Source organism: Pholis gunnellus, assembly GCF_910591455.1.
Source record: "Pholis gunnellus genome assembly, chromosome: 3".
NCBI lineage: Eukaryota > Metazoa > Chordata > Actinopteri > Perciformes > Pholidae > Pholis > Pholis gunnellus.
Window position 1 is genome coordinate 2,055,365 of NC_136529.1, and position 63,241 is coordinate 2,118,605.

General features: G+C 44.4%; 1 protein-coding gene across 1 annotated transcript; it reads right to left on the bottom strand.

Annotated features, from left to right (window-relative positions):
* Positions 1-29,856: 29,856 nt before the first annotated feature.
* On the bottom strand, positions 29,857-57,090 carry ldlrad2 (low density lipoprotein receptor class A domain containing 2; the record flags this gene model as incomplete). The annotated part of the gene is made up of 6 exons (XM_079186267.1): positions 29,857-30,164; positions 41,615-41,755; positions 41,979-42,128; positions 53,267-53,752; positions 56,482-56,579; positions 57,062-57,090. The coding sequence occupies 6 exons, from the start codon at positions 57,088-57,090 to the stop codon at positions 29,857-29,859; spliced, it is 1,212 nt and encodes a 403-aa protein (XP_079042393.1).
* Between the last annotated feature and the right edge of the window lie 6,151 nt (positions 57,091-63,241).

Below are 63,241 nucleotides of genomic sequence, written 5' to 3' on the forward strand. Positions count from 1 at the left end.
TTAGCGCGACCGGAAGCGGAAACAGTTCGCAACTTCAAAATAGTTTCACAATAAAAACGCCTTAACTTTATCGTCTCTGTCCGTGAAGAATTCACAGCAGTATAATATAACAACATATATATATCATATAATAATATTCTGTATAATATAATAACATATATATCATATAATAATAGTCTGTATAATATAATAACATATATATCATATAATATTCTGTATAATATAATAACATATATACCATATAATAATATTCTGTATAATATAATAATATATATCATATAATAATAATCTGTATAATATAGTAACATATATCATATAAAAATATTCGGTATAATATAATATATATATCATTAAATAAAATATTTAAATAACAATGTGAAAATCTCTTGTTACAACTATAAACTTCATGTAATAACCATGCACAAAGACTACATATACTCTTGAAAATAATTTAAAAAAAGGTGTTTTTTATATTTATGCTTTCTGACTTTTCTGAGAACTGCTGGAAAAACAGGATATCAACTCGTCAACATCTTTGATTTTCTTTACTATGTTTGGGATACTATAGGATGCCAGATATATGATTAGGCCTATTTGATGATAAACATAACTTTCTTAAAGATAATTTCACTTTCACTCTTATCATTCTTCATTTGTTTAATATGATTATATAATATTACATAACCTTTGTGTAATAAATAACATCTTGCCAAGACAAAAGTCAATTTGCCTGTTTGTAATTTAACAAGGTTATCATCAAACATCATTACTAGTGCTTTGCTTATGGATAAAGCAATAGCTGTTTTAACATTTTGAATTAATTTTCATTTGTACTTTATCCCCAGAAACAGAGAAAAATGTTCTACACAAGTTTTCTCTGTGCATCTTCCGTTCCTAGAACATCTGTTCACAGAAGAAATGTTTTACAAAAGGTAAGATTAGGAAAGAATACAATTATCTATAATTCGAAATGTTTGCCTCCATAGTAGGCGATGTGCTACATAGCCAGGCTTACATTAGTGCAATGGTACCTTACAATCATAGCCGTTCACAGCTCTGCACCACAGACTGGGTGGGTAACCTTTGACATTACATTTGGCCTGTACCTTAATACTGCTGTTTTGTTTTGCAGTTATTTTGTTAGTCTTTAGCTGCACTTAATTGCTGCACATTTTTCTTAGATTCATCTCACAGATTATAATACTAAAACTTACCAAGAAGTGGACAGGAGCCAGCAAGATTGTAATGAAAATGAGCAAGGAGAGATGGAGTGGAGACAAGATGTGACATCAGAAAAAGGGAGAAGTTCTGAGAATAGAGATCATCGAAGTGAAGAAGATGATGAAAATGGACAAGACAACACAGAGGAAGATGGTGGAAGTAGACAAGAGGAAGGAGAGGAAGATGATGAAAGTGGACAAGAGGAAGATGATGGAAGTGGACAAGATGAAGATGATGGAAGTGGACATGAGGAAGATGATGGAAGTGGACAAGAGGAAGATGATGGAAGTGGACAAGATGAAGATCATGGAAGTGGACAAGAGGAAGATGATGGAACTGGACAAGATGAAGATGATGGAAGTGGACAAGAGGAAGATGATGGAAGTGGACAAGAGAGGAGCCAAGATGGAAATCAACATACAAAACAATCAAAGGTATAACAATTTAATTAGACATTATCTGTGCACACTGTTAGTTTATGTTAAATGTTAAAGCCATGTTTTAATAGAACAACATTATCATTGCTATTTTTGTTGGTTGTTTCATTTTGTGTTTTTTCTGTGTGAATGTAATCAGTCTTGTTTTATATTACAGAAAGTTGAGAGTTTCAACAGGATTTGTTCCTGAGTACCAGCACAGTGTTTGCCTAGGTGTCACCAAACAGATCACAACCTTGTGGCTAGACAGCAAGCACCATAATGAAGAGTGGTACCTGGGCTCGAAAGTCAGTGACATAGACCAGGAATTGCTGGCCATTAACCCACCTGTGGAGGTCACAAGGGTACCAAGATCAGTGAAAGACAGAAAATTCTGGAAAGCATCAGAGTGGAGGTCATTTTTGTTGTACTATGCTTTGCCTGTTTTGAATGGCATTTTGACAAAGAAGTACTGGAATCATTTTTTTTATTAGTTTTTGCAGTGCAAACCCTTCTTCAGGATGCCATCAAAGTGAGCCATGTAGATGTGGCAGCAAAAGCTCTGCGTAAGTTTGTGTTTAACTTTGAGAAACTATATGGTGCTGCTAATGTTTCTTTCAATGTTCATTTGTTAATGCACTTGGCAGCAAGTGTGCGCAGCTGGGGACCACTGTGGGCAACATCCACATTTCCATTTGAATCATTTAATGGGACTTTGCTTACGTTTTTCAATGGAACAACAAATGTGCAAACTCAAATAGTGAAGAGGTTTCTTAGGTGGCGAGGTCTCTCAACAAAAGCAGGGACAACAATGGCAAATGCAAATGACAGCACAAGGAAATTATTTGAAAAACTCCAAAGTAGCTCTGGCTTAAGAAAGAAGTCAAAGGAGTTTCAAAATAATGTCAGAGGTTTTGGCTGTCCGAAAAAAGGTAGCACATCTGTGCTGCAGAGGATGGCTATTAAACATTTCATAGGGGTGACAGTTCATTCAGGTTTATATTATGACCGTTTCATTTGTTGCAATGTAGTTTATCATTCGTATAGCAACACAACCCTTAAAAAAAGAAATAATTCAATTGTACAGTTAAGTGATGGAACATTCTGTGAGATTATGAGCCTGATGGCTTTTACATGTGATGATGGGGCCTCAGTTGCATCCGAAACCCATAGTTTTTGTGTATTAGTGAAAGAGCTTGCCAAGAGTGGAAGAAATGTTTGTAGAGATGTTCAGCTAAATACATCCTCCACATTTATAAATGAAGTGTCTTGCACCAATAATGTATTTGCTGTGCATCCTCAATCACTTAAACGTAAATGCGTATTGGTTAGGTCCAAAAACAAAATGTATGTCATTCCACTTCCAAACAATGTTGAAAGGGATTAAAAAATAAGTGATTCTCTGGGAGCTACTTTCACAGTTTTCTAGTCATGAGCACCAAACCAACTTCCACACATCTTTCCTTTAACCATGAAGCACTGTGTACACACATTCTCCAGTTATTGTTGTTTATTGTAGATCTGCTTGTTTTAAATAACGAACTGTTCACATTGTTTATAATTGTAATCTGTTAATGTGTCACAGTTCAGCTTCACACCCTCCTCACTCTACTTTCACTCACTCCCTCCTTATCAGGCTAAACTCCCTTCACCTGTTCACTCACCTGCCGCTGATCATTAATCAAGCCACTATTTAGACTCCTGCCTCCCACACACACACTGCCAGATTGTTCTTCGGTTTTTCCATGCCAGACTCTCCAGCACTCTTTCCCGGACTGATCTCCTGTTGCCGACCATGCCTGTCCCTGTTCTGCCCGCCTTGCCTGACTCCCGGTAAACCCACCAGCCTTCTGATCCTGACACTGTTTTACTCTGCCTGCTGTGCCTGGAAGTTTGAAATAAAGAGCCAAACTTCCCTGGAATCTTGTGTGTTGCATTTGGGTCCATATACTACCGGTTACAGTACAATCTGGCCAGTCATGGACCCAGCACGCACCCCTACACCAGTGAGCCGTTTTGAGAGGATTGAGGGGGCCCTCCAGCAGCATGAGGTGCTGATGACCGACCTCGCCGCTGAGACACGTCAGTCGGCAGCTACTCAGGAGCAGGCTATGGCAGCGTTAGCCGCGCAGGTCCAACAACTGACAGCTGTCCTGGTCCAGCGGATCGCCCCAGCTCCGCCTCCTGTTCTTCCGACACCTGCTCCTGCACACGAGCCCCGTGTGGGTACCCCAGAGCGCTATGCTGGAGAACCTGAGGGCTGCAACCCCTTCATTACAAACTGCTCCATTTTGTTTTCCCTGCAGCCTCACACTTTTTCCTCGGAGGAGGTTAAAGTCGCCTTCACCATCAACCACCTGGCAGGCAGGGCACGACTGTGGGGCACTGCCGAATGGGAGAGGCGCACGCCAGCCTGCTCTTCGTTCCTGGATTTTTCTGCAGAGCTACGCAAGGTGTTCGGAGCGGTCTCCAGGGGTCCTGATCCTACTGGGGGATTTATGGAACTGCATCAGGGAGATCGGACAGTAGCTGACTATGCCATTGAGTTTCGCACGAGAGCACGCCTTAGCGACTGGAACTCGGCAGCACAGTGCGATGCCTTTTTAGCTGGTCTAGCTGAGTACATCAAGGACGAACTGATTTCATTTGATTTGCCTGCCAACCTGGATGGCTTAGTGGAACTAACTTCTCGAGTGGACAGGCGCATCCAGGCAAGACGACAGGAGCGACTCAAGACAGATCGCCGCTCTTTCACCTGGCTTCAGGGTCCTCCAGCAGCTACCAGCGTCACCCCGCGGCCTCAACCTGGGGGTGTGGAACCCATGCAGGTGGGGCGCACCAGTCTCACTCCGGAGGAGCGTGAGCGCCGCCGCCGGGGAAATCTTTGCCTGTACTGTGGCCGGGCTGGTCACTTTATATCCCGGTGCCCAGCAAAAGGGCACGGCTCGCCAGTAGTAGGGGAGGTACTGGTGAGCCGAACCGCAAGACTCTCCTCCATCCAAAGACCCCTTTGTCACGCTCAGCTTCTGCTCGCGGACGGATCCCAGACCCTCACTACGTTCATTGATTCTGGTGCTGACGACAACATCATCGATGAGGATCTAGCCCTTCAGCTGGGCATTGACCGGGTTTCCCTGCCACGCCCTGTTCCTGCCAGCGCCCTGGATGGCCACCTACTGGGGACAGTGACTCACCAGACTATGCCCGTCCGCCTGCTCCTGGCTGGTAACCACCATGAGACCATCCGGTTTCTTATCCTGCGGTCACCCCAGCACCCGTTAATCCTGGGATACCCCTGGCTCCGCCGCCATAACCCCCACATAGACTGGTCCACAGGAGCCATCCTGGGGTGGAGTCCATCCTGCCACCTGATTTGCCTAAAGCAAGGCACCGCACCCCAGCAGTCGGCCTGTTCCAGCACTGCTTCAGACCTGTCAGGGGTGCCTACTGAATACCATGACCATCGGGAGGTATTCAGTAAGGTCAAGGCCTTATCTCTGCCCCCACATCGCCCCTACGATTGCGCCATTGACCTGCAACCAGGCACCACGCCACCCAGGGGACGCCTGTATTCTTTATCTGCACCTGAAAGAGAGGCCATGGAGGAGTACATCAATTCCTCTCTAGCTGCTGGGATCATCCGTCCCTCTTCTTCACCTGCTGGTGCGGGGTTCTTCTTCGTGGGGAAGAAGGACAAGTCACTGAGGCCTTGCATTGACTACAGGGGTCTCAACGATATTACCATTAAGAACCGCTACCCACTTCCACTCATCTCTTCTGCCTTTGAGCTGCTGCGGGGGGCTACCATCTTCACCAAACTAGACCTGCGTAACGCCTATCACTTGGTCCGGATCTGAGAGGGTGATGAGTGGAAGACGGCCTTCAACACCCCAAATGGACATTATGAATACCTAGTTATGCCCTTCGGCCTCACCAATGCCCCAGCCGTCTTCCAGGCCCTAGTGAATGATGTTCTGAGAGACATGTTAAACAAGCAGGTGTTCGTCTACTTAGACGACATTCTGATTTTCTCCAGGTCCCGGGTGGAGCATATTCACCATGTCCAAGCAGTCCTTCAACGCCTCCTGAAGAATTCTCTGTTCGTTAAGGCAGAGAAGTGTGAATTCCACGCCTCATCTGTCTCCTTCCTGGGGTACATCGTGGGACAGGGGACCGTGGAGATGGATCCTGCCAAGGTGTCAGCTGTTACATCCTGGCCCATCCCTGACTCACGTAAACAGCTGCAACGATTCCTGGGGTTCGCTAACTTTTACCGGAGGTTCATCCGCGGCTATAGCACAGTTGCTGCTCCACTTACGGCCCTTACCTCTTCCAAGATCCGGTTCCAGTGGTCACCATCGGCTGAGGAGGCCTTCCGGAATCTTAAGGCCCGATTTACTTCGGCCCCTATCCTCCAAGTCCCTGACCCAGAGAGACAGTTCATTGTGGAGGTAGATGCCTCCGATGTTGGGGTAGGGGCCATCCTATCCCAGCGGGCTGCCAGCGACCAGAAACTCCACCCCTATGCCTTCTTTTCCAGGCGGCTCTCACCTGCGGAAAGGAACTATGACATTGGTAACCGAGAGCTGCTAGCTGTCAAGCTGGCCCTTGAGGAGTGGCGTCACTGGCTTGAGGGGACCAGTTTGCCCTTTTTAGTATGGACTGATCACAAGAACCTCGAGTACATTCAGTCCGCTAAGAGACTGAACTCTCGGCAAGCCAGATGGTCCCTGTTCTTTACCCGATTCAACTTTTCCCTCTGTTACCGGCCCAGTTCCCGCAACGTCAAGCCTGACGCCCTGTCTCGCCAGTTTGTGGATAAGGGGGATTCCACCCCTTGCAATGACTACATCCTTTCGGCCCCCGTCTTGGTTGCCTCGATCACCTGGGAGGTAGAAGAGAGAGTCAAGGCCGCCCTGGAGGACCAACCCGGTCCTAGCTCCTGCCCTCCTAACCGCCTGTTCGTTCCGCAGACCCTGAGGTCCGATGTCCTACAGTGGGCCCATAGCTCCAAACTCGCTTGCCACCCTGGGAGCCAGCGTACGAAGGATGCTTTGCAGCAGAGGTTCTGGTGGGCAACTCTGGAGAAAGACACCCGGGAATTCGTCAACGCCTGTCCTGTCTGCAACCAGCACAAGCCATCCCACCAGGCCCCCGCTGGTTATCTTCAACCTCTGTCTGTGCCACATCGGCCCTGGTCCCACATCTCATTGGACTTTGTTACTGGCCTACCACTGTCCAACAAACATACCACCATCCTGACAGTGGTAGATCGGTTCAGCAAGATGGCCCACTTTGTGCCCTTGCCCAAGCTCCCCTCTGCCAAAGAGACTGCTGAACTGGTTCTGCTGCTTGTCTTCCGGCTCCATGGTCTCCCCACGGACGTGGTCTCTGACCGGGGACCTCAGTTTACATCTGTGTTCTGGAGGGAGTTTTGCACACTCATTGGGGCCACAGCCAGCCTGTCATCTGGATTCCACCCACAGTCTAATGGCCAGACTGAGCGCAAGAACCAGGAGATGGAGACAGCTCTACGGTGCATGGTCTCCAAACATCCATCTTCCTGGTCCCAGGAGCTCCTGTGGGTGGAGTATGCCCACAATGCCCTGACCAGCTCTGCCACTGGAATGTCCCCATTCCAGTGTGCCTACGGGTTTCAACCTCCACTATTTTCGGCCCTGGAGAAGGAGGTTTCCTGCCCCTCTGCCCAGGCTTTCGTCCGTCGCTGCCGCCGTACCTGGGCCGAAGCCAGACTTGCGCTCCTCCGCTCAGCCAACCGGTACTCCACAGCGGCCAACCGGCGCCGCTCCAAGGCCCCAATCTACCAGGTTGGCCAGAAGGTGTGGCTATCGACCCGAGACCTACCCTTGCGAGTAGAGTCTAAAAAGTTGGCACCCAGATTCATTGGGCCCTTCGAGATCCTGAAGATTATCAATCCTGCCGCAGTGAGGCTCAAGCTGCCCCGGACCATGCGGGTCCACCCGTCATTCCATGTCTCAAAAGTGAAGCCGGTTCGAGAATGCCCACTGGTTCCTGCTGTGCAGGCTCCACCGCCACCGCGATACATCGATGGAGGTCTTACCTACACAGTTCGCCGCCTGCTTCGTTCCCGCCGCCGTGGAAGAGGTCTGCAATACCTGGTCGACTGGGAGGGCTACGGTCCTGAGGAAAGATGCTGGGTCCCCGCTCGTCACGTTCTGGGGGCCTCTCTCATCAGGGAGTTTCACCGCCGCCACCCTGACCAGCCCGCCAAGGGTCCGGTGCCCACCGGGGCTACTCGGCCAGACTCTGTTCCCTCTCCTCCCTCTGTAGCTTCTAACGTTGGGGAGGATGAGGAGGAGCCGTCTTCCGACCAGGACAGCTCACCCTCCGATGATGAGAGGATGGAGGTGTTGGAGGAATTTTAGCCCTCCTCCAGGCCCCTCCGCCCACCCGGTGTGGTTGTTTTGGGACGTCGGGAGCCGTCCCTTAGAGGGGGGGTTCTGTCACAGTTCAGCTTCACACCCTCCTCACTCTACTTTCACTCACTCCCTCCTTATCAGGCTAAACTCCCTTCACCTGTTCACTCACCTGCCGCTGATCATTAATCAAGCCACTATTTAGACTCCTGCCTCCCACACACACACTGCCAGATTGTTCTTCGGTTTTTCCATGCCAGACTCTCCAGCACTCTTTCCCGGACTGATCTCCTGTTGCCGACCATGCCTGTCCCTGTTCTGCCCGCCTTGCCTGACTCCCGGTAAACCCACCAGCCTTCTGATCCTGACACTGTTTTACTCTGCCTGCTGTGCCTGGAAGTTTGAAATAAAGAGCCAAACTTCCCTGGAATCTTGTGTGTTGCATTTGGGTCCATATACTACTGGTTACAGTATGAAGTGTAGGTGAACTTGTAATGTAACCAACATTTATTTGTCTGTTGTATAGTGGGGGATGCCACCACTGTTCAGCAGAACGCTCACATTGTCTTGTGTGCACCTGTATTTTGAGGTGTGTTTGTAATGATTTGTTTAATATGGTTTTGCGTGTAAGATGTATTATAACATGATACTTCTTTGTCAATATGGACTTATTAAACATGATATCACGATCGCTTAAGTAGCTATTTGTGTACTTCATACAATTTAAACAATTGGAAAGGTTATAAAGGGGCTTTCGGTGCATCATTGTAATACACATAATCAATAACATTCAACATTTTCCTCAAAAATGTACACATAATGTACTGAAATATAAGCATGAATAAGATATACTAAAATGGCAAGATATCAATATATATATTTTTTGAATGTGCTTTCGGTGCATTTTCACAGTAATACATTTTAACACATTCCAAAAGAATAGTACAATTAATATATTGAAATAATAGTATGAATAAGTTTACTTACCAATTACACTAAAATACTACTTAAAATACACCAACAAATCGGTATATTTAAAATCTGTATTTATAAAATGTGCTTTAAATACATTGTTTCAATGGTAATTTAGAGCATACATTTTGAAATATACAATAAATATGTTTGAAAACAAAGTTCAAAGAAATATGTTTAAGTAATTGCACAGAACTTACACTTGAAGTACATTTTTCTTATAATATATTTTTTGAAAGTATACTACAGTACAATTATTTTAAAGTGTGTTAAAAGTTGAATTTTGAAAAAAGGTGAAAGCGTGACTTTTGTATACTTTTTATATATTTTCAAAAAGTACAATTCTTTGAAAGTATATTTGAAGTGTACTATTGAAAATGTTAGTATATTTTAAGTACAAAAAAGTACACTTATTTTTCGCCTGGGAGTGGCTTACATACTTACTTACTTACAGGCTTACTTACTTACTTGTTTGCTTACTTACTTACAGGCTTACTTAAATGCTTACGTACCTACTTACTTACAGGCTAACTTACTTACAGGCTTACTTACTTGCTTGCCTACTTGCTTATTTGCTTACTTACTTACTTACAGGCTTACTTACTTACTTAGTTGCTTACCTATTTACTTACTTGTTTACTTGCTTACAGGCTTGCTTGCTTGCTTACAGGCTTACAGGTTTACTTACTTACAGGCCTGCTTGCTTACTTACAGGCTTACTTGCTTACTTACTTACAGGCTTACTTACTTATTTACCTACTTACAGGCTAACTTGCTTACTTACTTACAGGCTTACTTACAGGCTTACAGGCTTACATACTTACTTACTTACAGGCTTACTTACTTTCAGGCTTACTTACTTACTTACTTACTTACTTACTTACAGGCTTACTTACCTACTTACTTACAGGCTTACTTACTTACTTGCTTGCCTACTTGCTTACTTGCTTACCTATTTACTTACTTGCTTACTTGATTACAGGCTTACAGGCTTGCTTACAGGCTTACTTACTTACAGGCTTGCTTGCTTACTTACAGGCTTACTTGCTTACTTACACACAGGCTTACTTACTTATTTGATTACCTATTTACGTACTTGCTTACTTGCTTACAGGCTTACTTACTTTCAGGCTTTTTTTACTTACTTACTTGCTTACTTACCTACTTACAGGCTTACTTAAATGCTTACTTACCTACTTACTTACAGGCTTACTTCCTTTCAGGCTTACTTACTTACTTACCTACTTACAGGCTTACATACTTACTTACTTACAGGCTTACTTAAATGCTTACGTACCTACTTACTTACAGGCTTACTTACTTACAGGCTTACTTACTTGCTTGCCTACTTGCTTATTTGCTTACTTACTTACTTGCTTACTTGGTCACTTGCTTACTTACTTACAGGCTTACTTACTTACAGGCTTGCTTGCTTGCTTACAGGCTTACAGGCTTACAGGCTTAATTACTTACAGGCTTGCTTGCTTACTTACAGGCTTACTTACACACAGGCTTACTTACTTATTTGATTACCTATTTACGTACTTACAGGCTTGCTTGCTTGCTTACAGGCTTACAGGCTTACAGGCTTAATTACTTACAGGCTTGCTTGCTTACTTACAGGCTTACTTACACACAGGCTTACTTACTTATTTGATTACCTATTTACGTACTTGCTTATTTGCTTACTTACTTACTTGCTTACTTGGTCACTTGCTTACTTACTTACAGGCTTACTTACTTACTTACTTGCTTGCCTACTTGCTTATTTCCTTACTTAATTACTTGCTTACTTACTTACAGGCTTACTTCCTTTCAGGCTTACTTACTTACTTACCTACTTACAGGCTTACATACTTACTTACTTACAGGCTTACTTAAATGCTTACGTACCTACTTACTTACAGGCTTAATTACTTACAGGCTTACTTACTTGCTTGCCTACTTGCTTATTTGCTTACTTACTTACTTGATTACTTGGTTACTTGCTTACTTACTTACAGGCTTACTCACTTACAGGCTTACTTACTTACTTACTTACAGGCTTACTCACTTACAGGCTTACTTACTTACTTACTTGCTTACCTATTTACTTACGTGTTTACTTGCTTACAGGCTTACAGGCTTGCTTGCTTGCTTACAGGCTTAATTACTTACAGGCTTGCTTGCTTACTTACAGGCTTACTTGCTTACTTACACACAGGCTTACTTACTTATTTGATTACTTGCTTACAGGCTTACTTACTTTCAGGCTTTTTTTACTTACTTACTTGCTTACTTACCTACTTACAGGCTTACTTAAATGCTTACTTACCTACTTACTTACAGGCTTACTTACACACAGGCTTACTTACTTATTTGATTACCTATTTACGTACTTGCTTACAGGCTTACTTATTTTCAGGCTTTTTTTACTTACGTACTTGCTTACTTACCTACTTACAGGCTTACTTAAATGCTTACTTACCTACTTACTTACAGGCTTACTTACTTACAGGCTTACTTACTTACTTGCTTGCCTACTTGCTTATTTGCTTACTTACTTACTTGCTTACTTACTTACAGGCTTACTTACTTACTTACCTACTTCCAGGCTTACATACTTACTTACTTACAGGCTTACTTACTTACTTGCTTGCTTTCTTACTTACTTACAGGCTTACTTACTTACAGGCTTACTTACTTACTTACAGGCTTACTTACTTACAGGCTTACTAACTTACTTACCTACTTACAGGCTTACAGGCTTACTTGCTTACTTACTTACAGGCTTACTTACTTACAAGCTTACCTACTTACAGGCTTACATACGTACTTACTTTCAGGCTTACTTACTTACTTACAGGCTGACTTAAATGCTAACTTACCTACTTACTTACAGGCTTACCTACTTACTTACAGGCTTACTTACTTACAGGCTTACTTACCTACTTACAGGCTTACAGGCTTACTTGCTTACTTACTTACTTACAGGCTTACTTACTTACCTACTTACATACGTACTTACTTTCAGGCTTACTTACTTACTTACTTACTTGCTTGCTTACTTACTTACTTACAGGCTGACTTAAATGCTTACTTACCTACTTACAGGCTTACAGGCTTACTTGCTTACTTACTTACAGGCTTACTTACTTACTTAATCGCTTACTTACTTACAGGCTTACTTACTTACAGGCTTACTTACTTACAGGCTTACAGGCTTACTTGCTTACTTACTTACAGGCTTACTTACTTACTTACCTACTTACAGGCTTACATACTTACTTACTTACTTACAGGCTTACTTACTTTCAGGCTTACTTACTTACTTACTTGCTTGCTTACTTACTTGCTTACCTATTTATGTACTTGCTTACTTGCTTACAGGCATACTTACTTAAAGGCTTACTTACTTACTTACATACTTTCTTACTTACTTACTTACAGGCTTACTTACCTACTTACTTACAGGCTTACTTACTTATTTGCATGCTTACTTGCTTACTTGCTTACTTGGTTACCTATTTACTTACTTTCTTACTTGCTTACAGGCTTACAGGTTTGCTTACAGGCTTACAGGTTTACTTACTTACAGGCTTGCTTACTTACTTATAGGCTTACTTGCTTACTTACTTACAGGCTTACCTACTTACTTGCTTACCTATTTATGTACTTGCTTACAGGCTTAAAGGCTTACAAGCTTACTTACATGCTTACTTACCTACTTAATTTCTTACTTGCTTACAGGCTTACAGGCTTGCTTGCTTGCTTAGAGGCTTACAGGTTTACTTACTTACAGGCTTGCTTGCTTACTTACAGGCTTACTTACTTACAGGCTTACTTGCTTACTTACTTACAGGCTTACTTACTTACTTGCTTACCTATTTACGTACTTGCTTACTTGCTTACAGGCTTAAAGGCTTACAGGCTTACTTACTTTCAGGCTTACTTACTTACTTACTTGCTTACTTGCTTACTTACTTACTGTCACGGGGCATGGTGGATGACTCAAGCGCAGACCAGGCAGAGTAGTGTGAAAAGAGTAATTTTAATGAACAAAATAATCCAAAAACAGACCATACAGGAATCGGCAGGGGATCCACAGAGCAGACAAGAGACGAGGGAGGAAACTCCAGCAGGACAGGGAAGACAGACGGGAAACCCGGGAACAGGACGAGCCGAACGGGCGGGTAGACAATACAAGGATCTGGCAAGGAGTGATTGAGGGGCAGGAGTTTATGTAGGGGGAAGAACAGGTGAGAGGAGTTGTGCTGATGAGGGGGAAGTGCTTGATTGGTGATCAGAGGCAGGTGAAGGGAATAGGCTGAGGGAGTGACTGACAGGTAGAGTGAGGAGGGTAGAAAAACACAGAGGCAAAGCCTAATCATGACAGTACCCCCCCCCCAAGGGACGGATTCCAGACGTCCCAAAAAAAACAAACGCCTCCCAAGGGAGGGCGGTGGGGGCCCGGAGGAGGGTTAGCACTCCGCAGAGGCCGAGAGTCAGAGTCCAAAACCGGGTGGGTGGAGGGGGTCCGGAGGAGGGACAGGGCTCTAGAGGCCGGAAATCAGACGGGGAACAGGGCTCTAGAGGCCGGAAATCAGACGGGGAACAGGGCTCTAGAGGCCGGAAATCAAACGGGGAACAGGGCTCTAGAGGCCGGAAATCAGACGGGGAACAGGACTCTAGAGGCTGGATCTCGGGCGGTCGACCGGATTGCAGGACTCGCTTCCGAAGCGGGGGCTCCGGCGGACGGCCGGACTGCAGGACTCGCTTCCGAAGCGGGGGCTCCGGCGGACGGCCGGACTGCAGGACTCGCTTCCGAAGCGGGGGCTCCGGCGGACGGCCGGACTGCAGGACTCGCTTCCGAAGCGGGGGCTCCGGCGGACGGCCGGACTGCAGGACTCGCTTCCGAAGCGGGGGCTCCGGCGGACGGCCGGACTGCAGGACTCGCTTCCGAAGCGGGGCCTCCGGCGGACGGCCGGACTGCAGGACTCTCTTCCGAAGCGGGGGCTCCGGCGGACGGCCGGACTGCAGGACTCGCTTCCGAAGCGGGGGCTCCGGCGGACGGCCGGACTGCAGGACTCGCTTCCGAAGCGGGGGCTCCGGCGGACGGCCGGACTGCAGGACTCGCTTCCGAAGCGGGGGCTCCGGCGGACGGCCGGACTGCAGGACTCGCTTCCGAAGCGGGGGCTCCGGCGGACGGCCGGACTGCAGGACTCGCTTCCGAAGCGGGGGCTCCGGCGGACGGCCGGACTGGACAGGCTCGGAGGAGCCGGACTGGACGGGCTGAGGCTCGGAGGAGCCGGACTGGACGGGCTGAGGCTCGGAGGAGCCGGACTGGACGGGCTGAGGCTCGGAGGAGCCGGACTGGACGGGCTGAGGCTCGCGGGAGCCGGACTGGACGGGCTGAGGCTCGGGGGAGCCGGACTGGACGGGCTGAGGCTCGGGGGAGCCGGACTGGACGGGCTGAGGCTCCGACTGGAGCTCGGGGAAGCCGGACTGGGAACACTGGGGCTCAGGGGAGCCGGACTGGGAACACTGGGGCTCCGGAGAGCAGGACTGGGGCTCAGGAGAGCCGGACTGGGAACACTGGGGCTCAGGAGAGCCGGACTGGGAACACTGGGGCTCGTCAGCGGGCTCCGGGACTCGAGGTCGCTGCTGCTCCTCGGAAACGGCAACGGCCGGGACTGGAGGTCGCTGCTGCTCCTCGGAGACCGCAACGGCCGGGACTGGAGGTCGCTGCTGCTCCTCGGAGACGGCAACGGCCGGGACTGGAGGTCGTGGCTGCTCCTCGGAGATGGCAACGGCCGGGACTGGAGGTCGTTGCTGCTCCTCGGAGACGGCAACGGCCGGGACTGGAGGTCGCTGCTGCTCCCCGGAGACGGCGGCGGCTGGGACTGGAGGTCGTTGCTGCTCCTCGGAGACGGCAACGGCCGGGACTGGAGGTCGCTGCTGCTCCTCGGAGACGGCAGCGGCCGGGACTGGAGGTCGCTGCTGCTCCTCGGCGGCGGGAGCTGAAGGTCGCTGCTCCTCGGCGGCGGCGGGAGCTGAAGGTCGCTGCTCCTCGGCGGCGGCGGGAGCTAAAGGTCGCTGCTCCTCGGCGGCGGCGGGAGCTAAAGGTCGCTGCTCCTCGGTGGCGACAGCGGCAGGCCCAGGAGGTCGCTGCTGCACGGCGGCGGCAGGCCCAGGAGGTCGCTCCTGCACGGAGGCGGCAGCGGCGGGCACAGGAGGTCGCTGCTCCCGCCGCCGCCGAGGAGCAGCGACCTTTAGCTCCCGCCGCCGCCGAGGAGCAGCGACCTTCAGCTCCCGCCGCCGCCGAGGAGCAGCGACCTTCAGCTCCCGCCGCCGAGGAGCAGCAGCGACCTCCAGTCCCGGCCGCTGCCGTCTCCGAGGAGCAGCAGCGACCTCCAGTCCCGGCCGTTGCCGTCTCCGAGGAGCAGCAACGACCTCCAGTCCCAGCCGCCGCCGTCTCGGGTCGGGTCCGGGAGAGGCTGCGGCGCCGAGGCGACAGCTGGAGTCGGTCGGACCGTCGACAGGACAAGGGGAGCTGGAGTCGACAGGACACGGGGAGCTGGAGTCGACAGGACACGGGGAGCTGGAGTCGACAGGACACGGGGAGCTGGAGTCGGTCGGACCGTCGACAGGACACGGGGAGCTGGAGTTAGCTGTGGCCTAGCGGGAGCAGGGGATCGCTGCAGCCCAGCGGAAACGGGGGATCGCTGCGGCTCAGCGGAAACGGGGGATCGCTGCGGCCCAGCGGAAACGGGGGATCGCTGCGGCCCAGCGGGAACGGGGGATCGCTGCGGCCCAGCGGGAACGGGGGATCGCTGCGGCTCAGCGGGAACGGGGGATCGCTGCGGCCCAGCGGGAATGGAAGACTGACCCTTTCTCTGCCTCTGCCCCTTCTTTGGGGTAACAGAGCGGCTTAGTTCCCTGTTAGCCCTCTGGATGCTCAGAGGCCCTCCATAGGCCAAGCGGGTACCCTCAAACTGTTCATCCCACTCGGGGGATGGCTTCAAATCTAGGTCACGGTTCGCCTTCTGGACGCTCCGAGGCCCTCCAAAAGCCTGGCAGGTTCCCGAAAAGTGTTCGTACCACCCCGGGGAGAAGCGCTCAAAGCGTTGGTCCGCTGCGGCCAACACGTCCGGGTCTGCCTTCTGAATAAGGCGGTAACCCATGAATTGTTCATACCACTCAAACTGGTGGTCTGCTGAGTCCCTTCTTGGCCAGATTCTTCTGTCACGGGGCATGGTGGAGGACTCAAGCGCAGACCAGGCAGAGTAGTGTGAAAAGAGTAATTTTAATGAACAAAATAATCCAAAAACAGACCATACAGGAATCGGCAGGGGATCCACAGAGCAGACAAGAGACGAGGGAGGAAACTCCAGCAGGACAGGGAAGACAGACGGGAAACCCGGGAACAGGACGAGCCGAACGGGCGGGTAGACAATACAAGGATCTGGCAAGGAGTGATTGAGGGGCAGGAGTTTATGTAGGGGGAAGAACAGGTGAGAGGAGTTGTGCTGATGAGGGGGAAGTGCTTGATTGGTGATCAGAGGCAGGTGAAGGGAATAGGCTGAGGGAGTGACTGACAGGTAGAGTGAGGAGGGTAGAAAAACACAGAGGCAAAGCCTAATCATGACACTTACAGGCTTACCTACTTACTTGCTTACCTATTTATGTACTTGCTTACAGGCTTAAAGGCTTACAGGCTTACTTACTTTCAGGCTTACTTACTTACTTACTTACTTACTTGCTTGCTTGCTTACTTACTTACTTACTTACAGGCTTACTTACAGGCTTACTTACAGGCTTACTTACTTACAGGCTTACTTACTTTCTTACTTGCTTACAGGCTTACAGGCTTGCTTGCTTACTTACAGGCTTACTTGCTTACTTACTTACAGGCTGACTTACTTACTTACTTACAGGCTTACTTACTTACTTGCTTACCTATTTACGTACTTGCTTACTTGCTTACAGGCTTACTTACTTACTTACTTACAGGCTTACTTAAATGCTTACTTACCTACTTACTTACAGGCTTACTTACATACAGGCTTATTAACTTACTTACCTACTTACAGGCTTACTTACTTACTTACTTACAGGCTTACTTACTTACAGGCTTATTAACTTACTTACCTACTTTCAGGCTTACTTACTTACTTACTTACTTACTTGTTTGCTTACTTACTTACATACAGGCTTACTTACCTACTTACTTACAGGCTTACTTACTTACTTGCTTGCCTACTTGCTTACTTGCTTACCTATTTCCTTACTTGCTTTCTTGCTTACAGGCTTACAGGTTTACTTATTTATAGGCTTGCTTTCTTACTTACAGGCTTACTTACTTACAGGCTTACTAACTTACTTACTTACAGGCTTACTTACTTTCAGCAAACTTTAAAGCAAATGCGAAAAGTTGCTTGATAATTCTTTAGGGGATTAGTGACCCCTTCCACTTTGCACATTTACGATAAACGTTTTGACTAGTGCAGCATTAAGGTTCAGATGACATTTCTACGATAATCAACTTTAATCATATTGACTTTCAGAGATTCTTACAGTAGTTATCAAACACAGATCCGATAAAATCAGTCAGTATCAATAGGATTTATCAATAAAACAATGTGACGAAATCGTTTAATGCTAAATGTTAGCTTACAGTAAAATGAGAAAAGTCTTGCTGGCAGGAACATTCAGCTGGAGTGCTGACCTTCTCCACACCGTCTGAGCGTGTGTGAGTTGAAAGGATGGATACTGTACTTAATCTGTGTTTTGTCTGTGTGTTGTTATGACTTAGAGCATCATAAGATTTAATAATGAATATGAATGCTGTTTACCTCCCTGCCTGAGGGTTGTGCTGTACATTGTGTCTGTGTTTTTTTATCTGTTCAGTTGCAGGTGATTGGATGGGGACTGATTAGGCCTGACACTGTTGTCTGATGAGTGCGCACAGATGCAAGTGTATTCCTGTACAGTCTCAGCAGAGAGTGAGATAGACAAAGATGTCAGTGTGCTGCATCCTGGCAACCTGGAGGTCACAAGCACATAGTTTGCTCAAGCATATGGCCTGATGCCTCAGCAAGGACTCAAGTGAGAATCCCTAAAAAGACAATGCAGGGGGCTCTGTGTAATGTACTCACACAACACACAGTGTGGCAGAGGGAGGAAAGGTTATGGAGCTACTCCATCTAGAGGATGCCACAAAGAACGTTTGCCTGGTGGACACATTGACACAGGTTGCCCCTCACATGAACCATCAATCTGGGTAAAAGGAGGAGAAGACAGGGGGCATGACTCTACTGTACACTTTATACTGTTTACTGTATATGAAGGCTGGGAGAGGACAGAGGACTGTGTTAGAAAGACATCAACCCCGCATTCTGATTTCCTTGCATGGCAGAAGATGTGAATCTTCTCTTGGTTTGGTTAGTTCACACCCTTGTCTCCATTGATTTTTGCGTTGAGGTTTATTCTAAAAGAATGCAGACACCTCTCTCCACAGTTATGTTTTTGTCCTGGTTTTGGATAGTTCCCTTTGTTCAAATGAAGTGATATTAATCATCAGCGGAGGCTGTTATAACAGCCTCCACTGATGTAGTGTTATAATCACTACATGCCTATGGAATGTTCAGCCGTCTTGTGTGTTCACATACTTCTGTATGAACTCAAAAACCTTGAAGGAATACTTCACCCACAAAATTAACATGTGTTCATCAATTACTCACCCTGTGTTGCCTTAAATTCTTTAAGAAACCCTCAATTTAAAAACATTTCCGGATGAGTAGCTTGTCGACGATTACTTATATTTTGGAGAAGATGCATGTGTTTTGGAAGTAGTGAGCATACGATTTAACGAATGAGAATTGAATTATAGTGCACAAGTTGTACGAGAGTTTGTAAATGGGTGATTTGGTATAGTTTTGCTTTGATAAAACCCCATTTACGTCAACTAATCAAGACTTTTATCTGTTTTTTGATTCTCTGTTCACTGTGGAAGCATGAGGGAAAATTGTTTTTCTTTAAGAATTCAAGGTGACACAGGGTGAGTGATGGATATATAGATGGTCATCTTAGGGTGAAGTATTCTTTTAACCTTTTAACCCCTAGGCCTATTTTTAGTTCTCTGCTCGAAAATTGTAACCCATACTAAAAGGACTATAATTCTGTAACTTGTAGTATCTTGTAGTACTTTGTGTATATATAAATGTTTTTGAGTGATTAAAATAGGTTACATGGTCCTTTTTATCAGAATTTCTTCGTCACATAGGTTTTTGAAATATCATAAAATAGAATTTAATTTGTTCTCAGAAGTGATTGGTACTACATGTGTACACTCTGTCGCCCCCCCCCCCCCTCTAGAGCCAAGTTGGGCTCCACTCAGGATCAAAAGGTTAATGATAAAACATGGGCTTGAGAGTATAATTGAATTGGTACACTTACTTTTGAATCATGATTCGTTTTAGAGACAATTTATCCTGTTAAAAACTGACCTATTTTTTAGGCTTCTGCTCGAAAATTGCATACCCATACTAAAAAGGGGAATGGTGGAAAGGCATAAAGATGATCCTCTAGCCACGTGTGAGCCAGGACATCTTGATCCAGAGGACTGGTCTTCTCCGTCAGGGAGAACCAGTGGGGGCAGTGGGTCACCACTCTCCCGGTGGAGGCTTGTGACGGGACAGGAAATCCATAACCTGGTTCCGTTCTCCTGGTGGGTACATTGCCCGGACGCTGGTCAGGCGAGGGGCTGCCCAAGTCAGAAGGGCACGGTGATACCGATAGTAACTTCTGCAGATCTGGTGCCCCCTTGATGGTTTATGTGAAAACACAGCAGAGGTGTTGTCCGACCGGACAAGCACATGCTTTCCCTTCAAATATGGCAGGAAGTGTTTGAGCGCTAGCTCTAGAACATTGGCATGCCCATGTGGTCTTTTAGCAGACAACTGACCCCAAGCAGTCCTGTTCTGCCACACTGCACCCCGCCTTGAGAGGCAGGCATCTGTTGTGACAATCTTCCGGCGGAATGGAACCAAGCCCATGGGGACACTGTTTGCCAGATATGCACTCTCCCTCCATGGGGATCCATAGGCATACTACTATTTGATACTACTATTGCCCTGTGTCTGTGCCTCTTGGCATCCAAGTGAAGGCTGTTCATCCATCTGCAAACCCAGTTGAGGCAGCTGTCAGTTTACCCAATAGATGGAGAAAAGGATGTAGGGCAACCTTCTGCCCCCTCGGAAGGGGGAGAGGTTGTGGGGGATGTCGTCCACACACTGAGGCGACAGACAGGCCTCATAGAGCCACACTAATGAAGGTTATGCTCTGAGAAGGGCTCAGGTAGCTTCTCTCCATGTTCACCTTGAGGTCCCACCAGGCCACGTGAGAGAAGGCGAGCAGTGTCCTGTGCCGCCTGAAGCCGGGATTGCGCACAGGTCAGCCAGTCGTCTAAGTACGGCAGTATTTTCACACCCTGTGATTTCAGGGGGAAAGGACAGCAGTAACGCATCCTGTGAACACCCGTGGGGAGAAGGGAGAGTTCGAATGGAAGCACCCTAGACTGAAAGTGACGGCCTTAAAAGGCGGAACGAAGAACCTGCCTGTGGTGATGCACCATGGGAATAGGCGTCGACATAGGCTATATAAAATTAAAGATGTATTTCTGTAACTTTGTAGTTTGAACCTTTGTCTCTGTGTCAGCTGTGTTTGCATTACTGAAGGACATGTTCTTTCTTATCTTAGGCAAATGTTCAGAGTGCATATGTGCTGGCTAACTAAACATTGACATGCTGTCTCCTGATTTGACAGGACGAAGTACGTCTCTCTGAGGTGTATGCTTCCTGCGGGGACATTGGCGAGTCTAACGCCGCTCCGTCTGGCACAGTTTTTGTTTGATTTTCCTACCGTAATCACAATTTAACCTACATTTTTATTTTTATTTTAACAGTATAGTTAAGTTTAATCACCGTAAATAGCCATTCTTCTTTGTTTTTAACTCTACTGCAACACTTCGTCTTGGATTTGGATTTGTTTGCTTATCTGTTGCACCTGCTCTCCACTGCTACCGTCTACTCCCTGGACAACTAGCTGGCTAGCTGGCGGTCTTTCACTAGCCGGCGGCTACCGACGAGCCAGCCAGCTCCCTGCTGGATACTCTTGTCCATGCTTCTTGCTACTGCTCTGAGGCGGGTTGCCCAGATAGCCTCTCAACTGTCCTGGTGTGGTCAGTCTAACTGCTGCTTCTTCAGCTAGCTGTTAGCTAGCCGCCCTCCAGTCAGCGTGTAGCTAACGTTGGCAGCTGACTGAACTGCCTCCTCCGTTTCCTCGCCTCATCCATCACCACTTTTTCACTCAGCTCCGATCACCTGCCTGCTGTGGATTATCCTGGCAACTCCTCAAACTCAACAACTTCTCTTCTCCTCCGTTTATCTCAGCCATTAAAACACTTGGACTCCTCCTTCGTCCTACATCCACAGAGCCTGCCGCAGAAAGTTAGTTTTCTCCTGGCCTGATCGCTCCACTCTTTCCATCCCCTCCCTCTGGTCAGCCGAGCACACTGCCGCAACTCCTGCACGTCATCACCACAACAATCTACACAAGCGAGTTGCCTACATCCGCCCCTTACCTAAGCACCCCAGTCTGCCCAAATTCATCCACATCTCAAAATTGCTCTGTTTAACACCCAATCCCTAAACAACAAGGGCCTCTTACTCAATGAATTCATAACGGACAATAATCTGGACTTTCTCTGTTTAACCGAAACATGGCAAAACCAACAGGACTACTTCCCACTAAACCAAACCACACCCCCTGGATAGTCATACATGGACAAGCCACGCCACCATGGGCGTGGTGGTGGAATAGCCTGGTCTTTAAACTGTCTGGTCCCAAACCCCTGTTTGTTACTGCAGTCATTTACCACCCCCCAAAACCTAACCCTGCTTTCCCCTCTGATCTGTCTGAATTTCTCACACAACTTTGCGCCATCTCTCCATCCATTCTGCTACTTGGTGACTTTAACATACACATCGACTCATCTGACTCCACAACCTCTATAGAACTCCTGGACATCTTCAACTACTTCAACATCACCCAACATGTCGACTTTCCCACCCATAAAAAGGACACGCACTTCACCTGGTCTGCACCTTCAGCATTATCATCAGCAATCTAACCAGCATCGACCTCACCATCTCTGACCACCTGGCTATCACCTTGGACATAGACATCCCCACCCCCCATGTTAAACAGAATCGCACCATAACATTCCGGAACATCAAGTCTATCAACATCCCCTCGCTCTCCTCCACCTTGGCTGCCACCGTCTCTGCCTCTGCCCCTATTTCGACTGCCTCCCCCACTGCCCTGGTCAATTACTATAATGATGCACTCTCCTCCTGTCTTGACGTCATCTCCCCCAAAAAATCCAAACTCGTCTCCTTCACTCACTCCGCCCCCTGGTACACTGACCGACTTCGACACCTCAAAGTGCAGGGCCGTCAACTGGAACGTCTTGCCAACAAAACTGGACTTACTGTTCACCTCGATGCCTTCAAACTCCACCAACAACAATATAAAGAGCCCTCAACACCACTCGCTCCTCTCACTACTCCTCCTTCATCCAATCTGGCTCCAACAACCACAAAACGCTTTTTTCCACCATCAACAAACTCCTCAAGCCCATGGATACCATCTCCACCTCCTTTACCATGAGCAAATGCAACTCATTTCTATCCTTCTTTAATGACAAAATCATCGCAATACACAACCAGCTGGCTGCCCCCTCCCCCCCACTACCACCCCCCCAGCCCTCAACATGACCCTCCCCTACTTCCAAGCCACTCACCCTCATCCTTCAGTTCAATCACTGAAATGGACCTCTCCTCCATATTCTCCAGCATGAAGACCTCCACCTGTGCCCTTGACCCCCTCCCCTCTTCCTTAGTCAAGGCCTGCCTCCCCTCACTCTCCCCTCTCATCACCAACATCATCAACTCCTCACTGTCCTCTGGTCTCATACCACTCACACTCAAGATCGCTGCTGTCACTCCCGTGCTGAAAAAACCTGGTCTTGATCCAGACATCCCCAACAACTACCAGACCATCTCCAACCTCCCCTACCTGTCCAAAGTCCTTGACAGAGCTGTTGCATCACAACTCATGTCCCACCTCAATCTCCATAATCTCTACGAACCCTTTCAATCCGGCTTCCGCTCAAAACACAGCACAGAAACCGCCCTACTGAAAATCACAAATGACATACTTCTCTCTGCTGACTCTGGCTTACTCACCATCCTCATCCTCCTTGACCTCAGCGCCGCCTTCGACAATATCAACCACTCCATCCTCCTCTCACGTCTCCAGTACTCCCTTGGCATAACTGGCACTGCCCTCTCCTGGTTCACCTCATATCTCTCAGACCGACATCAATTCATTGCAATAAACAACTGTAAATCCTTTGCCTCCCCAGTCACCCATGGTGTCCCCCAAGGTTCCGTGCTTGGTCCCCTTCTCTTCATCATTTACATCCTTCCCCTTGGACAAATCATCCGTCGTCATGGTCTCGATTTCCACTGTTATGCTGACGACACCCAACTCTCATCAGGACCAAGCACCGGACCTGGGGCGACAGGGCCTTCTCAGCTGCTGCACCCCCCCTCTGGAACGCCCTCCCCATCCATATCCGTGAGGCTGCCTCCCTATCATCATTTAAACAAGCCCTCAAAACCCACCTCTCCAAGCTCGCCTTCACCTGCTAACCCCTGCATCCTACCCTCCACTGCATGACCTATTCTCCAGTTCTTTTTTTACCAAAAATGTTCTGTTTGTTTGTTTTGTTTGCTCCTCTGTCTTTCTTTTTTTTTTGCTTTGTTTGTCTCTGTCCTATGTAAAGTGTCTTTGGGCACTTAGAAAAGCGCTATATAAAATTAAAATATTATTATTATTATGTTCCTCTCAAATCCGAGGAAGACGTGAGACTCCATTTACCCTCTGCGGGTGAAGGGACTCTGCCCTTTTCAGAGGAAAAGTATTGTGTGACTCTGTTTGTACTTGGTTGACTCTGTTAGCTCTATATTGAATCTCTATAATGAAGTTTGACGAGTTGTACACTCTTGATAATTTTCCTATATCCTATACTGTAATACATTTTTAAAGACAGAGAGCTTAAGATACTTTTGATTTCTCACAAGGAAATGCATTAATTTCCACCACAAACCCCTCTCCCTTGAAAACAGCATGAAAGGCATCTGCTGTGCTCAACATGTGAAATGGCAACACCTTCGGAAACTTGTTGAGTCCCCTCAGATCTGCAGGGCGCAGTCCGCTGCCTGTCTTCAAGAAAGTAAGTTGAGCAGAACCCCCGGGCTCTTGTGACACCACCATCTCGATTGTGCCCTTGGTCGGGAGCGGAGCTAACTCCTGGCTCAGGGTTAGGGATTTTGCCGGATTGGTGATGCACAATGGGGTCATTTTGACGGGCACAATGGTGCATGTCCCTGCGAAGACCAAAAAACTGCTGCTTGGTCTGACTAGCTTGAACAGTCCGCTGAAGCGCCTCTAGAACAGCTGAACCAAACAGCTCCCCAGGTTCCACTGGGACATTACGGAGGGTTCTCCTATGTCTCCGACTGGGGTGGACATCAGACGTCCAAGTTCCCTCGACATGAGCACAAACGCCTGCAGTGAAGCAACACTGAGGCTGGTGGCGGAAGCGTCAAAAGTAGGGCTGCAACTAACGATTATTTTAATAATCGATTAATCTGTCGATTATTTTTTAGATTAATCGTTGAATCGGATAAAAAAACTAAAAACAAAAAAGCATGAATTTCCAACCCTTTATTTAAAAACAGAACTGACAGTGCAAAGAATCTTCAGAAAGTGCACAAACAGGTTGCTCCTTGAACATCCCTGAGCTGTTAAAGTAATAATTAAAAAAAAAAACTGGACTAATATCACGAGTGGGGGTCAGCAGGTTACCCACGCCTCTCGGCGAAGGGTAGACACACACTGATCCACTCAGTGTGGCGCCCGTGCAGCCCCGGACATCTAAGGGCATCACAGACCTGTTATTGCTCAATCTCGTAAGAAGTTGGACGCCAACCCCACGGGGCCGTAACTAGTTAGCATGCCGGAGTCTCGTTCGTTATCGGAATTAACCAGACAAATCGCTCCACCAACTAAGAACGGCCATGCACCACCACCCACAGAATCGAGAAAGAGCTATCAATCTGTCAATCCTTTCCGTGTCCGGGCCGGGTGAGGTTTCCCCTGGCCGCGCCTCTTAATCATGGCCCCAGTTCAGAGAAAAACCCACAAAATAGAATCGGAGTCCTATTCCATTATTCCTAGCTGCGGCATTCATGGCGTTTGGTGTGAACACGGCATTAAGAGCATCGAGGGGGCGCCGAGAGGCAAACATCTCTGCAATTTATTGAGTAGCGTAATAATTGCGCGACGCAACGAATCGATAATGAAATTCGTTGCCAACTCTTTTAATAATCGATTTTATCGATTTGTTGTTGCAGCCCTAGTCGAAAGTAGCCTGCTGCAGAGAAGCTGAGAGGGCAAGCATGAGGTGGGAGAGGGAGTTGCCGATACGGTTCAGAGCGCTGCTGTGTCATAAGCCCTGGATAGCAGGTCATCTGTGACTCGACGTTGGGGTAGAGAGCACCTGGCATCGGGCCTCTGACTCTCCTCAGGGGAAAATATGAGGGACGCAATAGTTGGCTAAATGGCCAAATTTTGCCATCTCCTGCATGGCCAACAGGGTTCGGCTATCTGATGTAAAGCGGGGGAGAGCCCTGGTGTCTCTCCAGCATGCATGCAACTCCCTCAGATATTCTTCGGAGGGAGGAACAGAAAAGGTGGTGGGGGTGGTAACACGCCTGAAGAAGGCACTCGCTGACAGGGGGAGGTTGACCTCATGCATCAGGCGTTCCACTTCAGCCAGCCTAGCAGACCTTACTGCTCAACGCATGATGCCGCAGTTCCTGCCTGGGAGAGGCCCTCCCTCAGATGCTCGAGGCTAAGACAAGAGGGGTAGAGGTCATGGCCGTCCTCAGGCTGAAGAGGAGCCATACAGGTCCTGCAGCTGGGAGAGTTAAACATGGCAGCGATTCTGGAGGAACCCTTGTCCCATTAGTTGAAGCAGAATTCTAAGTCAGTCTGAGCAGGAGCGCCCTGCTGAATGTTGAGAGAACAGGCAGGGGGAAGTCAGAGGGGAGTGATCTTTTCGGACACTCTTCACTTAGACATCCGCTGCAGATATTGGTGTCCCACCAGTTAGCTTGAGCAAGAGCACTCTGCCACTGTGGAAACAGGCCAAAGTACAGTATTTACAGTGAGAGGGGAGCAAGGACACACTCTTCACTAGGACAGTCGCTGCAGATATTGGTGACCCACCAGTTAGCTTGGGCGAGAGCACTCTGCCACTGTGACACTTGATTAGCTAGAGCAGAAGCTCTCTGCCAACCGTGGAAAACGAACAATGGTTATCGAAAACTATGTTAATTGATCTCACCGATTGCTGTCTTCACGACTTAGGTGGCCCTTATCAGACTGGTGATGACCGGGGCTCGATGGTCCGAATGGCGAAACACGCCGTTCCCTCCTAAGAGGGACATGTCACAGCCTTTGGAGGGCGAGAAATCCGCAACTCCGACCGGTGGTCACAAAGCTACAGCGACAACCTCCAATATGTCTTGATCGTAGACCAGTGGTGGGCCGTGCATTTTATACCTGGGCCTTCACTGCTGAAATACCACCTTATAACCACATGATGGCACCACAGCTAGGGTTATTATTAGTTTCTTAGGCTGTAACTATATAACGTTACGTATTTGTATTAAACCGTTTGGTACGAGGCTTACAAACCGAACAATACGTTTGAATAAAACTAGTGCATTTGGAAAATACAGAAGCTTAAATTGTAGGAAATATAATGTTTTCTGCGCTCACTAGGAGACAACGGTCTGTGTGACCTCTGAACCGGAACAAAAAGAACCACAACAAAAAACAGCTGATGCTCCGCAAGTGTTCTGGGAGGCTAGGCTAACTAGCTTAACGGAAAAACAACAGCAGCAACACACATTCTGCTACACACTCAAGGGCCATTCAAAACGAACCAGTTGACTTACCAAATGCTGATCACATCCTCTTTTCTTTGTTGAGAAAGATTAATCCCACGGTTAAATCCCAACTCACAAATCCGTTTCTCCTCCTTCAGCCATTGAGTGTTAAAAAACAAATTAGGTAAAAAAATAAATAAAATCTACACCAAGCAAAATGCAAAAAAATGCTTTCAATATGAACTCTTACTACTCAATAAGCCTCTGCTGTTAAGTTTCGTTTTACGACAGTCACGTGCTCGCCCACTGACCAATCACAGCACCGAATCTCACTGCAGCGCCGCTGCTAATGCTGACGTAGTTGTAGGCCTGCAGGCCGCTCTGGCGCATCAAATAATGTTAAACTAAAGATCTGATTGGTTGAAGACTATGCCAATCAACAATATCGTCCCCATTCACTTAAACCGCACATGGAGGCACTGGTGAGTCTGCAGGCCTGGGGCCTCTCTTCTTACCTAGAGACACAGAGGTGAAATCTGATTGGATAAAAGCTCTACTTAAAACAAGCTGCACTGGAAGCAGAGCAACTGAGGAACACAGTAGCTGTGCAATGAGAAAATAAGATAATGGGAAACATATTTTTATAAATTATGATAGATGTAGTGTATTTAAGAAAAATTATTAAATTATAAAATAGCTATAACTTTGTGATTCTGTTTAGGCCAGCAGAGAAGGCTTTGCAGGCCCTGACGGCCTGCCACACATCTTTGTTTAAGCTTATGCTACCATGGTAGCTAGCCTGCGTAGTGAGAAGATGAAAAAGGACTGATCTCAGGATGACACCGGAACTTATAGATGATGGGGGTCATCCGAGGGGGTCATCCGAGGTCACAGATGACTTTGTTGATTTAAAGACTTGACCTGCGCATGCACGAGACAGAAGATATCCAGTCTTAAGCACTGCCTCTGGCGGTCAGTAAGGATGAAATAGAACTGTCTGAGAAGCCACCATTGGAAACGGTTTGAAAAAGGTCAGGCACTTTAAAAAAATACGTGGCAGGTGATTGGATGAACCATCTGTCAATCAAACTCTTGGTGAAGCTGGTCGGGAGTAAAGCAAACATATTTTTCCATGTACAAAAGCCTTCATTGTTCAGTGTTCTTTGCTCTTCTTTTAATAAAGAAATACTCTCCAGTTCTGATAGAACTGCTGCTGTTGCGGCATTCATGCTAACCTCTTCAGGAGCCGCCATTGTTGTTTGGAATAAACCATTTTCTCTCTGGGTCGTCTCTCTCACACCTAAAACACACTCTTGGCTGCCACTAGCTCCTGATTGGTCGCATTACTTGAAACTTGTGGGATTTTTGTGTGACATGTGATCCTGCGATTCTTATGTGATCCCAGGTAAACATGAATGTATGTACGAAATGTCATTACATTCCGTCCAATAGTTGTTGATATATTTCAGTCTGGATCAAAGTGGTGGACCAACTGATTAACAAACCAACAATTTCCATGCCACTAGCATGGCTGAACACACAACCGCCATACACAGAAAAACAGACTTGATTTATCGACAAACATGTTTGAAGACACAGAGAGTATGTTTCTTGTCAGTTTACTAGTCCTGATGAGCTTCACCATCACACAAACCTGACACATTTGTAGAAAACAGGCAGGCAGAGATATAGTCAAGACTTTAAAAGTTCAGGTGACGACAACTGTAGTCCAGCATGATGGTAGAGGGGTTGTTTATGATGGACACATGGGCCTGTGCGCATTAAATGACAATACATGATCACACCATTCCAAACACTGGTGGAAAAATAGGCAAGAGTTATAATTCACATTTTTATCATTTAAAGTTAAAATGTTATTTTATTTTCTTCACCTTGTTTTTAAATTTCTTGTGATTGGAAACTATCAATACAGTTCTGTTTTTAATTTTTTATCATTTAATTTGTATATTTCCGCCGCTCAGAAATGTGCCCACCACACCTTGTAATCTATTAGAGCTGAAAGAACTTGATTGATTTCAGTTGTTTAATTAGGAAGAGTTTTTGTTGTAGTTTGCTTTACTTTTATGTCGTACACACAATACTCTCGCTATACACTGGACGACTTTGTGCTCTATTGTCCAAATTCCACATTGGCTTCTATGTGGAACAACAGCGGACTGCTGGGAGGAGAGTGGAAAGTTTGGAGGAATTTCTCCAGCTGAGAACAGCTGTTGTCACCAGGTGGGTGACTTTATAGTTCTGGGGCTGTTTCCTCAGCATGTGTCCGTGGCACAATTTGGGTCAAAGCTGTGGACTGGAAGTGTGGTTTCACTGTGGGACTAAATTGTTTCCTCTAAGGCAGAGCAGAAAACTGTGATTATACACAAACAAATGTATGACTAATAACTGAACACTCTTCATTGTCTCCTCTGAAAACCGGCCAAGTAACAGATAACTTGGGCAAAGTGTGTTGTAAACAAAAAAGTTTCTTGAGTAATTGTAAGAACCCTTACTCAGATACATTCATACTTTATACACAATCCGTAGTCATACAGTACCCTGCTTCACCTTCTCATAACAACATAAACACAGCATCACATTTAAAGCACACCAACCACAGTATAATTTGCAAACTGGACCACATTGGTCTGACCTTCACTATAAAGATGTCGCGCTGCCTAATGCAGTAACTGTTCATGTTCACCACTGATCACAGCTCAGTACCTGCACACTGTTCCCAAGTCTCAGTATGTGAAAACTGATCAAGCTGATCATCCTCCTGCTCTAAACAGCTGCCATGGTAACATTTTCATCAGCACCGTTGGCGGTGGCCGCCGTGCCTGTCGGGTTCCCGTTGGATGGTGTGTGTGGGGTGACCTTTGCCAGTCGGTGCTCCTTGCTGTGGGTGCAGCAGCTGCGGGCGCAGAGCTGGCAGGAGGCACAGGCCGAGTTGCAGCAGGGCAAGAAGCGGCAGATGCTGACACGCCACAGGAACCAGCCGGGCGACCAGCAGCACCAGCAGAGCACCACGCCGCCGGCCACCACACCCAGGATGATGTAGAGAACCAGCAGGGACAGGGAGGCAGGGGAGTCTAGGGATCATACAAAAATACAATTATTGTTATTCACATGGCAGCAGTATTTAATTTAAGTTATAATGCAGGTGAGAAGCACTCATATAACTTATATGTTATTAACTACTTCTGGAATTTTTTATTGTTTGAGCTTTTCAGTGTGTATACTGTCACCACGAGCTGCAACAGACTAAGGAGGCTAACACACCACTCACTACTGAAATGGTATTGTATCAGTCAGGAACCAAATCTTACAGAGGCTCCTCTCCCCTGTGTAGGCCTGACTACTAATGATAGAAATATAAAAATTACACTAGCTCATAAGAGCACTAAATGTGGAAATGTGGACCCCCTGCTGAAAATAGTCCCCCAACAAATTTTTACCGAGCACTTTTACTCCTGTTGAGTAAAGCAGTGGCGGGCCGTGTATTTTATACCTGGGCCTTCACTGTTGTCCTGCAGCTGAAACACCTCATTATGATGCCACAGCTACGTTTATTATTTGTTTCGTGTAAAAATGAAGCTCAACACCTATAAATACACTAACTGCAGAGTGCAGATACATGAATACGCCGAGAGTGTCTCCTCTCTTCTCTGACTGCAGCTGGGACTGCTGTGCACTACTGTGAGAGTGACCGCCTGTGAGTGCTTTGGGGCGGCTCACGGCAGCACCCGCTGCTCGTTCACGACAGTGTAGAACGGTACGTGCTTTCACGTCAGAGTCAAAACACCAGAAAAGTCTCCAACAACACCAGAAAAAGTAGCTTTTAACAAAAAAAGTCACCAAGATTGTTCGGAAAGTCGCCAGATTTAGCGAGAAAGTCGCCAAGTTGTTAACACTGGCACCGACTAAATGAGTCCCCAGCGCAACATAGGACGTAACAATAGTTTCTATCACATATAAAACCAAACTAAAATCCATCTTCATAAAAACAAGTTGTACAAATAATATTTAAACAAGCATATTAAAGCAACTGCAGATGTAAAAGCAAAAGCAGTTCACTTACCAAAGCTGCTGTTCACTATTTAAAGACAAAGTCATCCTGCTTTCTTTGATTACAAAGAGTTTAATCCCATGGTTGTTTAGTAGATCCGTGCATTTTAGTTCCAATAAGAAGTCCTTCTCGATTCATGGAAGCCAGTGAAGACAGTCGAGCCTCCCCAGTTGTTTTTCATGAATATGTTTTAATGTGTTTGAGGGCTGAAAATGTCCGCTCCACAGAGGCAGCAGATATTGGGATTGTCACCGCCCAACATTTCACCCTAGCCCACTGACCAATTACATCTGGCTAGGCCAGCTAGAAGGCTCTGACATGTCAAAGAATACGCCCAACATGTCAAACTAAAGATCTGATTGGTTGAAGACTATGACAATCAACAATATCGTCCCCATTCACTTAAACTGCAAGGGGATTCACTTGTAATTCTGCAGGCCTCGGGCCTCTCTTCTTACCTAGAGACACAGAGGTGAAATCTGATTGGATAAAAGCTCTACTTAAAACAAGCTGCACTGGAAGCAGAGTAACTGAGGAAGACAGGAGCTGTGCAATGAGAAAATAAGCTAATGAGAAAAAAAAATTATAATACATGTAGTGTATTTATGAAAAATGATTAAATTATAAAATAGCTATAACTTTGTGATTCTGTCTAGGCCAGCAGAGAAGGCCTCGCTGGCCCTGACGGCCCACCACTGGAGCGAAGCTAGCTAAAAACTGCATTTAGATTTACAGATTTACGTCTTCAGAAGGGATGAATGGGTTTTGGGATGAGAGGCACAGGTCTCAGTGTTTATTAACCACAGATCCCATAAAATCAGGAAGTATTCAGAGATGGACTAACAAATGGTGGTTCTATGGGGGTCATGTGGTCTATTAAATCTGGTCCCCCCTCTGGCCCCCCTAACTGTGGTAAATATTTTCAAAAGAAACAAATTATAGAAATACTCAACCAAAAAAAAAAAATAATAACGCTGTCTAGTAGGATCATTTTAAGTGACGGACCCACTGGATTTTGATTTGAATTTCTTTTGCACTGGTTTTGCAAGAAAAGAATGGAATGCAGAGGCCCTCTGATTAGTAGAGCAAACATTGTTCATCAAACCATGGAAAGAAATCCTCTTTGAGCTTTTCAGTTCCAACACCAGTACTGAAAAGTGGTTCCGTGACTGAGTGAGTGTGCACCTCTGTCTGTCCACAGCTAATCCCGCATTCTGCTGCAGCATAGTTATAGCTGCATGCTCACAGCACCCTCATGGTTGCAGTGACTCACACTTTGTCAGAGGACCTTTTAATACCCGTTTTATACTGACACTGACCGCCTGCTGACTCCTAACTCACCACTCTTAACTGGCCCTCTGCGTGTGGCGGAAACACTTTACACACTGTGATGGTTTTGGACAGTGTGTTTGGCTAACGCTAACAGCTAACAGAATACACAGAAATCAAAGTGTTTGTGGATGAAGGGGTCCCTGAACAGTCGCTCACTCCTAATTCTTCCATTTACACAGTCCTAACAGTGCCAGAGTATCTATCGTGCAACACAACACATCACGAGTGTCACTGCAGCATAATGTTTACAGCAATCACACTGATTGATTCCAAAATGATCGCAACAAGCATTGGTATCCACCACTCTGATTGAAAAGGGAAGTTTGATAGGTGAACACAATTCATTTATTTATGTTTCCTTTTGGCATTATGATTAGGACTGGTAATGAGGATATGGAGTGATGGTACGAGAACTGTCACTGGCTTTATTTCCACACTTTGCTAATTTACATAATCCTTATGTTTAGGTGGGGAAGGTTTGCCAGGTGAGGTGAAGGTGTGTGACAGTCACCATAGTTACTCCTCTGCTCCAGTGAGCTATGATACTCTCATCAGATAGCTGTTGAGCTATCTGATGAGCCATCTGTCCCTATGGAATGAACCATAAATTAATACAGTTGTGTTCACTACAGCGATTTTACTCACACAACTTCTACTACTACCACTACTTTATACTTCTAATTCACTATATCCCGGAGGCAAAGACTATATTTTTTACGATTACTACTATTTACCTGACAGCTTTAGTTACTAGGTACTTTGCAGATTCAGATTAAAAATACAAAATATAATCAATGAATTGTTGGGATCTGACCATGTGCCTCGCCCATGTGCTTTGATACAAAGAAATCAGGCCTTCTTGTTTGCAGAGCAACCTGGAGCCTGATTTGAGTTTGTGATAAGAGGAATGTTTAGATGCGAAAGCAATAAAACATTAACACTGCGATCTAATTGGCTGAGAGCCACAGACACCCCATGACCCCTGTGGTTCAGCCCCTGTTTCTATAAAACAGCCTTGCTCCCCCATCTCTATGCTTTTCCCTCGACCACCTCGGTCGATCAAGGAGCCACAACCAACGTTGCTGTACAAAAAGAAAATCCTACGTTTAACAGTTTTACATTCGCTGGACGTATCTACTGGACTGTTTGTTCGTTTTGTTTTTGTTCGCATCCTGGACGAGGAAGCGAACAATTTTCCTGCAGAAGTGAAGAAACACTCTTCAGAGAGAGAGAAGCATATTTCTCCTCTCCACCAGTGGCGGCTGGCCAATAGAGGATTCTCCCCCCCCTTGAGAAATAAATGTAAAAATAAATATACACATTGTCAATATTTGTGTTTTTGAAATATGGAATGCACCCAGTAATATTTGTAAAATATGATATCTGCGAAAAATATATGCTTTTCCTCCACGTCCTCTCCACCTGTCTGCATGTATCAGCAGCTCTGGGGCGCTCAAGAATCTGCCCACAGGAGGCGGGTCTATGAAGCAGTTTAGCCAACTGCTGATTAAAGATATAAATGTGTGACATACAGTTTAGCCAATTAGTGTCCTCAAATACATTCAGCGATGGGCAGAATTCGTTCTGCCCCAAGCTGCGCTTTCTCGTCAGGAGTAGTCTCTACAGGCGAGCACAAGCCCGTTTGAGAGGAGAACTTTTGCGGAGAAACTCCTGGTGAAAGAGCTGATATCAGATCAACCTGACCCCACAATCAGACAGCAGACTAGCGGGAAAGGGAAGCCATACATGCGAAGCTTCTCTACAAGCTGTACACCAGACAGGTTTGGCTAGCTGGATGCAGTCATGCTAATAACATAAAACAACAGGGACAGATCCATGGACAGTTACGGGAGTGAGGGACATGAAGCACCTGTCTGAGAAATGGATATATATATATGTGTGTGTGTGTGTGTGTGTGTGTGTGTGTGTGTGTTTTATATTATAGTGAATATTATGATATGATATATATATTATTATATTATACTGAATTGCTTGTGAGGGTGACCAAAATAAGATGTCATGACGTGTTTGTTTAAGTGTTATTTACTGCTTTTTTTCATGTTGGAATAAATGTTAAATATTTAACTGCAAAGTAGTAATGCGTGTTTGATACCTTAATTTTTTTTGCATTAAATCATTCTGGGATGTTTACTGAAAATTTTCCACCAGCCGCCACCCAAGCCGATTTTGTGCTAGCCGTAAGGACGAAATTCTCTGCTACCGAGATAATCTATCACATTACATTCATTTAGCAGACGCTAAATGTTAAGTAATGTTAAGTGTCTTGCTCAAGTACACATCGAATTGCGACTAGCCTGAGCCGGGGATCGAACCGCCGATCCTCTGATTGACCCTGCTCTCCACTTACCCACAGTCGCCTCTATTGCGCCGCATGGAGCCGTGCTGCTTGAGTTCCACTAACAAACTCAGGAAGACCACATCTTCAACCATGAAATCACCTCGTAGTAAGGCTACTTACGGTGTCTGGGCTAGATTTAGGTTATTGTGTTATTATCTTGTTTGTGTTTAACCTCTTGAACCCTAAGCCTATTTTTAGGCCTCTGCTCGAAAATGTCATACCCATACTCAAAGGGGCTTATCTCTCTAACTACAAGGTCTATTTGAATAATTTCAATGGAATAATAACACTAACACTTGTGAGATTTGTTAATATGTGTACATATCAGTGTATATGTTACTGGTTAATGCTGAATGAATATAACACACAGCTCAAATTTGCCTGAAAAAAATGCACTTTTATTAATTTTCTCGATTTGAAATGATGCAGATACCAAATCAACCCTCACAAGTCATAGTACAACAGGTTAAGGGTCTGTAAAAAACAAATTGGCTTGATAGAGTGAAGTATGCCTGAGAAATCAAGGTCTGTGTACAGGTCAGCTGAGGTCAGCCAACGTCAATTCTGATTTTGGAAGCAGCACTTATAGCTGTTTTATTGTACTTGTATAAACTATATAACTATATATTTCACTTCTTTTATCACTAATAGTGTTTAATCTATCTAATACAGCAGTTTGGCATCATTTTGAGAGCCTGGGCCCTATATAAACCTGTAAAACATGGCTCATCCTCGTCTGAGTTCCATTTTCACAGACTTCCAGTGAACCTTACAGAGCCTTCTGATTGGCCGATTTGCGCTTACGACATAGCGTTGAACGCGGAAGAGAGTTAGGAGTGTAATGATAAGTTCTTTGAGTTGATTGACATAATTTTAAGCCAATACAAAAATCGAAAACCGTGACGCGCCCCCAAGGGTCAAACCCATTGGCCAAAACTGAAAAGCTTACCCATTCCTAATACATACTCGCAGAGACTCAGTTTTTTCACAGAACGGAGGAGAGAGACCTGCTGCACATGGCTGAAAGGATGAATTTTTTCTTTGGGGGCGACTTTCTTCCAGAAAACCATCTCAAGGTGCGAAGCATTTCAATTTTCATGCTGTTTGGCTGTGTCGATATCTGGGGCAGTGTAACATTTTAATGGTTTGAAGGAGAAGAATTTGGAAGATATTGTTGGATCCAGTGTGGAGTCCTCATCTCTTTGATATGCGCTTTGTCTGTGAAAGTGCCGTAGGTCGCGGCTGGGATCGGTAACGGAGAACATAGCTCGCTGTCTCCTGGCGAAAAATAGGTGAAATTGTGGTAGTACTTGTAGTACTTTGTGTATATATATGTTTTTGAGTGAGTAAAATAGGTTACATGGTCCATTTTATCAGAATTTCTTTGTCACGTAGGTTTTTGAAATATCATAAAATATCATTTAATTCGTTCTCAGAAGTGATTTGTACTACATGTGTGTACTCTGTCGCCACCTCCTAGCCCCATCCTAAGGGGGCTCTCGGAGACAGGAGGTTAAGTTACTGTCATTTTTATAACGTGGTGTGTATGCTCAATAATCATATCAACATTGAGATCGTTAATGTTGTGTAGAAGTTACTGTGTATTTCATACTACTACAATTGTGTTGAGGTGGTTCACCGCTAGTTGTTTCTCATCAGTTCAGAGGTCAGAACCGCGGCTGTGCAAATCAAAGAGTCGTCAGCTGTATTTCTGTAGATGAGAGAACAATCTTCCGTGCTCCACCGCGGCCGGGAGGATCTTTTGTTTTTGGAGGATTTATTTTGTTTTGTTTGCTTTCTCTCTTCTTTTACTAACCCAAACACACATATAGCTTTAAGCTAATGTAGGGGGTTGCGCTAACTGCTTTAGGCACATGTAGATAACGAGAGCTCTATTGTCCGCCATTTTAGAGTCTCGTGACATTTTGTGGTCTCGCGACATCTTGTGGTCTCGCGAGACACGCCGTCACGTTTTAGATTACATCATACGTGGTCTGAGCTGTTCTCTCGACTCCCCCCCTACACACACTGTTCTCACACACACACACACACACACACACACACACACACACACACACACACACACACACCCTCACCACAGTTTGTTGATTTTAGATAGCGTCCTCATAAATGTATAGTTAGGGCCCGAGCAACCGACGTCGGGCCAGCGAAGGCCCTATTGAAATTCGAACACACATAGTACATCGCGTGCATATTTGGGGGACTTGCCATACTCGAAAACTCACCAGATTTTGCACACTTGTCAGGCCTGGTAAAGATAGCCATCTGATATAGGTTGCATATTTGTGTGTTAAAAAATGGCTCTCTAGCGCCCCATACCAGTTGGACTGGTGACGCCCCTCGGCCAGTATGTCCGATTTACTTGAAATTTAACACACATGTCCATATCCGGACAAAAAAAGCCTCTCAGACCACTAAGCTCCGCCTACTTAGATTTTCCGCCTTCTTGACTTTAGTGTAAAACACATCTTTGCAAACTCCTCCTACACGCTGGCTCAGATTGCTACCAAATTTGCTGTGGATCATTATTGGATGTATATCACACAAAGTTATCAACATTTTTTTGATAGCTCTTTGCCTTGACAAAATATGGACCAATAAACTTCTTAGGGGCATGGCTTAATATCAATACACTACTTCCCAACCGTTGGTACAAAAAGCACAATATTTTCAGCATATGTGCACATCGCATCCTGTAACATACCCTGAGATTTGTATTGCATTCAACTACTAGGGGGCGTTACAGTAAACCCGCGAAGTTGTGCTTTTTGTCACTTTTTGTATTTTTCAGCCTTCGTACAAAAAACGAACTCCTCCTAGAGAATTTATGCGATCAACTTCAAATTTGGTCAGGATGCTCTTAAGACCTTTGTGATTAAAAATGATCAAAAGCTAGAGTTTTCGTGGAAGAACCTTGACGTAGTGTGGCGGCCATTTTGCCTCATTGGGCATGAAAAAGGAAGTTGTTATAACTCCAAGGTACATTATCCAATCCACACAAAACGTATTGTGCATGATGCTACTTTAAGATTGAACATACTTCAATTGAACAAAAATTAAATAACTCATAGCGCCACCTACTGGCAAAAGGAAATGTCATATTTTATACTTTTATTTACTCATCCTAGCCAGTTCAAAAGAGCAGCCCCGGGGCTACGCTTGACGTACATCTATAAAACTTGGTCAGAACATGTATCACATAGAGACTTAAACATAGGGACTATGCTCCAAACTGTACCGGAAGTCGGCCATTTTTATTTTTATGTCATTTTCTGATAGATTTTGGCCTATTTCTAGTCACTATACTTTAAAGAACTCTTCTTAGGGACTTTGTCAGATCCACTTCAAATTTGGTCAGTACAATCTCAAGACCGTCATGATTAAAAGTTATCAAAAGCTTTACGTCTGACGGAATGGCTTAGCCGTAGCGGGCGGCTACTTTATGTGATTCCCCATGAAAAAAGAGAATGTAACTCAACTGGACTTGTTCTAAACGGTCCCAAACTTCACATGCTTGATAAACCTCATGGCCTGAGGATGTCTACAAGCTCATTTTCACTAATGCTCATAGTGCCACCTGCTGGCGAAAGATAATCTGCGTTTTCTGACAAACACCATCCGAATTACCTGACTTGTACACGATGTGGTTTACACTTGATATAAAGCAACATAATGCATGTTCGCGCATCTTCTGTAGACAAGAAGTGGTGAACTATCAGGCGGTCCACACAGGATATAAACCGTCAGGCTAGCGGCTTCGCTGTCAGACGGTCGCGGACGTTCTCGGCCGCGCAGAACGGAGTCCCGCCGGCACCCCTACGTGCTGGAGGATGCGAGGGCCCGTTCATCGCTGCTCGCAGCTTTAATTGTTGTTAGTTTTAGATATTAGTTGACTAGATCATTATTATTGGAACTTAATGAACTGTTATATTTTAAAGAGCAGCTGTCTGTGATGGATATGTGGTCTGTTGCTCGAACTTAAACCTTCACTTTGACTCTGAATGTGGAATAGTACTTTGACGATTGACATTGTGAGTGAATACTAATTATGAGACTTAGTTTATCGCTTGGTTATTGGTCCCTGTTTGCAGGGTGGTGCCCCGTTATTAATAATCGTTAATAATCTTACTGACATTAATAATTCTATTGATGTCAATAATTTAGTTTTCTTATATGCTGATAACTCAAACACGCTCCTTTTCGTTCCCAACAGAATACATAATTTGTTGTTGTAAAATGAGGTAACTGGACTACAAACAATAGTAATTAAAGTCCTAATTTTGCAGAAACATGATCCCTGTCAGTGTTTTACTATTATATACGAATATTACATATGTATATTTTTTGGGTCCTTATTCCTGCTGCAGATGTTTCAGGTGGAGCTCATTTTAACTCCTTTATACTCTGTTGTCCAGTTTGGGTAGTAGGGTTTGAAAAATGATATTGTGCAAAGTAGTACATTTCCCCACTGCGGGACTAATAAAGGATGATCTTATCTTATTTAACTAAAGCTGCCAGACAACTGTAGTGGAATAAAAACTACAATATTTCCCTCTGAGATGTAGTGGAGTGGATGTACAAAGTTTAATAAAATGGAAATACTCAAGTAAAGTACCTTGAATTTGTACATAAGTACATTACTTAAGCAAATATACTTAGTTACATTCTGCCACTGATCATACTATTTACTCTTACCACTCACAGCTTATCAAAACTATACAATTTACTGCTTTTTACAATATTGAGCAGGATTGAGGTCAGTCTATTGGTCCGGCCCTCCACAACAGTCCCTGTTTCTAATGTGGCCTGTTGGGAAAAATAATTGCCCAACCCTGGTCTAGACAGTGGCGGGCCGTCAGGGCCTACAAAGCCTTCTCTGCTGGCCTAAACAGAATCACAAAGTTATAGCTATTTTATAATTTTTCTTAAATACACGACATGTATCATAATTTATAAAAATATTTTTCCCATTATCTTATTTTCTCATTGCACAGCTACTGTGTTCCTCAGTTGCTCTGCTTCTAGTGCAGCTTGTTTTAAGTAGCGCTTTTATCCAATCAGATTCCACCTCTGTGTCTCTAGGTAAGAAGAGAGGCCCCAGGCCTGCAGACTCACAAGTGCCTCCATGTTCAGTTTAAGTGAATGGGGACGATATTGTTGATTGGCATAGTCTTCAACCAATCAGATCTTTAGTTTAACATTCTTTGACGTGCCAGAGCGGCCTGCAGGCCTACAACTACGTCAGCAGCAGCAGCGCTGCAATGAGATTCTGTGCTGTGATTGGTCAGTGGGCGAGCACGTGATTTTTTACAGCAGAGGCTTAGTCGGAGTAGTAAGACGAGTTCAAATTGAAAGATACATGAAATTATGATATTTTTAGCATTTTGCTTGGTGTAGATTTATTTTATTTTTTTACCTAGCTTTGTTTTTTAACACTCAATGGCTGAAACTGGAATATAAACGGATTTGTGAGTTGGGATTTAACTGTGGGATTAAACTCTTTGTCAACAAAGAAAAGAGGATGTGATCAGCATTTGGTAAGTCAACTGGTTCGTTTTTTTACATCTAATATCTAAATGGCCCTTGAGTGTGTAGCAGAATGCATGTTACTGCTGTTGTGTTTCTGTTAAGCTAGTTAGCCTAGCCTCCCGGAACACTTGCAGGGCACAGCTGTTTTTGTTCCTGTTCAGAGGTCACACAGACTGCTGTCTCCTACGTGAGCGCAGAAAACATTATATTTCCTACAATTTAAGCTTCTGCATTTTCCAAATGCACTAGTATTATTCAAACATTTTGTTTGGTTTGTAAGCCTCGTACCGAACGGTTTAATACAAATGCGTAACGTTATATAGTTACAGCCCAAGAAACTAATAATAACCCTAGCTGTGGCGCCATCATGTGGTTATAAGGTGGTATTTCAGGAGTGAAGGCCCAGGTATAAAATGCACGGCCCGCCACTCGGGAACACAACTTGCTATGCCATCTTATCCAATCAGAACATCAAATTAAATTAAATCTTTATGCCCAATTCAGAGATACAGGTCCAACTTCCAAACTGCAAACCTGTCTAACCGTCTTTTCAAAGGTTGACTGTAACTGTCATTTAAAGTTACTCACTGTGCAGTCAATTAACCATACATATTGATATGCCTGGAGCCCACTGACTGTTCAGATGTCCAGTATTTACACTCTTAGAAAATGAAAGAAATTCAACCACAGCTAACAAGTCTGTTCGTCCAGCCTATGGTCCCTCACGGTGGGCTGACCAGGGTGCATTGAAATGGATCTCAGCTAGTAAATAGCTGGCAATTTGCACAGCAGGCTAATGTGAATCCCCCTTTTCCACTCTCAATGGAACAGTCAGAACGGAAGAATAGCTGTTTTCTTAGGCCAGACTTGGCCGGGCCTTAAAAGCAATCAGAAGCTGACAGGTGGGCCCAGACAGTCCGTGTTTGCACCTCTGACGCTCGAATAAAGACAGATCACTCAAAAAGCTGCTCCTCGTCGTGAGAATCCAACACTGTTTATTGGTTTACGAGGCTTTAGTGAAATGAACAACTCAATGTTCACCTCAATTAGTTTTATGACCAGTCATCAGGACTCTTTGCATCCGCATGGGCACTTAGTTGATTTGTATACCAACCAACCAACTATAGGACATAAGCTTACTGCATTACACTTTGATTGATTCCTTGATTCCTGGTATAGTGTTTCTACTAGTTGAATTAATAGACATCTACTGTGTCAAAGTTGCAACTCACCTGTTACAGACTCATGACTGGGAGCACTGTCTGGCACGCCACAGTTGTTATGAGTAGAAATCGGCACTGTGGGTGGATTCACAAAAGGTGGGGGTGGGGTTGCTATTGTTGGCGGAGGTTCAGGAGGTAAAAGCTGACCTGCTGATGAAGGACAGATTAGGGTCAGATGTTAAATGGTGGGAAAAGCTATGTTGTTGAACCGTAAAGATACCCCCATATATTTGCTGTAGTGCTCCAAAATCCAGAAATCTTCCCAACACATAGTTGTGAAGCATCAACTATGACATTTTGAGCGTGTTGTAATAAAATCAGGGACTATATTTCTACATATCAGCATCACCTGTCACCTCATCACTTAACTGACCTTTACAACCTGTGGTCAGGTTTTCCTCCAGGTCACTTGCATCCCCACAGTTGTCAATGCCTTTATCGTCACACACCAGACTGAGAGGGATACACTTCCCATTTCTGCAGGTGAAATAGGGCTCATTGCTGCACTCTGATTGGTTGAAACCTGTAGGGGAAGAAAACAATTAAGGGATTGGGGCAAGAGAGGAAGGAACTTCTCTCTTGATTTATTACCTCAGTAAACATTGTAAACATGAGTTTATGGTCTCAATCTCTAGTTTCAAGTCTTCTTCAATACAGCATGATGTTGATTTAGTAAATGATGGTCCATTTAGAGTCAAATAGACCATAAAGCAGAGTATGCTTTAGGGCGAGGCAACCTTGTGTTTGACAGGTTGCTTACACAGTGTTGTCCGGTCAGGGAGATGAGCGTTTTCATCTTATTACTTTAACCCTTTCCTAGTGGGCTTTTAGTTCATGAACTTTAATTGTAACATGTTGTACACCTAAAAATGATTCAGTCACTTCTGGTTGAAAAAAAAACAAGATGACGGCCAAAATAAATAGATTTTCCGTGAAATTGCTACTTGTGCGTTTTCCTAACCCCAAGGCCTATTTTTAGTCCTCTGCTCGAAAATTGTAACCCATACTAAAAAGATTATAATTCTGTAACTACAAGGTCTATTTTAAAAATGTTGATGGTTGAATAACACTAAGAATTGTGAGTTTATTTGTTGAGATGAGTAAATATTGTGCATATGTTACTGGTTAATAGTAGCTGAAGACAGAACACAGCAAACAGGGAAAATTCCCAGGTTCGCCTGAAGAAAAAGCACTTACATTTTTTAAATGAGGCCCTGGCTAGCCTAAAAACATTCCCAATTCATAGCAAAAAGGGTGCAGGTGCCTCACAAAATTATCTGGTGTAAATAAAGTGAAGCAACCCCCAGTTATAGGTGTTTATGTACGAAAAAAAATGCTAAATTCTCATTTTCGAACCAGGATTTGCAGCTGTTCCATTGTACTTTTATACACTATATAACTATATATTTCACTATATTTCACTTTGTTTATCACTCATATTATACAATCTATCATAACAGAGCTGTTTGGCATCATTTTGGCACCATTTTGACCTCTCATATCTCTCCTTCATGCATTTTCCTCGTCTCTGTCTGTCTGGAGTACTTGCTCAGCCTGTGGTGGGTGCATGTTGTCCTGTGACATCTCGTTAGATCTGGGAGGATATTTGGAACACACCCATGTGCGCCATGAAGTGATTGACAGAATTTTCATCCACTAAAAAGCCAAAACCGTGCCGCACTCCCGCCCCAAGCCCCTGTATGATTCGCCGGTCGGCATATGAACCACCATCTTGTGTCCGATGAACGGAAAATCGCCATTATAGGTTTCAGACGAACACAATCTGGGGGTCAGGATCTGGTGAACACTGGCATTCGCTTCTTTTTCTCCGTTTTTGCCCTGGAAACTACCTCAAGGTATGCTACGGTTCTAATGTTTTGGCAGTGTGGTGTTGTGCTTTGTGTGGCTTCTTCGATGTAACTTTTGAACAGTTTCACAGAGAGATGTTTGGAAGCTATGGTTCGATGCAGTGTGTTGTGCTGGTCTTGTTTGATATGAGGGGTGTCTGTGAAAGTGACGTAGGTCGCGCCTGGGATCGGTAACGGAGAACATAGCTCGCCTTCTCCTGGAGAAAAATAGGTGAAATTGTGGTAGTACTTGTAGTACTTTGTGTATATATATATCTATATCTATATATATGTTTTTGAGTGATTAAAATAGGTTACATGGTGCATTTTATCAAAATTTCTTCGTCACGTAGGTTTTTGAAATATCATAAAATATTTAATTCGTTCGCAGAAGTGATTGGTACTACATGTGTACACTCTGTCGCCCCCCCTCTAGAGCCAAGTTGGGCTCCGCTCGGATCAAAAGGTTAGACTGCCCATGATGACTTACAGTTTGCATATTATGAATGATATGTGTATAGTTCTGCTATGCCTTTGGGGTAGTGAATGATTAAAACCTTTGTGAAGGATATTTGCGCTAAATGCTGTCAAAGCTAAATCGATGCACATGGTTTGGCTAAAGGAAGGGGATTAATACAAAATAGAATTGTTACCTTAATCTCATTTTTAGCATGACGTTTATTTTTTTTAGAAAGCTGAAAAGCTGAAGTTAAGTTTTTTAGTAAGACAGAAATGCTCTATTCATTTAGAGACTAATAAAGAATTTAGTCATGTTTTTACCAAGGATTGGATATTGTAAAATGTCATACAGCAAGATGCATCTTAAAAACCCGTTGAGACCCATGTAGACCAATTTAATCTTTTTTAGGGGGGCAGGGGATCTTTAAGGGGAGAGAGCAGGACAACGGAGGCTATATGGAAGTGGTGTGGTTATTAAAGAATAATGTGAGATACAGCTCAACACTTTACATCAAGTTATTCTACACAAATCTGGAATGAACATTGTGTTTTGGTTAGGCCAATTTGGTAAGTCATATTTAAATGTTGATAGTTTAGAGCAGGGGTGTAATGTTTTGCAGAAAATAAAGGGCTGGACCCAAATGCAGGGAGACACGGGAAACGGAAGATTGGATAATTGTGGGTTTAATTGTAACAAAAAAGTATTCAACACAAAAACGTGTGAATCACAAGTCCATGAAAATAAAACATCCAAAGAATCAGGGAACACGACAAAGGGGAGCAGACACGAAACGTAACAGGAGGCAATAGCAGGCAGACGACAACAGACCAGGTTACACCAAAGACAAACGAATACTGAGCCAAGGGACACAGGGTTTAAATACACAGGGAAGGTGCAGGTGATTAGGCACAGCAGGTTTCAATTAAGGGTGGGACAGACAATCACGAGAGGAACAGACAGGGGCAGAAAGTGAAGTGAAGCACACTGAGGAGGTGCAGGTGATTGAACGCAGCAGTGTCTAATTAGGGAAGGGCAGACCATCACAGGGGTTAGACAGACGAAGGCAGGAAATGAAGTGCAAAACACATGGAACATCTCAATAAAACAGAATAAATAACTAAATCAAAACATAAATACTGACAGAACTCCCCTCTCAAGGGACGGATTCTAGACGTCCCAACAGATCCAAAAGTCCAATAGGGTGGGTGGAGGGGGTCCGGAGGAGGGTTGTATGAAAGGGCTCCTGGGGACAGGCAGGGGAATGGCCGGACGGGCAGGAGGGCTCCGGGGGACGGCCGGACTGGCAGAAGGGCTCCGGAGGTATGGCCGGATGGGCAGAAGGGCTCCGGGGGAAGGGCGGATGGCAAGAGTTTCTCAGGACACAGAATCTCAGACTGGGGCTCAGACGAGCCAGACTGGGAGGAGCCGGACTGGACAGACTGGGGCTCGGAGGAGCCGGGGCTCAGACTGGAGCTGTGTCTCAATTCAGGGGCTGTGTCTCAATTCAGGGGCTGCATCCTTTGGAGGACCCAGCCTTCTCGGTCTACGTGGGCTGCGTCCTTTGAGGACCGCGTAGGCTAGACCGAGCGGTCTACGAAATGAGATGGCCTACGCTACAGAGGACTTCCTGTTTGCGTCAACAGCTGCTCCCGCCCCGCCCCCATCGCCTAAAATCCCTGCTCAACAGGATTATATATATATATATATTTATAGTATATATATATTTATAGTGTGTGTATATATTTATAGTATATATATATATATATAGTTTTTATCATATACTCAATAATGAATTCATAGATCTTTTTCATAATATTGTTTTTCTAAATTAATCAGTTAATTAAATCAGTAACTATGTTAAATAACTAATTTTCAATCAGTTATAGTTCACATTCACACATAAATATATATTGCAATCCTAAGGCAGAGGAAATCAATCAAGACAGTTAACATTAACGGCAGCAAAACAAATGTCAGCAAACGTGTTTATTAACTTGCAGTAACACATACTTTTTTATAATTTACACAGCAGAATATACACAAATTCACACAGAAATCATTTACATGGATGTCTTATTTCAATTTCAATTAATAAAATAAAAAGGTCACAACTGTCATCTCTGTGACAGCAACATTAACACATCAGAAGGATCTACTGGTTGTGTTATTAGTAAAGGCTTTATAATGGATGAGAGCTAATGTAACTGTAACCTGAAGTACAGGATGGTCAAATGCAGATATTACAAATGGACTAATGTCTTAATTCAAAGCTACGGTTGCTGAATGTTTGTCCACAACAAGAACAGAATTAGCAAAATACTCAAATTCAGTGTATTCGTGTAATTAATCTTTACATTACTGGACTTAAAGTGATATTTCAGGTTCACTACCTGTCTACCTGAGCTCACGTTAGTCCGTTTATGTACATGATATGAAGTATGAATCATCTGTAAAATCATCACAATCTCAGTAAGATATTATTCAACCTCTGAGGTTTGAAAGTGAAGTTATTAAAAGTTACTTTACAAGGCTTAACTACAGTCGGATGCAGGCAGCCGAGCTGCCGGTAATAGCGCAGCGGCTAACGTTAGTTAGCTTGTCAGTTACCAACGTCACGTAACTTAACAGAACATTTTAACACACACGTGATGTTATACGATCTCTTATTTTGCTTCAACATTAGTATCGGTGATATTCGAGTGAGTTGAAACCCAACACTTACATTTAAAAGTGAATACTGCCGCTTCTCCAACTCTCGCATCACTCGCCGCCTTGTTTGTTCAAATAAAATCTTCACCGGCACGCAATGCATCTTGGGATGAGCTGGGCCGCGAAGGATCCATGAGATGTGTCTTCCAAATCTGGGGTCTGAAGGCCGCATTCGTCGGCTGCATTCGAAGGAGTCTTCAACAAAAATGCGAATTGGGACAGCCTAGTCGCCACGCTGTGACGCAACTGGTCTACGAATGCAGCCTTCGGAGGATGCAGTCCCTGAATTGAGACAAAGCTTGGGACTGGGACGAGCCGGGCTGGGGAGACCGGTGTCGGGCGGACTGGGACGAGCTGGGCTGGGGAGACTGGGGATCGGACTGGGACGAGCCGGGCTGGGGAGACCGGGGCTCGGACTGGGACGAGCCGGGCTGGGGAGACCGGGGCTCAGACTGGGACGAGCCGGGCTGGGGTGATGACCCAGAAGGGTCAGGATCTGGTGGGCGCTGGCATTTGGCAGCGGGGTCAGGATCTGGGGGTCAGGATCTGGTGAGCGCTGGCATTCGGCAGCGGGGTCAGGATCTTGGGGGCTGGAGTCGGCCGGACCGCTGACAGGACCCGGGGGGCTGGAGTCGGCCGGACCGCCGACAGGACACAGGCTTTAGCTGTGGCTCGGAAGCTGAACCAGAGGTAGCTGCGACCCGGTAGTGGCAGCTGAAGCGTGGGGTAGCTGTGGTTTGGAAACGGCAGCTGGAACTGGTGGTAGCTGCGGCTCGGGGGAACAGGCAGGGGAATAGCCGGATGGGCAGGAGGGCTCCGGGGGACGGCCGGACTGGCAGAAGGGCTCCGGGGGACTGCCAGGGGTACGGCCAGACGGGCAGAAGGGCTCCGGGGGACGGCCGGATGGCAGGAGTTTCTCAGGACACAGAATCTCAGATGAGCCAGACTGGGAGGAGCCGGGCTGGGGAGACTGGGGCTCGGACTGGGACGAGCCGGGCTGGGGAGACCGGGGCTCAGACGAGCCGGGCTGAGGAGACCTGGGCTCGGACTGGGACGAGCCGAGCTGGAGAGACTGGGGATCGGACTGGGACGAGCCGGGCTGGGGAGACCGGGGCTCGGACTGGGACTGGGACGAGCCGGGCTGGGGAGACCGGGGCTCAGACTGGGACTGGGACAAGCCGGGCTGGGGTGATGACCCAGAAGGGTCAGGATCTGGTGGGCGCTGGCATTTGGCAGCGGGGTCAGGATCTGGTGAGCGCTGGCATTCGGCAGTGGGGTCAGGATCTGGTGAGCGCTGGCATTCGGCAGCGGGGTCAGGATCTTGGGGGCTGGAGTCGGCCGGACCGCTGACAGGACCCGGGGGGCTGGAGTCGGCCGGACCGCCGACAGGACACAGGCTTTAGCTGTGGCTCGGAAGCTGAACCAGAAGTAGCTGCGACCCGGTAGTGGCAGCTGAAGCCCAGGGTAGCTGTGGTTTGGAAACGGCAGCTGGAACCGGTGGTAGCTGCGGCTCGGGATACAGGCAGGGGAATGGCCGGACGGGCAGGAGGGCTCCAGGGGACAGCCGGACTGGCAGAAGGGCTCCGGGGGACGGCCGGGGGTACGGCCGGACAGGCAGAAGGGCTCCGGGGGACGGCCGGGGGTACGGCCGGACGGGCAGAAGGGCTCCGGGGGACGGGCGGATGGCAGGAGTTTCTCAGGACAAGACAAAGGCAGGAAATGAAGTGCAAGACACATGGAACATCTCAATAAAACAGAATAAATAACTAAATCAAAACATAAATCGTGACAAGGGGTGTCAAACTCTTCACCGCGGGCCACATCAGCATCATGGTTGCCCTCAAAGGGCCGGTTGTAACTGTAAGACTATAACTGTAACTACTCCCTAACATATTGTTAAATAACTGTCTCTGCATTTCATTATTGTTTATTCAGGTGTAAAAAGATTGTACATGCAGTTAGTTAAAATATAGTTAAAATAAAGTTAAAATATATTTAAGCACATTTCTGTTATTATAACTTAAATCCTTTTAATTTAGGGTTAAGAAACCCACATTACTCTATCAAAGATCAAACTTTTAAAGAAAATAACAAAGACAAATATCATCAAACACAAGTTATTACATTAACTTTGTTCAAAGCTATTTTTGTCACCTCTCTGCATCACTAATGTCCCTCCCCGTTGTCGTCCCGTGCATGGCAGCTACATCCAAGAGCTCCTCACTGACAGTCAAGTCTGCCTTCAGCCTCTTATAAACATTGATAGATGCACTGTATCCGTGTTGTCTGTGCTTTCATCAACAACTAATGAAAAATCAAGTAACTAGTCTCTTCGGCTAGCTGTGTTGTTAGAATGCCCGTTAGTCCCTGAACTCGGTCTGCACACAGCTCAAATTGAAAATGTTCAGGTTCGCCTTGAAAAAAAAGCACTTTTGTCATAATAAATAATAACTCTCCACAATCATAGCACAACATGTCAGCAGTCCTTTTTAAAAAAGAATTGGCTTTGATAAAGTGAAGCAGGCCAAATTGATAGAGGTTGGAGTACAGAGAGTTCATGCCAGGTCAAGCCAAAATTTAGAATTTTCCAAATTTTGGAACCAGGTTTCCAGCTGTTCTATTCTAATTGTATATACTATATAACTATATATTTCACTTGTTTTATCACTGATAGGGTTCAATCTATCTAATACAGCAGTTTGGCATCATTTTGAAACATTTTTGACCTCTCAGGGGCCTGATTTATGTGTTTTATGTGATATTTTCGTTGCTCCCTGTGTGTGTATTGGCAGTTTTCAAAGCCTATGATTGGTCGATTTGCACATGTGATACGTCTTAGAATGCGGAAATGAGTTTAGAATGCAGTGGGACGGTCAGTCAGGTGATTGACAGACTTTTTAGCCACTAAAACTCCAAAAGAGTTGCGCAACAGACCGAGCGTCGAATTGATTCGCTGAAAAGTAAAAGGAGGACTATAAATGCATGAATTATCTCTATTTTACTCTCAAAAGAAAGAGAGGGACCGGGCGCATACGTAGCGAAAGGATTTAAGTGGATTTACAGAGTATTTCGCCCAGCTAACCAGCTCAAGGTACGATGCGTTTCAAATGTTTTGCTCTGTGGTTGGTTGATCTTGTGTATGTTCCACGGTGTAACGTTTTAACGGTTTGAAGGAGAGAAATATGGAAGATATCTGCGGATTCAGGGTGGAATTCTCATGCTTGCTAAGCTATCGTTCGTCCATGACGGTCTCTTTTTTTGTGATGATATCTGCATTTGGAGTGCGTAGCTCGCCGAAAAATATGTGGTATTGTGCTAGAACTTGGTAGTTTATATATTACTTTGTGTATAATTGTGTTTTGAGTGAGTAAAATGACTTTTTTTTTATTTTTTCTCAGAATCTCGTCGTTAAGTAGGTATATAGCATGTGGGTAAAATTCATTATATTCGTTTCGGAAAAGCGATTTATATGACGCTCAGGATTATAAGGTTAACTGACAAAGTTAAACGGCGATATGGAAAAACTGCTGGCTAGCGGCAGGATGCCGTCATTTCGCGGGTCACAAAATCGCCGACGCATTGTGGGAGATGTAGTTTATGGTCACTGTAAAGCAGCATAGACTTTAATTCTAAGACAATCATATGCCTTTTATACAGAAGCCCATTTCCGGCAACAACAAAAAAACAATACAAAAAAAGTTAGACTTGATAATAAAAATATCCCCATGGCACTTTTGATGCATCAATCTGTAACCATGACACTGACCAGATGTTTCCAGTTGCTGTTCAATGAAGGTTGCCGCCTCAGCCACATCTGTTTTATTCTTTCTACTCCAGAGCTGCTTCTTGCTTAAAATCCTTTCAAGGGTGCGTTTGCTCAGTACAATCCCATAACGTGAAGTATTTCATCTGTTGTAAAGCCATGTTTGAAGTAGTCTTCAATGTACTCACAATACATTTCTATGTCAAATGTAGGGTAACCTATGAAGAGCTACTTCTATGACTGATGTGTTTAACCATTGGCTACCGAGCGAGGACCATCTGGGGTTCCAGCGAGACAGTTTAGCGAAGAGAGTGTTGTAGAATGCACTTTTCAGTTACGAATATAATGAATGCTACACACATGTTATATACCAGATTAAACAGCAACATCTGGGCAACACTACCATGTAAGTCATTTTTTACACACTCCAAACACAATTATACACAACTAATATAAGCAACTAGAAGATGTACCACAATATCACGTATTTGTCGCCATGACTTGGCAAACTACCACTCCTGAGAAAGCTATGAATAAAAAGCTAACGGCTAACACGGCCGACCAATACACCAGAAAGCAAGAGAATTTGACACAGAATACAGAGATATCTTCAGAATTTCTCTCCGTGAAACCAGTACAGAGCTGTGAGCAAATAAACGCCAGAACAAAAAACTGCTTCACTGGAAAAAAATCTTAGCAGCACCTCACCTTTACGTTGAATCACAAAAAGACCGGCATAATTCCCCGTTTTGCCGAATAAACACTGTTGCTATGTATATCCTGTGTGTTGCTCATCTGTTTCCTGTAGAATGGGGGATCAACCTAACTTGTGGGACCCCGGGGGAAGGGGTCAGACTTTTGCCGAATGGAATTATACGCTAGGGGATGCGCGGCTCTTTTTTGATTTTTACTGGCTTACGCCCAACGTTTTTTTAATACTCTTACAGGTCGAACGAGGTGTCATAGTCTGAAATTGGCCAATCATAGGCTGACAAAGCCTCACATACACACAGTCAAACTGCAGTCAGACGAGAATGGATCCATGGTTTACAGCCTCAGAGAGGATTCTAGCTCTCAAAATGATGCCAAACTGCTGTATTTGGATAGATTGAACACTACTAGTGATAAAACAAGTGAAATATATAGTACCTCTTTGTACTAAAACCTCTAACTTTTTTATGCTTCACTTTATCAAAGCCACATTTTTTTTAGAGACTACTGACATTTTTAGGCTAGCCAGGGCCTCATTTCAAGAAAAGAATAACAATAAAAGTGCCTTTTCTTCAGGCAAACCTGAAACTTTTCAATTTGAGCTGTGTGCCATCTTCATTTACTCTTAACCAGTATATATATACACTGATATTTACACATCTGAACAAATCTCACAAGTGTTACCATTATTATAACATCAAAATTATTAAAATAGACTTTGTAGTTACAGAATTATAGTCTTTTTGGTATGGGTATGCAATTTTTGAGCAGAGGCCTAAAACTAGGGCTAGGTATTAAAGAGTATCTCATAATTTCTATCTCATAGTTTTGACTTTCTATCTCATCATTTCGACTTTCCTTGAGGAACACCATAGAAAAGTCCATGCTTTGATTAGGTATCTAAAAATGCTGACATTTGGAGATTTCCAATTGTCCAGAATTCTGGATTTCCAAAAATCCAGAATTGTATTTCATATGCCATTTTTAGAATTGGTACATATTTGTACTGCATGCAAAATATACTGCATGTTTTTTTCTCAAATGGCATGAGATTATCATAAAGTGGGCATGTCGGTAAAGGGGAGACTGGTGGTTCCCATAGAACCTATCTTCATTCAAATATCTTTAGGTCTTGAGGGTCAAGGGGCCCTGTAAATATGGCCATGCCAGTTTTTCCCTTGCCAAAATTTAGCCTAAGTTTGGAGCGTTATTTAGCCTAGCATGACATGGGTGGTACGAATGGATTCATCAGGTCGTCTAGTTTCATATGATGTCATTATCTCCAGCTTTAAAACCTAGGCTGCTACAGCATCTAATAGACGGTATTGCCGACAATGCCCCAAGACACTATAATGAAATAGTCTTTTAACCTTCATCTTTGTGTAAGGTAACATAAATGATCTTATACCGTTCACCACAGACTGCACATGCCCTGTTACCACACATTACTTAAGCATTCCTAAATGTAAATGTGTGATCTGTTTTTACCTTAATGTCTCTTTGTGTTCTGAAAATATTGTTTATTAATAAATTAATTGTTTATATTATGATTGGCTAGTATAAAACAGTTATTGTTTTAAATTCAAGAAAACATGAAAAAAAACAACTTTTAAATCCCATCCCTGGTTATATTGTGCAATAACAATATTTATTTTAAATGACAAAAAATCTATTTCTTCATATTTTTATTTAAAATCCAATAATTTTCTCTCCCTGTAAGCTAGTACCAACCAATTTCAACCAGTAGTATCATGACATCCATCCATCAATATATCTGCACTTTAAGAACAAACACCTAAAAAAAAGCTCACAGTCAACAGTTTAATCACAAATCTCAATCATTGTGTCGGTAACCATAGCGACAATGCTGATGCTAACCCACACCAAGGCCAATTCCTAGTACAGAAAACCTTCTTAGCAATAAACCGGGGTCTGACATCAGTAATGATGTTTCCTGCTACATTACCAGTTCACTTTCACTGGAAAAGCATGGGATGGAAATGGCTAGACACAATTTGATGGAAGACAAGTAGCTATTGTATGAGAGAGATAATACACTGTAATAATGGACCTCGTCCATTATTTTCTGATTTCAGATCCTTATACCATACATATTATAGTATGAATGTAAGCATCTGTAGGATGGATGGACATGTTTGTGTCTTTCTTACCCAGTCTGAAGGATGTGAAGTCCCCCACAAAGTCGACTCGGGGCTGAGTCCCCCGGGTCACCAGCCTCAGGGTCAGATAGTTCCCTGTGGACAACACCGGCCGGGGCGGGCTTTTCCCACACAGAGGGGGCCCGAGGGGAGGTGAGTTCCTGTCCCGTCCATCATAGAACTGAACGTATGAGCCGGCGTAACACGGGTCCCCCGAGCTTTCACCAGAGGTAGGCTCCAGTCTGGGGTTGAGAGGGGCGGAGCCACGAGAGGACTCTGGAAAGAGAGGGGCCGGGCTCAGAGGGGCCACTCGGAGCAGACTGTAGACCAGGAAGAAGCGGAAGTGGAACTGGACCTTGTCCTTAGGGGAGCTGGCCTGCATGGTGAGGTGGCAGTCAGTCGCCATTGTCACAAAGTAGTACTTCTTGGATTCCTGGTGCGAGTTGACGATCATGCCGTCGCCACGGATCGTCTGGCCACAGAAGTCCACCACGTTTACTGACAAGACAAAGACACACGAGACAGAGTCCACAGGGACAAGCTGACAAATGGAGCACGTCAGTAATGAAATGAGTCCAACTCCAAACAGACAGCTGTGTATGTTTGGCTTTTAAAGAAACATGTTATATTACTGATCACAAAAGGGATTGAGTCTTTAGGAGTCTCATTCTTGGCAGAGAAGAGAAGGCTGTTTTTAAGGTAATTAGACATTTTAGTTGTTGTGTAGAGATGTGTAGATATAATTGAAATGACATGAAATCATTATCTGAGGAATGTGAGGAATGTACAAGATTTGGGGCTTATTGATACTACTGTATGCCATTAAGTATATGACAGCACAAAGTGCCTAAAGTGCATGTTTTATTATAAAATTCAATAAAGATATATAAAAAAAGGATGGGTTCAGTCAGTTTGATGTTACTGTTCCTCCACTGCAGCTCAACAAGGAAACATTGTCCAGGGAAACAAAAAGAGGGAATTTTATACAAACAGCCAGAAATCAAGAAACTAAAGCAATTCCAGTTGACTAAGTCAAGAGCAATATTTTTTAAATATTTAATTTTATTGAGCCAAGGATTATATGTTCAGCACATCATTGTGTCAATTCCATTTGGTTGAGAGAATTACAAAACCACTTTCATTTGCATTCACAAATATGAAACATATTAAATAATATAAAAGATTGCATTTCGAGAACAATATCAAAAATAAATAAAGCAAAAGGGACAAATCTTAAGAATAAAATAAATAAATCATTAAATAAGATTTGACAAAGTTACAATGAATATGTAATAAAATAAAGGAGACATTAAGAAATTAAATCTAATTCTAGTTAGTTAGGAGAGTCTCTGAGAGTTGTTTTGCCATACAGTGTTTTCAACACACTGGTGGATGTAGAAACTCCCACACATCAGGTTAAACCTGGTCGGCTAAATCATCCACAGGCTTGACCAGGACAGATGGGTGGGCAGATCCGGCTCCAGCAGCCCTCCCACCCACCGCCCCCTGCCTCTGGGCCACAGGCCAAATAATGAGAAAATTTATGACCAACCCCGGAGTTTATTAGCTTGGTTTCCCTGGGAGACAACTAGATCCTCCTGCACTGACCTCCAGGAATGTCCCAAAGCCCGGGAGCCCCTGTTGGTGGGAAACAGCTAATCCTCTCTGCACCGCACAAGTAAACACAAAGCCTCGGGGGACACTGTCCAAAACATGGAGGACCAGAGGACATCAAGTCCCCAGTAAAGATTTTTGCAGGCTGAAAATTCAACTCTTTAAAATGCTTTCATTGTAAATGGAGTCTGTTTCAGAGAGCAAAGCCAGAGGGTGAAGGTGTCTGTGACACACTAATGAGAAATGTGTCTGAGACAGCATTGTGTGGAAAAGGGCAGCAGCCTCACTGTCCATCATGTGTTATCCTAACACTGGTTACTCACCATAGGCTAGCATTCTGTCACTTTGCACTGAACAGATTCAGTCCTCTGTGGACCTACACACATAAACAGTGAATCAGCATGAACATAACTGGCTACAGCAGGGGTCTTTTATCATATCATACGGAATTCTATATCAATACACATCGTCATAGGTATATTTTTTGTAGATAAAAAAACTAAACCTTTATTTATACCCAGGGAGCAACTTGGGGTTCAGGGTCTCATTCAAAGACACTTTGACATGCAGACAGAAGGAGCCGGGGATCGAACCCTGGACAAATTAGTCATTATAGACAAAAACACAGGACTATTTGTATTATGACCTACGTCGTGCTCTGTGTACCTAGAGTTTTTCTTTTTCATTTCCTGATTTTGTATCTCTTTGATTCCTTTCCTTGCTCCTTGAGATGCATTTTAGGAACTGGGATGTCCTTCAGAATGGAGCGCTGAGGTAATATCCGGGTCACAATCCAGAAATCTCCACTTCAGCAGCTCTTACATACACCAAACTTTACAGTTTCATTCCTCTCTATATTCTGAAGGTTTCTACAGAGGGGTTTGTTCACATATCATTCATAGCCTACAACTATGAATGATAGGTATACATTTTGTCCCTAAAAACATGCTGAAAATTAAATTTATTTTCATGGCTGTTGACAGTATTTTATGATGTATGGAGTGACACAAAGAGATATCCAAAATTCCCTCTGTAAAAACTTTAGACTCTAATATCTCATCAACATGAAACAATAATTCTGAACCTGGCTTTATCAAATGTTCACATTTATGTTCTGGAAAATGTATGGAAACTAGCTAATAATTCATTAGATAATGCCTCATTTTCATATTACAAAATAACAAAAACTTGTAATACAAAAAAGAATTGTCCTAATATGAGTAATCTGCTGGGGAGGTTTCATGGTGCTATCTGTTAGTTAAGATGTTTACACTCTTCACCTGTAGTGTCTCTTATACTGCATCACAAAACAATTGTTTGACTTACATTGTTAAGTCAGAACGCACATCTCTGAATGATCAAAAACAATGTGTGTGATGAGTGGAATACATCTCTAGCATCAAACAATACAATTCAAGAAACAGAAATAGGAGGCACATTTTGGTTACAGTGAATATGAAACTTTGCTGCTTACTTTAGAAACAATAGCTGTGCCACTCTCCCCGCCATCACAGCGTTACGCACAGACTAAGATGAGTTGTGCTCCTGCGTCACCTTTTAACGCGGTCCTAACGTCATCCATCAGTGAGTGAGAAGTATGTCTGAGGTCTTACCGGTCTCGATGGCAGAGCTGTGGAGGGCCATGAAGCCGAGCAGGAAGAGCAGCCTGAGCAGCCGCCGCCGGCAGCTCTCCGCCTCCTTCATCACCGGGCTGAGGCACAAGTGCGCGGTGGAGAGCTCACAGAGGAGACACTGGACTCATTCCTACTGCGCACGTCAGCGTGTCGTACGCGGTCAGTGAAGGAAAAGATAGTGTGCGGTATCTACACTGTAAAAAAGTCAGTAGATTTTACAGTGAAAAACGGTCAAATCACAACAGTAAGAGACCGTATATTGTAAAGAGGTTATATTCAGTTTCTATGACAGTGAAACACCGTAAATATATATATCAGCCGTAAACAAAAAACAGTTCACAACTGTGAAATCTACAGTTGCAAAAAAAACATACCGGATGTCTTATACATTGTCACTTTATTTTTTACGGTGAAGTTCTGGCAACCACAGCTGCCGGTATTTGACCATATAGTACACAGATTTTGTTTTTACAGTGTAGCTGTGAGTTGAGGCCGGCGCTGCTCCCCATCATAATAGCCTCCTGTTCTGGCTTTTAGCAGTTGAACCTCCTCTCGGTACCGTCCATTCATGTGTCCCTTTGTCTCCATGACAACGCCCAACCAATCAGCTGTCAAGAATAAACAAAAGTTGCCCCTCCTGATGTAAACTTCCACAATTGTGTCTATGTTAAGTGAGCTTGCATGCCCTGTACGCTCCTTCTTCCTCATGAGTGTTACTTTTCTGTCAAAGACACGTTTAGAGGTCCACTGTGTATCATTTATGGATCCTATTGGAATATGATATTATTATGTTGTCTCTCTAGTATATTCACCTGGAACTATGAACGGTTGTATTTTTTTGTTAGCCCAGAATGAGCATTTATATCTCCATCATGGATGTGTGGAGAGAAGTGGATACGCCACATTAATTCTTGTGACCGTTGTTCTGTGGTGCATAAATGAAAATAAGTTAGACTATTGACTATAACGTTCATATAAAATGATCCCTAGACCTTCCAGCTATCTTCTGCATCAATGTAGAAGGAGCACTAGCATTTATTTAAACCCCGCCTCCCAGCCCGAGGCCCGATGCCCAGCCTTGTTCTCATTCACATGAATGGTGGAAGGAAAATAACTCTGGATTAAGCTAGCAGTGCATTTTACAACTTGTAAGACCTAATGATTTAATTAAACCTGCAAGCAGCATTGATCAGGCCCTCGCAACTTCACGCACGTCGAGGGTACTGGCAGGACTCTGGGTGACGCGGCCATGCATTTCTGTGACCATCATACACTGCGTGCACGAGTTAGATGATATTTGCTGCATCGACCAGCAGCATAACAAGATCATGTAGTTAAGTCTTAGGCCTCAAATGTTTTGAGTGTACCTCGGATACAATCATGAATCTGTGTGAATGCGCTTCAGTGTTTGTAACATAACAGACTGTCAGTTTACTGGGATGGGGTTCAACTCCCTACAGTATCCTGCTGATTGTATTTGGACTTACATGAAAGTTAACAAAACAGTAGTGTAATTTGCTTTAACTTGAACACTTTAATTTAACACTGTTTTCATTTTAAGCTCTTCGGTAACTTTAAATTGTAGTGTGAAGCATTCATTGTAATATTTAACCTGATTCTCATGAAGAAGCTCTGGACAGATCATTTATACTAATGCCGACTGACATTGTTTGAAAACCCACTGTTATCTAACTTTTGCTCTCCAAGCATCTTAGTTTGCAAATATTTAGATCAAAGAAGTCATTTTCTCATGGTGTGCCCACAAACCCTTTTAATAAGTTCAGTGTTTGGGCCGTTGTAATTGTAGAATCCTGCTTACATCCGTGCTTATCAGTAGATGGCGCTATGACTATGAGTTAATATTGGCATGCAGATGTCCTAAAGTCATGACAATCAACAAGCATGTCAAGTTTGGGACAGTTTGATGGATGATGGTGAACCATGTAAAATGGCTGCCACACCACATGTGAAATTCATACAAAATTCAAAATGGCTGACTTCCGGTTGGGTTTAGAGCATGGCTCCAAGATACTTTTATTTAAGTCCACATGTGATACATGTGCCTACTTCATTTTTGTAAATCTACAAAAAGTAAAGTAAAAGTACTGCGAGGGCTGCTTCGTCGAAATTTTGTAGGGGGCGCTATTGAGCCGATTTGCCACTCTGAAGCAATGAAATCATATTATATAACTACATTTTGGGCTTGTAATCTGCGTGCCAAGTTTGCTTATGTTTCGAGCATTTTTAGCCTCTCAAAATTACCTTCGCTTTTCACGGCAAAGACTGAGAAACAAGCCAAAGTATAAAGACTGTAACTTACTGCTACCAGTAGTTGGCGCTATGACTATGATTCAAAATTGGCCTGCAGATGTCTTCAGGCCTGGAGTCTAATCAAACATGTGAAATCTGGTAAAGATCTGATGATGTGGAGTCGAGTTACATCAGTTTATTTGTTCATGGCGAAGGATTGAAATTCGCCGAGCCGCCACGTCGCCGCCCTTCAACAACTTCTTACAATCTTCACAATGAAGCATTATCAAGGTCTTAAGACTTTTCTGACAACATTTGAGAGGGATCTGATTAATCTGTGAGGAGCAGGATATCAAAGTACAAAACGTACAACTTCCAGTTGCCACTAGGTGGCGCTATTACTATGATTCTAAATTGTCATATAGATGTGTTCTGAGTCAGGATGATATGACATATGAGAGATTTGGAGCAGAATAGACAATGTACGGCCGAGTTACAACAACTTTATTTTTCATGGCGAATGGGGTTTTTTTTTATGCCACGCCACGGATACATAGTACGATAACTTTTTGATCTTTGATTAACTTTTAAATGCCAAGGTCTTAAGAGCATACTGACCAAATCTGATCATTTATACTAATGCCCACTGACATGGTTTGAGAACATTTGCTATCTGACTTTTGCTCTCCAAGCATCTTAGTTGTTGTTTTTTATCATGGTGTGCCCACAAACCCTTTCAATAAGTTCAATGTTTGGGCCGCTATAATTATAGAATCCTGCTTACATCCGTGGCTGTCAATAGGTGGCGCTATGACTATGAGTTAATATTGGCATGCAGAAGTCCTAAAATCATGACAGTAATCAAGCATGTCAAGTTTGGGACAGTTTTGACAAAGTACAGTTGAATAATAATAATAAACATTAGAATTACAATAGGTTCTCCGCTCCGACTACGTCGGTGCTCGGGCCCTAATAATAATAAACAATAGAATAACAATAGGTCCTCCGCTCCGACTACATCGGTGCTCGGGCCCTAATAATAATAATAATAATTCCTACAGTTCCAATAGGGACCTCGCGGCCCGACGTTGTCGGTGCTCGGGCCCTAATTAAAAATGGCTGACTTCCGGTTGGGTTTATGTTTATGTTGATCAGATTTACCTACTAAGAGAAACAAGAGTCGAATCAAACATGTGAAATCTGGTAAAGATCTGATGATGTGGAGTCGAGTTACATCAGTTTATTTGTTCATGGCGAAGGATTGAAATTCACCAAGCCGCCACATCACCGCCACGTCGCCGCCCTTCAACAACTTCTTACAATCTTCACAATGAAGCATTATCAAGGTCTTAAGGCTTTTCTGACAACATTTTAGAGGAATCCGATTAATCTGTGAGGAGCAGGATGTCAAAGTACACAACTTACAACTTCCGGTTGCCACTAGGTGGCGCTATTACTATGAGTCTAAATTGTCATAAAGATGTGTTCCGGGTCAGGATGTCATGACATATGAGAAATTTGGAGCAGATTAGACAATGTACGGCCAAGTTACAACTTCCTGTTTCGCGGCGAATGGTGTTTTTTTGACGCCATGCCACGGATACATAGTTCGATAACTTTTTGATCTTTGAGTTAGTTTCACTGCTAAGGTCTCAAGAGAATACTGACCAAATCTGAAGTCGATCGGGTTAAATCTCTAGGTCAAAAAACGTGATACAATTCAAAATTGCCGACTTCCTGTTTGGTTTAGTGAAAAATTCCAAAGAGGATTTTTTGTACGTCCCATCAAGTTCCACATACATACCACATTTTATACAGCTAGGTGAAATCCAATGTTGGGGCTACTCGATAGGGGGCGCTATCGAGCCAATATTTCATACCGTAGCTGGACTGCAATTAGACTGCAATTTTCGCAAATTCTGGCTTGCATGCCAAATAAAAAAAAATTCCCAGTGTCCCAAGCACCTCCTTTTTTGCGACGAAACACACAAAATAATAAACATTAGAATAACAATAGGTCCCTCCGCTCCGACTACGTCGGTGCTTGGGCCCTAAATAAGGGCTATTTAAGTGTTCCTACTTGGAAGTTGATTTACCTAAAAAAAATATATATATATATTAGGGGTGTAACGATACACGTATTCGTATTGAACCATTCGGTATGGGGCTCACGGTTCGGTACGCATTACAAACCGAACAAAACGTTTGAATAATATTAAATTGCTTTTGAAAAATATAATATCGATAAAATTGGTGGAGCCATGCGCTCAAACATGGCAACCCACCCGACGTAACGTGCTGTCGCCACACTCTTATCACGTGACCGTTTCCGGGTGTTCACAAACAACAACAGTCTTGATTACCGATTGACTACCAAGTTAATTCCATATGAACAACTGATTAGAGGTGTTGTTGACCATGTTGTCTTTACTAGCAGCTGTTGTTCAGTTAAAGTCTGCATTTCTTTGGAGGAAGCAGCTGTTATTGGAGCGATTAGTGAGCGGCGTGACCAGCGGAGGTATCAGCGCTACGCTCCGTAGGGCTGAGTCCGGAGCGGACTTCAGACGTCCGCTCTGAAGTCACGGTTAGCGGCTTTAGGGAGGACGGACACAAAACGGAGGACTTTCCTTTTCTTATTATTGTTTATTTTGTTCTGTACAACTATGTACAACAAGTTAACACACATAAACTATAAAAGAACAAAACATGAATTGCTCAGTATGACAGAGACTTCAGTCACCAGCAGAGCTACGAGTGAGAACAGGCAACAACGACACAGAGGGAACGAGTGAGAGATGTGTGTTGACCACATTTATGGACCCATAATCTAGTAAACCTTTATGTGTAAGTGTTGATTTTTAAGTGAATTTGATGTGTGAGAGAGAGAGAGAGAGAGAGAGAGATAGAACAAGACCTGCAGCACTGTAACTAAGTCTGAAAAATAAAACTTCTAAAATTTTCCACGAACTCTCTGTTTGAGTTCATAGAGGAAGATTTTAGAGAAGATCTTAAGTATCAAACACGACCTTTCATTATTAAAGACTACTATTTACTCTGTCGTATTTTTTTAAACTAAGCAATCAATCTACTTCCTGTTTACACCGGCACCATCAAGCCCAGTGCACGTGAATAGTCACGTGATATTTGTTCCAAACTCTCCCCGCAGCATTTAGGTGTCTGTTCCCTCCTGATTCAAACAGGACTAAAGGTATATCCCTACTCTGTAGTGATAAACCAGGCTGTACGAACATGCTTAATGCTATTGAGCCCTGTGACACTACTCCTTCACCAGCCCATTTCTCCAGACCATAATTCTTGCTTTGTAAAAGAAAACAAAAGCCTAAACAGAGAATCAAATTAGACACAACCCCTTGAGAGTCTCACTAGCGAGGATTTGGCATTTCTGCTTTTTTGCTGTATTGAAAACGTACCGAAACGTACCGAACCGTGGCACCACTGTATCGTATTGAACCGAACCGAGTTTTGTGAACCGTTACACCCCTAATATATATATTATCTGCTTATTCACAGATGTCTAGGTCCCAATTTAAGTCACTGGGAAAAGGTTTGTAATTCCACCTTTTGGACACTATGTTAAATTAGCTTCAAAGCCTGGCGCTCTTCCTAGGGGATTGATCTACACACCGCCAGGTTTCTACAGTCGCCCAGAAGGGACAAACCAAACACTACATAGGGTAATTTGCATTTTCGTGTTGAGGTGCAGGCCACCATAGTTCTCCTACATGTTTGGCACATGGGAGTTTCCTTTGGTTGTAATTGCAACCTCACCGCTAGATGCCACCAGAACCTGCACAGTGGCCCTTTAATGCTTCTCAACTGATCATTTCAAATATATATCCTAATTTATTGGTTTGTTTCCAAAACTATTTTTTTTTCAAGCATCAGAAAACATTTAAGTCATGAATCAATAAACAGGAGGGAATAGTGGGGACTATCTGTTTTCTACAGTATATGTGTTCATGTTGATGAAGGAACATGAGACTCACTGATGTGTATTAATGGAGCTCTATGGGACAGAGGAAGAATCCGGCTTTGTTACACACACACAATACTTAATGTTAATAGATACATTTGTTGTAAGTTTGGGTCTTTTCTTGAGATTTGGTTACAATAGAAAAAAGACATTATTACCAGACATATCTTTTAAATCAGTCTAATTGGTTGTGCTAAGACACCAACCTTGCTTCTAAGCTGAATTTTGTGAAGGGAAAACTATTGACTTCATTTCTGGCACAAAACAAAAACAGTTGTGTGACTTAAATTCAGACAACGATGATAAGAAATAGTGAGCGTTCAGGTAAAACTATTTTCATTCAAGCTCTCATTCACTACGGACTAATCGACCTGAGAAGAAGCTGCAGAAAGCCCATGCTGACCCAAGGAGAACATGAACACTCCAACCAGAAGAACCCAGAACTCTGTTGTCACCTCTTGCTGCAGGTAACAGTGTTAACCCCTGCACCACCAT